The 72,089-nt window shown below is 43.4% G+C and overlaps 2 protein-coding genes across 3 annotated transcripts in view; both read left to right on the top strand.

The window, feature by feature from the left end:
• LOC134435418 (CMP-N-acetylneuraminate-beta-galactosamide-alpha-2,3-sialyltransferase 2-like) overlaps positions 1 to 14,748 on the top strand; it is a 51,964-nt gene extending 37,216 nt beyond the window's left edge. For both annotated transcript variants that reach the window (XM_063184360.1, XM_063184369.1), the window contains 4 exons: positions 10,469 to 10,648; positions 11,816 to 11,861; positions 13,671 to 13,790; positions 14,057 to 14,748. In XM_063184360.1, coding sequence (XP_063040430.1) covers positions 10,469 to 10,648; positions 11,816 to 11,861; positions 13,671 to 13,790; positions 14,057 to 14,215 — 505 coding nt within the window. In that variant the 3' untranslated portion in view covers positions 14,216 to 14,748. The remainder of the gene's footprint in view (positions 1 to 10,468; positions 10,649 to 11,815; positions 11,862 to 13,670; positions 13,791 to 14,056) is intronic.
• A 36,500-nt stretch (positions 14,749 to 51,248) lies between these two features.
• On the top strand, positions 51,249 to 68,018 carry LOC134435389 (alpha-N-acetylneuraminide alpha-2,8-sialyltransferase-like). The gene is made up of 8 exons (XM_063184316.1): positions 51,249 to 51,388; positions 54,930 to 54,989; positions 56,646 to 56,714; positions 57,153 to 57,230; positions 59,961 to 60,117; positions 61,943 to 62,055; positions 62,725 to 62,817; positions 64,583 to 68,018. Exons 1-8 carry the CDS (start codon positions 51,303 to 51,305, stop codon positions 65,055 to 65,057), a joined length of 1,131 nt encoding a protein of 376 aa, XP_063040386.1. The 5' UTR covers positions 51,249 to 51,302; the 3' UTR covers positions 65,058 to 68,018.
• Positions 68,019 to 72,089: the final 4,071 nt, after the last annotated feature.

Here is a 72,089-nt window from a genome sequence, read left to right as displayed (position 1 = left end):
TCAAGGTCTCTGAGGTCCTCTAGCGTGGACCCTTTTGTCATTCCCCATTCCAGGCTACGGGCTTTTGGTGACAGAGCCTTCTGTGTTGCTTCCCCCAACCTATGGATCAGTCTTCCTCTCCATAGCCACCAAGCCCCTAGCCTAGCGCAGCCAGACCCGTACAGCAAAAAGCTGTACCAGGGTCTAGGAGGGCTGGGTGGCAGTGTGGGCGGGATAAACGGTTGCTTCAGCACTCAACGTCACGCAATAGGATGGTGGAACAACCAATCCCCACACACTTCTGTGTAACGTCACAGCTGTCTTTCAGAACGTACACGCGACACGCCCCTTTGTAAGTAAAGCTGCAACTCCCAGCCGTCGTAGCAGTGAATGCGTGTGATCGCCACAGCCACAAACAAGTTTCCTAATAAATCGTGTTTTCACTTATACAGTTCAAAAATGCATCGTTTTCAACCACATGGCCCTCCTTGATCAGTCAGCGAAATGTCGAGCAATTTGGGGCTTGTTAAATGGTTATATTTATGATTTTTGTCAACATGGCATGTTCGGTGTTAGCTAGCTAGCTGTATACCCATAACTAATACATGGCTAGCCGCTAGCTCGGTAGACTAGGTGTCATTCCCATCTATTTAGTAAGCGACTTACAGACTTTCAAAGCTCCCAAATGTATCGTTTTTAATGACATGGATCTTATTAGAATTTGGGGCAGGCATATAATACAAGGCTGGATACCTAGCTCTGTTATTGATGACAGGTTAGCTAGCCACTAGCGAGGGCCTCTTTGTAGGTGAAGCGGCAACTTCCAGCCGTCGTAGCAGTGAATGCGTGTGATGACCACAGCCACAAACAAGTTTCCTAATAAATCGTGTTTTCACTTATACAGTTAAAAAAATGCCTCGTTTTCAACCACATGGCCCTCCTCGATCAATCAGCGAAATGTCAAGCAATTTGGGGCTTGTTAAATGTTTACATTTATGATTGTTGTCAACATGGCATGTTCGGTGTTAGCTAGCTAGCTGTATACCCATAACTTTCCCTGATTGTCGCTCCCAACGCAGGACGCTCCCCGGTCAGCTCGCTCCCACTAGCCAGACTATCGATCCCACCGCCATATAACGGAGCTAGTTATCTTTTTGATGTTAGTTTTTTGTTTCTAACCCTAGTTTTTGTTTCTAACCCTAACCCTAACCTGGATACCTAGCTCTGTGTTGTTGATGACAGGTTAGCTAGCCACTAGCTTGGTAGACTAGGTGTCATTCCCATCTATTTAGTAAGCTACTCAAAGACTTTCAAAGCTCCCAAATGTCTCGTTTTTAATGGCATGTGTCTTATTAGAAATTGGGGCAGCAATTTCATTCTACACCTACAGTAGTGGTCTGATAATAGCGTGTGACTATCTGGTTCTGTAAAATGCTCAACTTAGCTTACCGAGTTTAAAACATCGAATGATGAAATGGTAATGTGTTGAGATCTATTTGTGTCTGATAAGTTCATGGTGTATTATTACATCAATCCATGTCAGCCACACAATGTATTATCATCCAGGCTTTTTAAATTAAGTTAACACTTTCGTGCTGTGCGTAGCACGGACGGACACCATGCTTCTTCTTAGAAAGTTTCCTGTTTACTAGGTAGCCCGGCCCCCCTCGCGATTTGATTGGCCCTGTCATCGGATAACTTTCAGCCTCGCAAAACGACCAGGGTCCGCTAGACTTCCCCCGAGAGCAAGTTCAATTTGTGGTCGCTAGGGGCGTCTAGATTTCTAGGCTACCAAGCCCCCACACTGACTACTTTCAAAAAGCAATCACATTTATTCACTGAGGCCTATAGTCCTTAACCACCCCCCCCCCCCCCACCCCCCCCCCCCCCCCCCCCCCCCCCCCCCCCCCCCCCCCCCCCCCCCCCCCCTACTCCACTTCTACCCCTCCTCTCTTATCCCCTCTATTCCCTAGCAACATGATCTCTCAGAATTTCGTGCTCATGGACACGGATGTTTGGGACACAAAATCCGTGCTCCTGGACACGGATTTTGCCAAAATTCTGTGCTCCTGGACACGGAATTGTTTTCCGTGATGGACACACGGAAGTGCTCTCTCTATACTTCCCATGCTCTATGTTTCCAATGTCTTGTGTTTTCCCAGGATTTTTCTGATTTCAAATATTTTTTCTCAAAAAACATTTCTTACTGACAGGTTAGGGTTAGGGATTGTTTTGGTCTGGGCACAGCTATTATTATTTTATTCATTATATGAATTTGATAGCCTATCCACCAACTGGAAAAGGTATTTCTCAAAAATATGTCTTTGATGACAGGTTAAGGTTAGGGAATGTTTTGGTCAGGGCACAACTTAAATTGCTATAGAATTATTTTGTTTAGGATTAGCATTTGGTATGTATTTTCTAATGATAGTTAACACAGTAATGTGGGAATATAGAAAGCACCTCCATGTGTCCAACACAGAAAAAAAATTCTGTTTCCAGGACGGTTGGCCCCTGAAGGTTACATTTGGCCCCTGTTCCTAAAAAAAGCTAGAACCGCCACTGTCCAGGAGCACAGAATTTTGGCAAAATCCATGTCCAGGAGCACGGATTTCGTGTCCCAAACATCCGTGTCCAGGAGCACGGAATTTAGGAGATCAGGCTGTAACTAGCCCCCCATCTCCTTTAGTAAAGAAACCTTGGGTTACTTGAAAGGGGGACAGGTCGTTTCGTCTAATGATTTTTTCCGAGGGGACCATTCGTAGAAAACTTGGGACCCTTCGTATAAGGCATGGGACGATTCGTCGAAGACGTTCCGTCTACCACAAATACCTACGAAACGTCCTTAAATTTGAACTAAACATCCTTAGTATTATTTAAGTGGCATTAACGTTACTTGCAGTGACTTCAAACAAGTTCCATTCAGAAGCAAAGCAGATATATGACTTACAGAGATTCAGACAGAAAACAGTGACATGGAGGTGAGATGTGGACTTGCGCCTTGAACTTGAGTCAGATTTGAGTCGCAAATTGATGATTTAAGACTTGACTTGGCAATATTAAAAATGACTTGTGACTTGACTTGGACTTGGTACTTCTTTAGATAAAATGCTGTGAGTTTATGCGAGTCGCCAACTGTCTGGTCTCACTTCTTTTTTGGCTTCTCCACTACGTTTAAACTTTGACTGTGTTAAATATCTGAACACCCCACAACAATGTTTGGTCCTGGTAGTTGGAGAGCTGGACGAATCTGAAAATTCACCAAGATCCACGAATAGCTTGCAAAGCTGAGTAGAAACACATGGATTTGACAAGAGTCAGGTTATAGTCACTGGATGCGACTTACTTCGAATGCAACTTATACCAACTTCGATTGCATTGAATCAAAGGTATCTGTCGTTGCATGAACATGTTCTGAAACGAGACAGTCACCAAAGGCACTCCTCCCAGCCTATTTGTATGCTTTCCATTCACAAATTACATTTTAGAAGAAATATTTGGGTCAATGACGTTTTAGTACACACATCAGGGTGGTGCAATGATAGCTAATGCGACTATTGTATTCATTTTTGTTGCTTTTTTGTGGATTGTACGAGAAGCATATTCAGTACATTAATTACCAACTCCTAATTAATTTATGGGCATAGATAGCATGATAAACCAGCCTAAATGTGAGATTGGATGTGTAATTTAGTCTGGCCCCGATGAATAGTACATCCAAAGATTGTTGATGAGAACAACCCGTTGTCTTTCAAACCGTGCCTGTGCCTAATAGGCCGGCACTCTGACCAATCAGCGCTATCTTTCTCGTTGATGTGCTTTCCCAACGTTGCGAGCTTTGTCGTCACTCCCTCAAAACCCTGCCTGCTTTGATTCAAAACAAATATCTGCGTTGTGATTGATTTGCCAGATTCTTGGCAAGCTGGCAGACCACTCAAACGATGCATGGCTCGACCACTCACAGCCAGAAAATGTAGGCGTCCAGCGGTTGGCACTGGTTTACTAGGCTAGGGAATAGATACAGTTGTACCACCTGACTCCTGAGGCAAAAAAAACCCCTGTCATTGACCCATTTACCAAATAACAGATATTTAGTGATCTACAGTGAAATTTGCCGCCAAAGATGTAAATAGTGGACACTAAGAAGATCCACCAATTCTTGTATGAAAAGTGTTGCCTGGCTCTTGCCCAACCTGTAGTTCCGCTCAGCTCCAGCTAGACACATGCAGAGGTCTGGTAGGGACCGAGCTATGAAAAGTGTACATTTCCAAGTCATATTGAATGCGTAAAAATTGATGGTGGTTGTAAATGTTGATGAGAAAGGTACAAATCGTAAATGGGCACCATAAGCTAACCATTAGGCCTACCTGATCCACCTTTAAAACAGCATTGTATACTTAAAGGGACACTGTGTGAGATTTTTAGTTGTTTATTTACCTTTTTCATGAATACTTACCACCACCATCAAATTCTAAGTATTCATTATGACTGGAAAAATTGCACTTTTCATACATGAAAAGGGGGATCTTCTCCATGGTTCGTTAGCTGCAAAAATGACTGAGCTTGGGCCATACTAGAAAATATTAGTTTATTACTTACCAGTTTCAATGAGCAGCATAGTTGCAGTACCTTTTTTTTTTTCCAGATGAGGTTTTTTATTAGAGACTTAATTCACAAGTTACAATATACAAGTTGAATTATTGTTCTCCAAGTTTTTTTTTTTTTAACAATGCAATACAGGAACAAGTGAATGTTATGTACAGTTATGGTTCTTAAATGACAATATCATCGTACATAATCCACAAAAAATACAAAACAAACAAAAACAAAATCCCACCCCCCACCCTAAGATAACAACACAACATACCAACAACAAACAGAGGAGATTGTCTACTTGCATATCACTAGGAAATAGTGTTATAGAGAAGGGAGAGTAGATTAAGAGTTATTACATGTATTAGTTGGTTACATGTATTGGCCTATTAGCATCAAGATAATGGACAAAGGGATCCCAGATTTTTTCAAAATTACGTGTTCTATCTCTGAGGGAAAATCTAATTTCCTCAAGATGTAGGGTGTTAGTGAGCTCGTTAAGCCATGCTTGTAGGGAAGGAACTTGTTGTTTCTTCCAAAAGGTAAGTATAAGCTTCTTAGCTGTCAGTAGTCCATATGATACAAATTGCTGTTCATGTGTTGTGAGTTTATATGACTGATCTGACCACCCCATGAGTATAAGAAGAGCATCTGGTTCAAGAGGTTTTTGAGTGACTTCAGTGAACACTTTAAAAATGCCCTGCCAGTATCCTTGTAGGTTGGGACAGAGAACAAAGCAATGGGCTAGTGACCCTTCACCAGAACCACATTTGTCACAATTTGGAGAAATATTAGGGAATATTTTGTGTAATTTTGTCTTAGAGTAGTGAAGTCTGTGTAATATCTTGAATTGGATAAGACAATGTCTTGCATTTATGGAACAGTGTTGAATTTCTTCTAGGCTTGTTTTCCAGTCTCCATCAGATATCTCTAACCCCAGCTCCTCCTCCCAGGCTTCCTTGATTGCGCTTGTGGAAGGCAGGTCAAGATTCTGTAGGCTATAATAAAAGGATGAAATGGATTTGCTATGCCTAAGACATTTATCTAGACAGGAGGGGCTGGCTGTTGCAAAGTCCTCCGAGTGTGTCTGTACATAGTTTCTAATTTGCAGGAATCTAAAAAAGTTATTCTTGTTTAGACCATATGTCTCCTGGATTTCTGTAAAGGTTGCAAATTTCCCATTTAAATAGAGGTTCCCAATGCGCTTTATGCCCACATCCTTCCAATGTTTAAAGCCATTGTCCATCGTTGAAGGTAAAAAAGATGGGTTATTTGAGATGGGGAGTAAAAAGGATAATGAGTTTGCATTAAATGCAGTTTTTATTTGCTTCCATACCCTAAATGTACTGTGAATAATGAAATTATTTCTGTAGAAAGACTTTTTAAGAACAGTTGGAGAGAGTATTATTGATGTTAGGTCATAGGGAGTGCACTGGTCTTTTTCAAGTTCCATCCACGCCTGATGCTCATTATCATTATTAAATAATAATAAAGCTATAACCCTGAGGCTACAGGCCCAGTAGTAAAGTTGGAAAGAAGGAAGAGCCAGACCTCCTTCAGATCGTGGTTTGCAAATGTGTGCTTTTCTGATCCTGTGGTTTTTGTAATGCCAGATAAAGGGCATAATTAGTGAGTCAAGTTGCTTAAAGAATGCTTTAGGCAGAAAGACTGGAATGTTTTGAAGCAAATATAGTAACTGGGGGAGAAAAATCATCTTAATTGTACTGACCCTTCCAATTAAAGAGATGGGAAGTGTTCTCCAAAACTGAATATTTGATTTTAATTTCTCCAATAAAGGAGGGTAGTTAGCTGCAAACAAAGCTTTTGGCAATTTTGTAACAACAATTCCAAGATAGATGAATTTGTCCTTAGATATTTTAAATGGTAGATGTGAAAGTTGTGAAGGGTCTATCAACCCAACTGGCATGAGTTCACTTTTCCCCCAATTTATTCTATAGCCTGAGAAGCTGCTAAAGTTATCAATTATGTGTAAAATCACTGGAATACTTGACAGTGGCTTTGTTGCATAGATGAGAACATCATCTGCAAACAATGATATTTTGTGAGAGGTGGTTCTGCAATTAAATCCATGTATATTTGTTTCTGACCTTATTGTTTCTGCAAGGGGTTCTATCACAAGGACAAAAAGTAAGGGAGATAGTGGGCAGCCTTGCCTAGTGCCCCTCTGGAGCTGAAATGGGGATGACAGAGTTTTATTTGTTAGAATTTGTGCTTTGGGGTTTTTATAAAGAGTTTTTATCCAAGCAATGAACGCATCACCCATATCAAACTTTTTTAAGACAGCGAAGAGATAAGGCCACTGGACTTGGTCAAAAGCCTTCTCTGCGTCAAGTGACATGACAACCAGGTCAGTCTTTGATGTGTGAGAAGAGTAAAGAATATTAAAGAGGCGGCGGAGGTTAGAAAATGCACTTCGCTCAGGGACAAAACCTGTTTGATCTGTTGCAATTAATTTACCTAGGAGTGTGTTGAGTCGGTTAGCTAGAGTCTTTGCCAAGATTTTCTGATCCACATTTATGAGAGATATGGGCCTGTATCCACCAACTTCCTCAGGGTCCTTGCCCTTCTTAGGAATGACTGTGATGATTGCGTCGTAGAGAGATGGGGGAAGAAGTCCCTCCTCCTGAGACTGTGTGAACATATTGTGCATGAAAGGTGTTAATTCTTTGAAGTTTTTGTATATTTCAGCAGGTATCCCATCAGGACCTGGAGTTTTACCAGTTTTCAATGATTTAATAGTTTTATTTATTTCCTCTACTGTTATATCTGCCCCAAGAAAATCACGATCCTCCTGAGTAAGAATTGGCAGGTTACATTTATTGAGAAATGCCTCAATGCAGGCTGGGTCTTCATTATTTTTACTTGAGTAGAGCTTTTCGTAAAATTGCTTAAAGCGATCATTAATATCTTTAGGTAAGGTCAGGGGTACTCCAGAGTCAGACTTAATCTTGTGAATTGACCTATCATTTTCTATTTTACGTAGCTGTCTAGCCAGAAGCTTGTGAGGCTTATCACCAAACTCAAAATACCTCTGTTTGATGTACATGAACTTTGTTGACAGCCTTTGTGAGACAATCTGGTTATATTTGTACCTAAGTTTAAGTATTTTTTTGTGAGTGTTGGAAGAGGGTGAAGTAGCATTTTCATTATCAAGCTGGTGTAATTCTTTTTCTATTTCTTGCAACATTATTTTATTTTGCTTATTTCTTTGCCCTTTAAATGATATTACACACCCCCTCAGATACGCTTTAAACGTTTCCCACAGCAATGAAGGAGAAATATTTGGTGTATTATTAATGTCAAAAAATGTTTTTATTTCTCTGCTAAGGTAGGCTTTAAATGCGGGGTCACTCAAAAGCTGGGGGTCAAGTCTCCATGTTGGGTTGGGTGAGGAAGTATTATTTAGGTCGATGCAAAATGTGACAGGGCTGTGATCAGAAATTAAAATATTGTGATATTTAGTACTAAGAATATAGGGAATAAGTTTTTTGTCAACCAGGAAATAGTCAATTCTTGTGTAAACATTATGAACTGAAGAGTGAAAAGAATAATCTCTACCAGAGGGGTTAAACATTCTCCACAAATCACAGATATTAGAATTATTAATGTATGATTTTAAGAAATCCCTTGTTTTAGATGGGGGAGCTCGTTGTGTGGAGGACATGTCTAAGTATGGGTCAATGGCACAATTCAGGTCAGCTCCAATAATTAAGCTAGTGAGTGATAAATCTGGGATCAAAGAGAACACCTTCTGAAAAAATGAAGGATTATCAAAGTTTGGCCCATAAATGTTAACAAGAGTCACCGGTGTAGAATTAATCTCCCCAGTCACTATAACATATCTTCCATCTCTGTCAGCTATTGTTGATTTATGCTTAAAATGAATACCTTTTCGTATAAGTATAGCAGCTCCCCTAGCCTTGGATGAGAAAGTAGAATGGTAAATATGACCTATCCAGTTAGACCTTAGTCTGGAGTGTGCATCATTTTTAAGATGTGTCTCTTGTAAAAACATAATATCTGAGTTCAATGACTTCAGGTGAGATAGAACTTTGCCTCGCTTAATAGGATGGTTCATACCTTTTACATTCCAGGATGTGAAAACAAGTCCCCTTGCCTTATCTGTGCTTCTGATGCCGTGGGATGTAGGCCTACTCATTTCAACATGAAACCCGACTTTATTTCTCTCTCCCATGCCCCTCTGAGTGTATTATATGTACAGAAGCAGACACAGTTTCCTATTATTGTTATATCTCCTCTTAAACCCATCCCCATTAACTCCCAAAAAACCCCAAACAAACCCAAAAGACCCAGGTAACCTGTGAACAATGGTGCACATAACACAAAACACATTGCTAGATAAAAATGAAAATAAGAAATAGAAACATAACATATGAGAGTGCACCTGTACCCATGTCCTAGCACAGAAGTTATCGTAGGCGTCCTAGTGTGTCCTGAAACTAGGCTACTATGACCTAAAAGAGCTCCAACTAGCCTACATTGAAAACAAGCAAAACATTTTGAAATGTTTAAATTAAATCAAGTGGGGTAGTAAAATGTCCTCAGCATGAATTTTCTATCCGTTTGATATTTTAAATAATGGAAAGATGAAGACGGGTAGAAAGAAGAAGGGAGAAAAAACCTGCCAAGACGTTATGTCTCAGTCATGTGCGCTGTCAGCCGACGCCACATCACCAGCGTTACCACCAGTGTCAAATAGTCTTTCTGCATACACCGCTGCTTCCTCGGGGTCCGTGAATCGTTGCTCTTTATTCTGGTAAGTGATCCGCAAGGTAGCTGGGAATTGGAAACCATAACGGACATCTTGACGATCGCGCAGGAGATCCTTGGCTCTGCTGAAACGGGCGCGCTGCTTCACTATGGCAGGGGGCAGGTCGGGGAAGATAAGGATCTTTTCCTCCTTGTAGTAAACATCTCTCGCCTGGGCAGCTTTTCGCGTGATGGACTCGCAATCATGGAAGTAGTGCAGTTTAACTATGAATGCCCGTGGATATTGATTCGCCTGGGTATTTCTTGGATTCTGTACAGTAGACCTAAGGGACCTGTGAGCACGATCAATGAGTGGAGGGTTATCCAGTGACAAGGCGGTTTGGAGCAGTTCTGCAATAAACTCACGGGCATTTTTACCCTTCTCCTCGCCTTCTTTAATGTTCAGGATCCGTATGTTTTGCCTCCTGCTACGGCTTTCTAGATCTGTGCATTTTTCGCGCAGTTGCGAAACAGTGTTGGTTAAGAGGCGTACTTCTTCCTGCAGTTTTGCGACCTCATCCGAAGTGAATGATGCACCTCGCTCGAGCTCGGCCAATGTCGTAGCCTGCTCACTAACCACTTCCTTTACGGCCGCAATAGCATTGTTGGTATCTTCTTTCAACACAGTCAATTCGCTCCTTATTGAGGATGAAAACTGTTGTAATCGTTGATCAAGGATGTCCCCGATTTCGGTTTTAAACGAGCGAAGCTCGTTTTGTAGTAGAGCACCGAGTTCATCCAGCATCGCTTTGCTAGTCGGTTGACTAGCTTCTTGTTTGTTAGCGACTGATGATGGGCTGTTTGGTTGTTGTTCCAGCTTTTTCTGGCCTCTACCTGGCATCTCGGACCGATATTATTTCTCAGAAAGTATAATCAGCACACTGTATTGTCCCCATTTGCAGTTATAAGAGTTTTGCCGTTTTTAATTATACAATATTCAGGAGCTCAGTTCAGCTGCGTCTTACTCCTTCATGACGTAACCGGAACCACCCGCAGTACCTTTTTTGACCATTTCCTGCACAGTGTACCTTTAATTGTATCATACTGTCGTTTTGGTCAAGCAGATTGTCTTTTATACACTTTGCCCTCAACATTTCACACATAGAATAAACCGAGGTCCCACCAAAGGCTTTGAGCAGGATGTTGGATCAAGAACTACTCATCGCGTTATTTACCCTGAAAGTGCTGTTGACATGGGCAACTCCACTCACATGGTCTTTTTTGCCTTCAAGCTGGCGGATCTGAAATGGTTGGTTAGTTTGTTCACCACACACACTATCAAACAGTAAGTGCATTCATAAATTTACTTACTAAACATTTGCTGATGAAAATAATGTATTACTAAATATTTAACTAAAAGGACTTTAACTATTTAGTTATGCAACTAAAATTCTATTATAAACATATTATTGAATCAATTGTAAAACATTAATTAGGCAGCTGTTGATGACAACAATTAGATTTCTAAGTAATTAATAAGAAAAATGTTAGGAACACTGTGCAGGATTTTTTTTGTTGATTACTTCCAGAATCCATGCTACCCATTCACTAATGTTACCTTTTTCATTAATATTTACCACCACCATCAAAATTCAAAGTGTTCATTATGACTGGAAAAATTGCACTTTTCATACATGAAAAGGGGGATCTTCTCCATGGTCCACCATTTTGAATTTCCAGAAATAACCATTTTTAGCTGTAAAACTGACTTTACTTGGGCCATACTAGAAATGTTTTAGTTTATTACTTAGGAAACTTTCATGAAAAGATCACATTTGGCAATAGGCAAAAGTTTCAATGAGCAGCATAGTTGCAGTAGCCTACCTTTTTTGACAATTTCCTGCCCAGTGTCCCTTTAAGAATATTAATTCTATTAACAATGATATTGTAAAATATTTGTAATAATTACCTAATCATCCATAGATTATGTTTTACAATCATCCACATCGAAAGTTAAACTAATTATTAAATCAATTATACAACACTTACTAAAACTTTAGCAAATGTTTCACAATTGATTTAATAATGATATATCAATGCTTATAATAGTATTATAGATGCACAACAAACCATTAGTTAACCATTTATAGTGGAAGGTTATTGTAAAGTGTTACCCCGATGGACAGTAATTCACTGTTAATTGTTGTTTGGGGTGCAAATCACCCTTTACACCTCGCAAATCACATCAAGAGCAAATGCAGATATGATGTCACTGGTTTAAGCCCATATTGTATTGCCCAGGAGGATTTCAAATTCACATTTTTGTCTGTAGTGTCCAATTGCACATGCACATGAACTCTAGTTATCCATCTAAATGTACTAAAGGAATGAAATCCATACGAATACACTTGTTCATTAGAGGTGTGAGAAAGGCAACCCGAATATGAACACAACATGAGGTTGTTTCTTTCCTTCTCTTTTTCTTTTTTTCTTTCTTTCTTAATTTTCACAGACAAAACAAGGTTGTGAAAATAACAACCAAAGCAAACATGAGCTTGGTGAGTTATTTCTTGTATATCGGGACACCTTGTCGGCCTTTATTCCTTACTTAACACTGTTGTATTAGGGCTGCTTAGAGGTGACATGGCCCAGTGGGCTAGTGGAACATAGCCGATAGCCCACTTCGCCATTGCATCAAGGGACCGTAGAGTAGAGTATCATTTATTAATCCGGAGGGAAATTAAGTTACCCAGTAGCAAAAGTAAATGCAGACATTACACACATCATTGCACATATAATACAGCACCCGCTAACATGCATTTAGCCATGGTCAGATCTCTCTCTCTCTCTCTCTGACACACAAACACAGCTGTGGTTGGTGATGAGAAGAATACGAGTGGTTCATCACGTGCCATAGCTGTACATAACAAAGAGCAGACAAAAGAAGTTGATAACTGGAAAAAATTGTCCAAAGTCCAGGTGTCTCAAGAAGTCCAGAGAGAAATCGGGGGTCAAGTATCAATTGAAAAGCCGGGAATTCACAAGTTGCACACTGTGTGTGGCCACACCCCCTCTTCACACAGACACACACACACACACACTATGGAAAAATTAGTCAGTGCAATAAATGTCCTAGCTAAAGCAGAGATGTTCCTGGTCGTTGAGGGGGAGGGGGTGGCAGCAGCAGTCAAGAGGGTGGTGAGGGGTGGTGTTGGCGGATCAGCAGCCTCAACGTAGGAAAGAGGTGCAGACGAGTGTGCAGGTGTGGGAAGGTTGATTATGCAGTCACCTCATCTATACTCATGAACGGCGTGACGTTTTCCATGTGCGTTACGCCCATCTGTGGGGGAAAACAACCCAATTGGTGATGTTGGGGTTTAATAAACGAAAGATACGGACCTGTAGACTAGCGTTGTTCACGCGCAATATGCCGAAAACGTGTTGTGTTGCCGGCTGTTCAAATAATATAGCCAAACAGCCGTGGCTGAAGCATGGAATGTGTTCATTTAGGCTAGCCGGTGTAGCATGTAAGTCAATGAGACATTCGGTTTGTTTTCACCCATAAAGGGGCGTAACGCAAATTTAAGAGCAAAGTACCTGGATGGCCGTTCATGAGTATGATGATCTCTTTCTGGGTGTCCTTCTGTGTGGTGTTGAACAGCTGGATGGCCCTGGGGAGAAAGGACCTCTGTAGTCTGTCTGTCTTGCAGGGATGACACGAAATCTGTAGCTGAACAGGTTTCTCTGGTTGTAAAAGGCTGGGTGTTGGGCGATTATGATCAATAGGAATGGGAATTCACGATTCCGGTTCCCTTATCAATTCTTTGAAACGATTCGATCCCCTATCGATTCTCTTATCGATTCTCATTTGCGGAAATTAAACAAATTATTAACTATCGATATAGACACGTTTTCATAGACCAATTATAATCAAAATTTGCATATGTAGCCTTTGATTTTGCTTCTATCCTTCAAATTAGTAGTCATTTTCAAATCGATCACAAATCCTGGGGGAAGCGCCTGTGCCTCATCAAAACAGATTATATTATTGGAATCCACCAAGTGAGAAAGTTACAGGTGTATGCCGCGTTCATTCTTCGAATCGATAAGAGAACCGTTAAGTAAATTGCCAAACGATTCCATGGAATCGAGACGCACGGAACCAGTTCTCAACAGGAACCGGTTTTCAATTCCCATCCTTAAAGACCGAGGTAATTTCTTGACCATTCCACATCTCTCTCCCACTCATTTGCTGTCACCATTGTCAACGTTCCATTCTCAATAATGCCTAAAAAGCCCAAAACCAAATATTTAAAAAATGTAAGTAGTGATCATATATTAGTAGTTGTGATATCTTTTTGTCACAGGTGATGGTTGTAAGCCCTGGTTTCATGAAGTATGTTCATCACCAGTGGCTGAATAAACATGGCCGATATCCATCCACTGGATTCATGACTGTCATTATGGCTTTTCATATCTGTGACAAGGTATGCCAATCACCATTTCTATTTCACATTTGTAATGTTGTACATTTTACAGTAGTTATACAAACAACTGAAGCATAAAATAGTTTCACAGATAACTGAAGCATAAAATACCATCACACTCTCACACAATTGTTGGACAGTAAAATGCAGCCTACTTTTCTACGGTAGTACTTACTTGTTCATTAACTTATGAACTAGACAAAGTAAGGGGAGTTAATTGTAGCATGATGTTAGAACTTGTGATACTGATAATGTTCATGTGTCAGGTCCGAGTGTATGGATTTGGAGCCGACAAGGATGGCAACTGGAATCACTACTTCGAGCGGATACGGCCAGCTTACAAAACAGGCATACACGGGGGGACCTTTGAGTATGTCACCCTCAAGGAACTTCAGAAAAGGAACAAACTTGAACTGTATGAATGACCTCTGGAAACAGAGTTACAGTGCATTCAAGTCTTACCAATGTTATTTAGGACTATTATCTCTATTTCTCTGTGAGTGTGCATACGTATGTGTGTGCGTGCATGCATGCGTTTATCTGCCTGCCTGCCTGCGTGTATGCCTGTGTACGTGCGTGTGTGCGTGCGAACATGAGCACTTTCTCATGAACTCTGAATAACTGGTGCCTTCCTGGCAGCGTCCATAGCTGGTGTGTTAATGTGGGAATGAATGTGTATTTGAAAGCACTTTGAATCAACTGTATAACTGTGCTAGATATATTTTTATTGATTTTGATTTGATTGATTGAAATAAGTTATTTACTGGATTCAATGTCATTTGATGGCAACACTTACGCAACACAACATTACACAACACAATCAGTATAGCCTAAATTAATTATGGGAGACCAACAATGAAAAATAATCAAACATGATCATGATTAAACATTTTTGCAATCATAATAATTATATCTATTGTAAAGAACACCACTTTGAGTCAACTTAAATTAAAGCAAGCATGTGGAATTAACTAAATTGTTTTCATTCTGTCATTAATTTGTTGTATTCTTTCTATGTAGCATGCTCAAAAACATTTTGAATTGGTTCAGTTTTTTTACAGCATACAATATTTATCACATAACTCCATCATCCAAGGCAAGATGATATCTTGTCCAGACAGTTTCACGGTTATCTACCTTTGCATGCACATTGCTGTCACAGTAGCAATGTACCATGCAAAGATTGTTCTGATACAAACCCTCAAAGAAATTCGTCGGAAATTTCGTGTTTAGTTTCACATGATGTAGCTTAAACAGAACACATGAGCAGACAAGTGCATAAATGAAGTTCGTAAATCAATTGTTCCAGAGATTAATTGAGAAGGGACCTAGACAGGGGCGTAGGAGCAACTTCTGGGACCCAGGTACCCCCCCCCCCCCAAACAAACAAACAAACAACGAAACAAAACAAAAACACATGCACAATAAAACACACACTCATAAACTATCCTAGGTTTACTACCAGCCCTGCCACAAATGTACTGAATGGTTTTGCAATTATTTATAAATATTTATGTAAATAATTGCAGATTTTGCAATTAATTCATCTAATTAAACGCATCCTAATCTCACATCATATAACTCGAATTCTAGGATAAAGCGATAGGTAAGTTTTGGTGAAGTTCTGACACTAGACATGTTTCAAAATTACAAAATAAAGTTTCTCTCATTTCTCCCACTACTGTCATTACTCCAAATCTCAATTAGCATTCTGGTGACATTTCAAGGGTGTAATTAAATGGGCCAACTCCCCAGCTAGACAGTGGTGTGGCAGTGTGTATACTGTATTTCCATTGAGTAAAAGCTGAAATGCAACCCAAAGGGTAACTTATCTTAGTGGGTGCCTACCGCTGATGTGTTTAGATCCTATTTTAACCTAGAAAGATTCAAATGACTGCCATTAATTCATATAAAAATAACTTAATGAGTTAGTTTTTGTATAGGCTTTTGTCTCCATTTGTTTCATAACATGAACTACTGTACTTCGGGTTAGATTGAAATCAGTATATTTAAGCCCTGAGACGTCTCAGCCGTGAGAGAAGGTGACAGCCCTTATGGCTGATGAATTCAGCTATATTTCGACAGACTTAAGACGGGCTCTCGGCTGTGAGAAGGTGACAGCCCTTACGTCTGATTAATGCAGTGATACTGGAAGACAATTGCCTCTTTCACATGCATGCATGGGGACAGGGACGGGGATGAGGGCAGCGCAAGCCCGAGAGATTCACAGGCCGTTCAGTTGCCTTCTTCTGGCAACCCTTCTGTGGGCGGCCACCATAGTTTGGGAAACACTGGTCTGTTCTAAAGATAGAAAATGAGAAATGATCATGAGACTGTCCTTTTGATAACCTAACAGAAGGGCATCAGCTGTTAGGTTAACTTGTTAATTTGGCCTCATCTTTCTTGGGAAAGTGTTAACAATGGCTTTGTTTCCAATTCTCTCTCTCTCTCTCACTCATGCTTTTCTTTTCGATTTATAACTATAACATATAACTAAAATGGTGTATGAAAGTGAACTTAACATTTCAGGCAGAGGAGTTGTCTAACATATTGGTTATGATACACGTGTTCAATGAAGGCTAGGACAAAAAAAAGAAACAACCTATTTATGTTCCCAGAATATTAAATGAGTGACATAAACAAAAAAGGAAGAAAATAATATTCTTCATCATAATCATCATCGTCTTCATCATTATCATCATCATTATGCTATATCAACTGCCCGGCAGAAAAAAAATGTCGTAGCCCAAAAATAATTCATACTCCAATATGTTGCTGGGACACCTTTAGCTTTGATAATGGCACACATTTGCTGTGGATTTTTTTCGATGAGTGTCAGCAATGATATTACCATCCAGTGTTGCGTTCATTTTTACCAAGATCTTGTATTAATGATGCTGGGGTCTGAAGGCTTTGCAAGGCCTTCTCCATAGCAACCCAATTATCAAGGGGTGAATGACCAGTCGATGTGTGACAATGCAGCCTTGTGCTCCCTGACACACACTTTCAAGTTTGAAATGAAAATATTATGTCCCAAGATTTAATGCAGATTATCTTCATTTGAAAGCAGATTCATTGTCCAGTTACTGACATAATTGGCCAACACAGTGAATACCGCATCACTCAGTAGGGAGTTGCGTCCCCTAAAGGATGGATCTTTAAAAATATATGTTTGTTTCGCCTTTTTAGCCTTTATTGAGATTAGACAGTTACAGTTTTTTTCAATCACCAACAAGTTTTTGTCCATTTTTCAGTAACAGTTGCAAACCTCTAAATACTGTAAACACAACATGGGCTTTCCCTAGCCATTCAGTTGACACATTTCACACTGTTTTCATACAGTTAGCAGTCAATGAATGCATAATGCTTACATTTTCTATACACACAGGATAACCTCAGCAACAAAATGATGTATCTTTTATGCACAGTGCACAGTGGGCAAAAATGTAACTACAACAAAAGCTTGATATAGCAGGGCAATAGTGAATAGATTATCAATAAATACAATCAACAAAATGTCAGTTGTTCAGTTCTGTTTAAAGTTTTTGACAAATGTTGATATTTTGTTGATATTGATATTTTGATGGAAATTATCACAGATAGAAATTTTTCATGATTGGCAGCTGAATTCAACTGGTTTATCTAGGTCTAACAAAATCTTCATGTAATTTATGTAAATTATTGTCAAACAAACAAGCCAAAAATAAAGTGCTGGAACTGTAGAGAAGCAGTGTTGCGCTCTTCCTTTGAAAACGAAGTCAATGTTGTCCATGAAGTCATGGATTTGGAAATACATGAAAATGAATGCAGTTATTACTGTATAGTGTATACAAAGATTACATATTTTTATTCTTTTTATTTGTTTCATGATACATATTTCTTCACTATAAGTGATATTGCAAAACACATTATGTTCTAGTATTTCTACTGTACCTCCTGTAGTCAACAGTAAAAAAAATATCTGCTTCCTACTTGAATTCTTTAATGTAAACAACATATAAGTACAGTATTGTTCCCTACAAGATATTTAGTGCAAACAGTGAATCGCACGATTTCCATGCACATGGGCTACCTGGAAAACTGAAACATAAAAGTCAATGCAGTTTTTGTAATGTCAACAATATCAAATATTTTGAAACCTGGGGTACTTTGATTGACCCCATTTACAGGGAAGTGAAAACAAATGTTCTTTAAAAATCAGATAACATTTTTCAGACAGTATGAACTACAACTATGAGGAAACTAAACTGCGTAATTCACCCAGGGAGTGGTGGAAGATTTGCCGTTGTCAGTTCATACACACACACACACACAAACAGGCGCGCACACGCACACACACACACACACACACACACACACACACACACACACACACACACACACAGAGAGAGAGGGAGGGAGGTATGCAGCTATCCATGTGACTAATGGGAGAATGACAACTGCTGTGCCCATGCATTTTGGGTAGTGGAATAATAAAAAAATAACAAGAATAATAATAGTCTAATAATAATAATACTAGTAATGGTAATAATTATAATAATAATAATTATTATTATTATTGTTATTATTATTATTGATAAAAATAGAAACCCAGTTCAGCAATAGCATGCCAAGGTAGGCAATAGGCATATGTCCGAGCTAAGCTTGATTCAACATGATGGGCCTAATGAATGGCTGTTTTCTACTGTTAATTGGAAAAAAAAACGTCCACAAGAACATCCATGTTGACTCTGTGCTTTCCCTTGAAACTAAGAGAACTGACCGAATCGTTGGACTATCATGACGTGATAGGCGAATTAAAAATATTTAAAAAACGCCTCCTGTTGTAGCATTTATTAAAAGGAGTCATCAAAAGTAAGACTACTAATTGCTTTTTTTCTAATAAATGGACATATGCCTAATTGTTAATATTATATTTCAACAGCCCGTATCACGTTGGTGCTATGTAATTTTGCAGCCGAGCCATGTTCTCATTTTTTATTTTATTTTAATTTATTTATTATTCATCATTAAACTTTGGATGCCTTATTTCAATACCTACAGATGTTTTGGTACAAGGTCGAGCCAATTTGTGTGAGTGTGTGTGTGTGTGTGTGCGGGCGTCCTTGTGTCTGACGGGTTGCGTCTTTGTGCTGTTAAGTGATTTGCTTACAAACGAGGCATACCTTTTCAAATTCGACCTTACTCCATGCTTATAATTTCTAGCATGGTTACAAACTTTTAACAAAAAAAATGCCATCAAAAGTTTTTTATGGGGTCTTGGCCCACTGACTATACAATGTAAACAGGGTTACTATGAGCCAAAAACTATTTTGCTAATTGAAGCCGGGCTTTCTGAGATGAGTTTAGATACCAGTCAACAGTATAATCTGAGTCATCCATCAATCTCAGATCTTAGCTGAGTGGCGCCACACTACTCTGTGTTCCTGGTGTCTCAGTTGGGCAGTTCTGCAGTCGTCTTTGGTCTTTAATACGTCTTTGAACTACCTCCATGACATGTCCTTGAGGTCTAATCTTGGATTCTGGACCAGAACCCCCTTCTTGGCAACATCAGAATGGCATAGAATACACAGCTTCCAGTTAAAGGGCTCCTGGGCTTGACATGCCTCTTGTTCACCTTGATGCTACTCACTCATGATTAGAACATGAGCAAACAGCAAACAAAACTACCACCCTTACACTCCACCATCATCACCAACACCAGTTAATGACAGCTAGTATGGACATGAACATTACATTACATTACATTACATTGCATTTGGCAGACGCTTTATAACCAAAGCGACTTTCAAAAGAGGACATAATCAAGCCAACATCACAAGCAAATACAAAGTGCACAGGAGATATACAGAACAACAAGCGCAGTTACCAAGAGGGGTTAGTTTTTTTTTTTTAATATAAAGAGTAAATAACGAGTACACACACACACAAACACACACTAACAAACTAAACTAAACATCATGTCAGGAGTCTGCCCTGGGGCAAGGCCAGTTCAAGCATTAGTCTAGTAGATTCTCTCGAAAGAGGAATGTCTTTAGTTGTTTCTTGAAAGCTGCAAGAGATGTGCTCAGTCTTGCTGCCTCTGGGAGACTGTTCCACCACTTGGGTACCACAACGGAGAACAATCTTGACTGGGAGTACCTAGAGCGACTGGATGGCAGAGCCAGACAATGCAGCCTTGTGCTCCCTGACACACACTTTCAAGTTTGAAATGAAAATATTATGTCCCAAGATTTAATGCAGATTATCTTCATTTGAAAGCAGATTCATTGTCCAGTTACTGACATAATTGGCCAACACAGTGAATACCGCATCACTCAGTAGGGAGTTGCGTCCCCTAAAGGATGGATCTTTAAAAATATATGTTTGTTTCGCCTTTTTAGCCTTTATTGAGATTAGACAGTTACAGTTTTTTTCAATCACCAACAAGTTTTTGTCCATTTTTCAGTAACAGTTGCAAACCTCTAAATACTGTAAACACAACATGGGCGTTCCCTACCCATTCAGTTGACACATTTCACACTGTTTTCATACAGTTAGCAGTCAATGAATGCATAATGCTTACATTTTCTATACACACAGGATAACCTCAGCAACAAAATGATGTATCTTTTATGCACAGTGCACAGTGGGGAAAAAATTAACTACAACAAAAGCTTGATATAGCAGGGCAATAGTGAATAGATTATCAATAAATACAATCAACAAAATGTCAGTTGTTCAGTTCTGTTTAAAGTTTTTGACAAATGTTGATATTTTGTTGATATTGATATTTTGATGGAAATTATCACAGATAGAAATTTTACATGATTGGCAGCTGAATTCAACTGGTTTGTCTAGGTCTAACAAAATCTTCATGTAATTTATGTAAATTATTGTCAAACAAACAAGCCAAAAATAAAGTGGTGGAACTGTAGAGAAGCAGTGTTGCGCTCTTCCTTTGAAAACGAAGTCAATGTTGTCCATGAAGTCATGGATTTGGAAATACATGAAAATGAATGCAGTTATTACTGTATAGTGTGTACAAAGATTACATATTTTTATTCTTTTTATTTGTTTCATGATACATATTTCTTCACTATAAGTGATATTGCAAAACACATTATGTTCTAGTATTTCTACTGTACCTCCTGTAGTCAACAGTAAAAAAATATCTGCTTCCTACTTGAATTCTTGAATGTAAACAACATATAAGTACAGTATTGTTCCCTACAAGATATTTAGTGCAAACAGTGAATCGCACGATTTCCATGCACATGGGCTACCTGGAAAACTGAAACATAAAAGTCAATGCAGTTTTTGTAATGTCAACAATATCAAATATTTTGAAACCTGGGGTACTTTGATTGACCCCATTTACAGGGAAGTGAAAACAAATGTTCTTTAAAAATCAGATAACATTTTTCAGACAGTATGAACTACAACTATGAGGAAACTAAACTGCGTAATTCACCCAGGGAGTGGTGGAAGATTTGCCGTTGTCTATAAGTGATATTGCAAAACACATTATGTTCTAGTATTTCTACTGTACCTCCTGTAGTCAACAGTAAAAAAATATCTGCTTCCTACTTGAATTCTTGAATGTAAACAACATATAAGTACAGTATTGTTCCCTACAAGATATTTAGTGCAAACAGTGAATCGCACGATTTCCATGCACATGGGCTACCTGGAAAACTGAAACATAAAAGTCAATGCAGTTTTTGTAATGTCAACAATATCAAATATTTTGAAACCTGGGGTACTTTGATTGACCCCATTTACAGGGAAGTGAAAACAAATGTTCTTTAAAAATCAGATAACATTTTTCAGACAGTATGAACTACAACTATGAGGAAACTAAACTGCGTAATTCACCCAGGGAGTGGTGGAAGATTTGCCGTTGTCAATTCATACACACACACACACACACACACACACACACACACACACACACACAAACAGGCGCGCACACGCGCACACGCACACACACACACACACACACACAGAGAGAGAGGGAGGGAGGTATGCAGCTATCCATGTGACTAATGGAGAATGACAACTGCTGTGCCCATGCATTTTGGGTAGTGGAATAATAAAAAAATAACAAGAATAATAATAGTCTAATAATAATAATACTAATAATGGTAATAATGATAATAATAATAATAATTATTATTATTGTTATTATTATTATTGATAAAAATAGAAACCCAGTTCAGCAATAGCATGCCAAGGTAGGCAATAGGCATATGTCCGAGCTAAGCTTGATTCAACATGATGGGCCTAATGAATGGCTGTTTTCTACTGTTAATTGGAAAAAAAAACGTCCACAAGAACATCCATGTTGACTCTGTGCTTTCCCTTGAAACTAAGAGAACTGACCGAATCGTTGGACTATCATGACGTGATAGGCGAATTAAAAATATTTAAAAAACGCCTCCTGTTGTAGCATTCATTAAAAGGAGTCATCAAAAGTAAGACCACTAATTGCTTTTTTTTCTAATAAATGGACATATGCCTAATTGTTAATATTATATTTCAACAGCCCGTATCACGTTGGTGCTATGTAATTTTGCAGCCGAGCCATGTTCTCATTTTTTATTTTATTTTATTTTATTTATTATTCATCATTAAACTTTGGATGCCTTATTTCAATACCTACAGATGTTTTGGTACAAGGTCGAGCCAATTTGTGTGAGTGTGTGTATGTGTGTGTGTGTGCGGGCGTCCTTGTGTCTGACGGGTTGCGTCTTTGTGCTGTTAAGTGATTTGCTTACAAACGAGGCATACATTTTCAAATTCGACCTTACCTCATGCTTATAATTTCTAGCATGGTTACAAACTTTTCACAAAAAAAATGCCATCAAAAGTTTTTTATGGGGTCTTGGCCCACTGACTATACAATGTAAACAGGGTTACTATGAGCCAAAAACTATTTTGCTAATTGAAGCCGGGCTATCTGAGATGACTTTAGATACCAGTCAACAGTATAATCTGAGTCATCCATCAATCTCAGATCTTAGCTGAGTGGCGCCACACTACTCTCTGTGTTCCTGGTGTCTCAGTTGGGCAGTTCTGCAGTCGTCTTTGGTCTTTAATACGTCTTTGAACTACCTCCAGTACATGTCCTTGAGGTCTAATCTTGGATTCTGGACCAGAACCCCCTTCTTGGCAACATCAGAATGGTATAGAATACACAGCTTCCAGTTAAAGGGCTCCTGGGCTTGACATGCCTCTTGTTCACCTTGATGCTACTCACTCATGATTAGAACATGAGCAAACAGCAAACAAAACTACCACCCTTACACTCCACCATCATCACCAACACCAGTTAATGACAGCTAGTATGGACATGAACATTACATTACATTACATTATGTGGCCTGCGTTATCTCTTTACCGTAATATTTTTTTGATACTTTTAATATTTTTAAGATGTTTAGTGACTACGCCACTCTCATTTGTTAGGGTGAGAGAACCCAACCATCAAACACTTGATTTGACTTTCCCCGCAACAGGTTAGTGAATAACAAGAGATACAACTGTCATACAAGGCAGAGTTCTTTTTATTTTCTTTCTTTTCGTAATGAGTCTGTGTCTGAAAATATGCCTCATGGGCTCAGTCAAATATGAAAATATAGAATATGAACATTTACATTACTTATAGGCACGTCATCTCAATATACAAACTTGTGCAAAAGTGCTAGTTGCACGAGAGGTAGACCAAATAACAAAAATTGCACGGCAAACAAGTTAGTAAATCAAATTGTAAAAAAAAGAAAACAAACTGCCAAAAGGGCAAGATTGGTAATGGCCACCACACACACACACAAGCCTGTTAGACACACGTCTTTGGTCTCCCCCTACAGCAAGTATAGGTTCCAAAAGGAGTCTGAGATTTAAGATACGTCTCCCAGTAATACTTCAGTGTTCATACCCTAATCATATACACAAGCTCCGTCTTGGCGGTTACTAAGTAGAAACTTACACGAGCCCCTTCGTCTCGTATGTTAGAGTGAAACTTACACAAGCCCCTTCGTCTCGGACGTCAAAGTGAAAAGGTTGCACAGGATGAGTCACTCACACAATAGGACAAAACAAACAAAAGGTTGGGAAAAGAACAGTGATGCCCCCCTTCTCTAGTGACACTGCATCAGTGTAGTCGAAGGCACCATCTCCTCCTCTGGTTCTCTCGAAGCGGCATGCAAGCAGTCAACCACACAGGACACAAAGTGGAAGAACATCACCAGCGACACTTGAGTTTGCCCAGCTCAGCACACCATCCCAGAACAGCAGCCGACCCCACGCCAGCCGCCGATGGACAGGGCTTTCCTGTACGGTGGCTCAACCACAAACAGAGGGACAGAGAGAGCGGTGTGCCCACGCTACACTCGACAGCATCAAAAACACGGCGTCTTTGCTAACTAGCTACCACCGCAATGATTTATGCTACACACCTGAAGGAAAGGGGAGTGTCGTTACCCCGTCAGAATAAAAGTTCGGGATAACCACCGGTTACAATTACATTACATTACATTGCATTTGGCAGACGCTTTATAACCAAAGCGACTTTCAAAAGAGGACATAATCAAGCCAACATCACAAGCAAATACAAAGTGCACAGGAGATATACAGAACAACAAGCGCAGTTGCCAAGAGGGGTTTGTTGTTTTTTTTTTTTTTTTAATATATAAAGAGTAAATAACGAGTACACACACACACAAACACACACTCACAAACTAAACTAAACATCATGTCAGGAGTCTGCCCTGGGGCAAGGCCAGTTCAAGCATTAGTCTAGTAGATTCTCTCGAAAGAGGAATGTCTTTAGTTGTTTCTTGAAAGCTGCAAGAGATGTGCTCAGTCTTGCTGCCTCTGGGAGACTGTTCCACCACTTGGGTACCACAACGGAGAACAATCTTGACTGGGAGTACCTAGAGCGACTGGATGGCAGAGCCAGACGGCTTGTGCTGGATGAGTGCAGTTCTCTTCCAGTAACATAAGGCGTTAGTAGGTCCTTCAGATAAGCTGGGGCCGTTCCTGTGATGGTTTTGTAGGCAAGGGTCAATGCCTTGTGCTTGATCCGGGCGGCGATCGGTAACCAGTGCAACTCAATAAATAGAGGAGTAACATGGGTCCTTTTGGGTTGATTGAAAATCAACCGTGCCGCCGCATTCTGGATCATCTGCAGAGGCTTTAGCGCACAAGCAGGTAGACCTGTTGTGACGGGATGCGCAATTGCATGGATACCGAAGCTGGGAAATAGGTGCGCACTGATTATTATGGGCGGTATTTAAGGGGCTTGGCCTGGAGGTTGGCACATGCCTGGTTTCATTCGGGGAGAACAGTCCTTGTTTCGTCGTGGGATTTGGCGTGGAAGGCCGAAGGCTATCGCGTGGTGAGTGCGTTGTGCCTATCTGGTAGTTTTGGCTGCTTTGATGACCTTTTTCTGACTGCGTAATTCGCTTGCTCTGCAGTGTATCCAAACGGTGCGTTGGTGCCTCGGTTGCCAGAGGGGTTGCGTTGCCCTGTGGGAAGCTGCCAGCTGACTCGTGGGGTGGCTAGCTTTGTGGCATTGTCTTTGGATGCTAGGTAAGTTACCGTAGGACTCGGTGGGTTGCTTAGATTGCATGGTGTAGCCCTTGTCTAATTCCTCTCCTTTGGTTTTGGAACAGCAGCGGAATGTGGCGCGTATGTGTTCGGAGCTCACAATGGATAGTGGCCTTGTAGAACCATCTCCAGCCTAACGGTATGTATCCCTTCCTCGCCTTGCTGCTAGCATGGGGCATTAGTGAACCTGATAACTTAGTGTGGTTTTGTTATTAACTTAACAGATCTGCGGCTACTTGGAGATTCTGTCCCTCGACCTCCCACGGCTTCGGTGGCTGCTGTTTTGTTAGACCCGGCTCACACTCGGGATTCGTCGACCCGGCGGACTCTCGCAACCTTTGACGAGGGAACGCACACCTGTGGCTGCGTGCCTGAGTGCCTCGTGTCCATGTTTATTTCTGTGGTCCCTGTGTTTATCAATTACTCAAAAACACTGATTAGTCCGTCTCCCAGGACGTGCCTTCTGCCAATCTTATTGTAACATACGGGAGCGTGATTTGGAGTGTACTATTTGTCCCCCTTTGTGGGTTGGCCTATCATATGGTACTTGGTGGGGTCCAGTCTGCATTGGCCCCCCACATTTAGTATTTACATTTAAGCATTGCCACAATACTAGTGGCAGGAGTTTGTGCGCCTTACTTACTGTGAATAATTGTATCACTGTCTCTTCTCCTCTCTCTCACCTCTCTCCTCTCTCTCTTTTTCTATCGGACAGTATTAACAGTTAAGCCTTGCCACAATACTAGTGGCAGGAGTTTGTGTGCATTACTGACAGGGAATAAGTGTATCACTGTCCTTTCTCTCTCTCACCTCTCTCTCCTTTTCTCTATCGGACAGTATGAACATTTAAGCATTGCCACAATACTAGTGGCAGGAGTTTGTGTGCATTACTCCCTGTGAATAATTGTACCATTGTCCCTCTCTCTCTCTCCTCTTCTCTCTCGCTCCTCTTTCTCTCTCTTTTGGGACAGGAGACCGACCCCTCATCCCAGCGTGTGCTGTTGGCGTCCCAGGTGGTGGAATTCTGCACTTTTCCTTTGCTGTGAGCACATGGGTGATTTGAGTTTGATTATCTATATTAGTGTAGTAATTGTGTGATTCAATTTATTTAATTTCTTTTGATTTCTTGCTTTGGTGTGATTTACTTTCTTTTTATTGTGTGTATTTTGGGTTTCTTTCTATTTCTTTTGCCAACGTGTACCGTTTGGGCGGGGCCCGCTCCGCTACTCCCCCTTACTGCTTAGCTCTCTTTATTACTCCACAGTCGTGGAGCAGGCCCTAGGGCCCGTGGGCATTAGGGCAGTGCTGCCCGTGTATTGGGAGTGTGTATGTGTGTGGGTGTGTATGTGTGTGTGTGAGTGGGGGAAAGGGGTCATCTGTGTTGTGGGGATATTATTGTGATGTACTGGGGACCTCTGTAAAATAAATATCCATTTTGTCGGGGAAGCATACTTCTCTTGCCTCTGAGTATCTGTGAACCAGTGTGCCTTACTTAAAGTGTATCTTCACTATTCTCCAAGTTAACTTAACTCTTGCTCTCGGGGGAATAGCCCTCAGGGCTGGCGTAGTCGGGTGTGGGCTTCAGCCCAAATTGTCAAAGTAGGCCTGCTACATCTTGGCGTAGTCGGCAGGACGATTACTCAGTGAGGCTTGAGGAGTGTGCTCTCTGTATTTTTTTATTTTGTTTGATTGTCATTTTCATTAACTCTGTGTGTGCTTATGTGTTGGTTGAGGCACGTGTAGCGCGGAAACAAAACAGCAGCCACTGTTACCAAGGACTGTTCGGTACCTCCCCTTCAGATAGGACTTGTCTTTTTGTTTCTAAAAAAAAAAAAGCTTTTGTCAAAATGGAGGAGGAAATGAGGCAACTACAAGAAATGGTCGCTCAGCTTAGAGCTGATAACGAACGGTTGCGCCAGGAGCAGGCGAATCCTCAGGTTCAATCAACCACAGCAGCTCTCCCTGCCGCAGTGGCAGGTAGTTCAGCAACAGGGAACGAGCCCAGTGCAAGAGAACGGTTGGTAGTTGTCCCACGTGAATGGAATGGATGGTTAGAGATACGTGAATGGAAAGAGGAGGTTAAAGCCTGTATGCGGGCGCGCCGCTTATCTGCTGCTGACCAAGCCTTCTTTATGTATGATCATTTGGAGGGAAAAGCAAAAGAGGAAATTACGTATCGCCCCAGTGCAGAACGGGGAGATGCAGAGGCGATCTTTTTTGGATGAACTTTATGGCCCCACCACTATGTAACTTTGCAGCAACAGTTCTTTTCCAGACAACAACAGGAGGGAGAGACATTGCATGAATATTCCTTGGCCCTGCTTGCACTGATGGAGGAAGTGAAGCAGAGTGCTCCAGGGGAAGGATTACTTAATTCGGAAGTTCTGCTTCGTGACCAATTCGTGGAGCATGTGTCGGATGGCGCCCTCCGCAGGGAACTGAAACAATTTGTTCGTCAGCAGCCTACGGCTACTTTGCTGAAGGTGCGGGAGGAGGCCTTATGGTGGGAACGGGAGGGTTTATCTGGGGGGGCCAGGGCCCGTAGTTTCTCTATTCCCTCGGCCTACGGCCTCCAATATGCGGTCATGAGGCAGTCCCCAGCCGCCACCTCCAGTGGCGGCACAAAGCACAGAGTTGGCAGAACTGAAGACCATGATGAAACGCCAGCAGGAACAGCTGAATCAACTCACTCAAACGGTGGCTGTGCTGCAACCTTCCCGTGGACCACGCCGAACCCCTCTTAGTGGGCCTATCGTTTACCGCCGTTGCCAGCAGACAGGTCATTTTGCACAGGATTGTGATAATGAGTGGGTTCCGGCTCGCTCGCCACCACACTCATCCTCGGGACCCACTGCTTCTGGATCGGGATCATCTCATCGTGCGGCGCCGGGAAACGGGAGCCCACTGGGTTGCTGAGTCACAGCTCAGGTGGGTTTCCTACTGGCTCTACCCCTGCACCCATATCCCAATTGATGTCCTCTTGCCCCAACATTGATGTTTTGATAGGGGGAGTCACCGTCCCCTGTCTCTTGGACACAGGGTCTATGGTATCTACAGTGACCGAGAACTTCTTTCGCCAGCAATTCGAACCTTGGGGCCAGGATCGACTGCAGTCATGCCACTGGTTACAGCTGCGTGCGGCTAATGGTCTTGCCATACCATATGTTGGCTACTTGGAGCTGGATGTCATTCTGTGTGGCAAGACCATCCCTCGTTGTGGCATCCTGGTAGTACGAGACCCCCCAGGTCCGCCCCCTACCGTGCCCGGAGTGTTGGGCATGAATGTTATCAGCCGCTGTTACCAGGAGCTCTTTGGGGTCCATGGGCCAGATTTGTTCGCTTCTCCTCCTGTCGTGCGGGCCCCTGGTCCCATATTCGAGGCCCTGCAACGTTGTCATCAAGCGGCGGTTCAACCTTTGGAATCAGTGATGGGGACGGCCCGGGTTCACGGGTGTCATGAAACTTATTACTTGCACTTGCCCTGTCTCGGCTGCTAACTCTGCCACCCTTTTTGAGCCCATTTCGTCTGGGCTCCCGGCTGGACTGTTAGCCTCCCCCTGTCTTGTTCCAGTTACTCGGGGCACCACTGTGGTACCAGTGGTTAACGTAGGGACTACTACCATCCTTCTCCATCCTCGTACCAGCTTGGGATCGGTCACGACCACCCAAGTTGTCAGTTTTCCGGCTGGCATAACGGAAGTCCGGCCCCATGTAGCTACGGTCTCTGCCCAGTCGGCATCTGGCTCTCCACAGGATAAACTCCAGACTCTGGACTTGGGCGCTTTGCCGGAGGAGGAGCAGCCCCAGGCTCGGGCATTGCTCCAGCGGTATAGCTCTGTCTTTGCTGCTAATGATAGCGACTTGGGTTGTACCAACCTGCTAGCCCACGATATCCCGTTGCTCGATGATGTGCCTGTTCGACAACGTTATCGTCGCATCCCGCCGTCAGAGTATGAGACTGTCAAGGCTCATATCAACCAATTGTTGCAGGACCAGGTAATTAGGGAGAGTTGCAGTCCTTATGCCTCTCCTATCGTCTTGGCAAAGAAGAAGGACGGGACCTTGCGCATGTGCGTGGATTACCGACTCCTGAATAGTAAAACCAGGAAGGACGCCTTTCCCCTTCCAAGGATTGAGGAGAGCCTTGACACCCTGTCTGGAGCATGCTGGTTTTCCACACTAGACCTGGCCAGTGGGTATAACCAGGTCCCGGTGTCGGAGCAAGACAAACCAAAGACAGCCTTTTGCACTCCATTTGGCTTGTTCGAATGGAATCGTATGCCCTTCGGACTATGCAATGCTCCAAGTACTTTTCAACGGCTGATGCAGCGAATGTTTGGCGATCAGCAGGGTCAGTCGTTGCTCTTGTACTTGGATGACATTGTGGTCTTTTCGGCCTCCACCTCGCAATATCTGCAACGCCTTGAAGTCGTCTTAAGCCGCCTTCAGCGCAAAGGGCTGAAGGCGAAGTTGGAAAAGTGCGCCTTTTTCCGCCGGGAAGTGGGCTACTTGGTGCATATCATCTCCGACAAGGGAGTGTCCACTGACCCGGCCAAGGTGGAGGCGGTGGCTAAGTGGCCGCGACCAAAGGGTGTGTCCGAACTGCGCTCTTTCTTGGGCTTCGCCAGCTACTACCGGCGCTTTGTAGAGGGTTTTGCCACATTGGCTAGCCCTCTGCATAAGCTGGTAGCTAGTCTGGCCGGCACCAAATCCAAACGAGGGTCTGGGAGCGACATGGAGACTGCGTGGACTGCCGAGTGCGAGGACAGCTTTGAACAGTTAAAAGCCAGATTGATCTCCTCTCCGGTGCTGGCCTACGCCGACTTTTCTCGTCCGTTCATCTTGGAGACCGATGCTAGCTATGGGGGATTGGGAGCCGTCCTCTCTCAGGAACAGGACGGCTGTGTGAGACCCATAGCCTATGCTAGCAGAGGTCTCCGTCCCACGGAGCGCAACATGGAGAACTATAGCTCCATGAAATTGGAATTTCTGGCGTTAAAGTGGGCGATGACGGAAAAGTTCCGGGAATACCTGTTGGGTCAGCGGTGCATGGTCTATACTGACAATAATCCGCTGAGTTATCTGCAGTCGGCCAAGCTGGGGGCAACAGAACATCGGTGGGCCGCCCAACTGGCAGTGTTCAATTTTGAGATAAAATATCGCTCTGGTCGCAGCAACCGGAATGCGGATGCATTGTCGAGGCAGTTCATGAGCAGTCAGGAGTTGGCCGACCGAATCCTCCCAGGTAGTGCCCTACCAGCTGCCCTGCAAGAGGCTCCGCAACCGCAACCTATGGTATCGGGGACTCAATCCACAATCTCTGCCTTGCCGGCTCTGCCTTCTGTTGATATGCAAGCGATGCAGGAGGCCGACCCGGTATTGAAGGAAGTGCTGGAGTGCTGGAGGAAGCGGGCTCCACCGCTACCGGACGAAAGGCGTCAGCTGTCTCAGAAGGCGCGGCAACTACTGCGGGACTGGGACCGCCTACAGGAGAACGGGGGAGTTTTACATCGTCGGGCCTGGCGTCCTGCAGGGGGTGAAGAAATTCTCCAAGTCCTCTTACCCATAGTCCTCAAAGACGACGTTCTTACCAACTTGCACCAGGACCATGGCCACCAGGGCATGGAAAGGACGGCTGAACTGGTTAGGCTGCGTTGCTACTGGCTTGGGATGACTGCCGACATCAAGGAGTGGTGTAAGAACTGCAAACGGTGTCAGGAAGCCAAGGGCTCCGGCTCGGGCCCCCATGGTTACATGGGCCACTTGTTGGCGTCTAGGCCAAATGAGATCCTGGCCATAGATTTTACTGTGCTCGAGCCTTCTCGCAATGGAGTGGAGAATGTGCTCGTGATGACGGACGTCTTCAGTAAGTTCACGCAGGCAGTTCCCACTCGGGACCAGCGAGCAACTACGGTGGCCCAGGTGCTCCTAAACGAGTGGTTCTACCGATTTGGTGTACCGAGTCGCATCCACTCGGATCAGGGGAAGAGCTTTGAGGGCTTACTGATCCAACAGCTATGTGGCCTGTACGGCGTCTCGAAATCTCGCACCACTCCTTATCACCCTGCCGGGAATGGGCAGTGTGAGAGGTTTAATCGAACCCTTCATGACCTTCTCCGCACACTACCCCCATCCAGGAAGCGAGACTGGGCCTCCTGCCTGCCGCAGGTGCTCTTTTGTTATAATTCCACACCGCAGCAGAGTACGGGGGAATCCCCCTTTCTTCTCATGTTTGGGCAGGAGCCCAGACTCCCCGTCGATTTCCTCTTGGGTCGGGTCCGGAATCCCGAACCAGGGAGGGTGCAAGATTGGATGGTCGAGCACCAGGCCAGACTCGAAGTGGCCTTTGACGGCGCCAGGGCGCGGCTACAGGCAGCAGCAGCCAGACGCAAAGAGAGGCATGATGGACGAGTGCGGGAGATGCCCCTGCAGGTTGGCCAAGTGGTGTATCTTCGGGATCAGGGGTTCCGGGGGCGTCACAAAATTCAGGATGTATGGTGCTCTGTCCTCTACCAGGTCATTAAGGCGCCCGAGGCTGGCGGAGTGGTGTATACCATCGCACCCACCAATGACCTACAGAAGGTCCGGAATGTCCATCGAGACATGCTCAAACCCCAAGTTGGGCCACAGGTAGTCCCTCAAACCCCCTTGGTAGCCTGCGCACCGACCCCTGTAACTCAGGATGATTCCCAGGAGGAACAGGAACTCTGCCTGGTAGTTCCAGTTGCCCCAGCCGCAGCACCAGGGACTCCCGTGGTTGGGTCAGCTGAAGGACCACCCATGGCCTGTACACCACCATTACCTCCGGAACCGGATGAGGTGGTCCCACTCGTAGGACTGGAAGTGGAGGAAGTGGGTTCTCCCCCGCCAAGTAGAGAGGCCAGCGTGAGCCCTCCTGCACTGCGTCGCTCGGAGCGTTCTACCGCGGGACTCCATTCCAACCCCCATCGTCTCCCTCGTTCTGTGGTACTAGAGGAGGAATCCTCGGACCCCAGGCCGGGGGCGGCCGGGGTGTCCCCTGAGTCCCCCAGTTAAGTGATAATCGTCGGGACGACGATTGAAAAGGGGGGGGTAGATTGTGATGGGATGCGCAATTGCATGGATACCGAAGCTGGGAAATAGGTGCGCACTGATTATTATGGGCGGTATTTAAGGGGCTTGGCCTGGAGGTTGGCACATGCCTGGTTTCATTCGGGGAGAACAGTCCTTGTTTCGTCGTGGGATTTGGCGTGGAAGGCCGAAGGCTATCGCGTGGTGAGTGCGTTGTGCCTATCTGGTAGTTTTGGCTGCTTTGATGACCTTTTTCTGACTGCGTAATTCGCTTGCTCTGCAGTGTATCCAAACGGTGCGTTGGTGCCTCGGTTGCCAGAGGGGTTGCGTTGCCCTGTGGGAAGCTGCCAGCTGACTCGTGGGGTGGCTAGCTTTGTGGCATTGTCTTTGGATGCTAGGTAAGTTACCGTAGGACTCGGTGGGTTGCTTAGATTGCATGGTGTAGCCCTTGTCTAATTCCTCTCCTTTGGTTTTGGAACAGCAGCGGAATGTGGCGCGTATGTGTTCGGAGCTCACAATGGATAGTGGCCTTGTAGAACCATCTCCAGCCTAACGGTATGTATCCCTTCCTCGCCTTGCTGCTAGCATGGGGCATTAGTGAACCTGATAACTTAGTGTGGTTTTGTTATTAACTTAACAGATCTGCGGCTACTTGGAGATTCTGTCCCTCGACCTCCCACGGCTTCGGTGGCTGCTGTTTTGTTAGACCCGGCTCACACTCGGGATTCGTCGACCCGGCGGACTCTCGCAACCTTTGACGAGGGAACGCACACCTGTGGCTGCGTGCCTGAGTGCCTCGTGTCCATGTTTATTTCTGTGGTCCCTGTGTTTATCAATTACTCAAAAACACTGATTAGTCCGTCTCCCAGGACGTGCCTTCTGCCAATCTTATTGTAACATACGGGAGCGTGATTTGGAGTGTACTATTTGTCCCCCTTTGTGGGTTGGCCTATCATATGGTACTTGGTGGGGTCCAGTCTGCATTGGCCCCCCACATTTAGTATTTACATTTAAGCATTGCCACAATACTAGTGGCAGGAGTTTGTGTGCGCCTTACTTACTGTGAATAATTGTATCACTGTCTCTTCTCCTCTCTCTCACCTCTCTCCTCTCTCTCTTTTTCTATCGGACAGTATTAACAGTTAAGCCTTGCCACAATACTAGTGGCAGGAGTTTGTGTGCATTACTGACAGCGAATAAGTGTATCACTGTCCTTTCTCTCTCTCACCTCTCTCTCCTTTTCTCTATCGGACAGTATGAACATTTAAGCATTGCCACAATACTAGTGGCAGGAGTTTGTGTGCATTACTCCCTGTGAATAATTGTACCATTGTCCCTCTCTCTCTCTCCTCTTCTCTCTCGCTCCTCTTTCTCTCTCTTTTGGGACAGGAGACCGACCCCTCATCCCAGCGTGTGCTGTTGGCGTCCCAGGTGGTGGAATTCTGCACTTTTCCTTTGCTGTGAGCACATGGGTGATTTGAGTTTGATTATCTATATTAGTGTAGTAATTGTGTGATTCAATTTATTTAATTTCTTTTGATTTCTTGCTTTGGTGTGATTTACTTTCTTTTTATTGTGTGTATTTTGGGTTTCTTTCTATTTCTTTTGCCAACGTGTACCGTTTGGGCGGGGCCCGCTCCGCTACTCCCCCTTACTGCTTAGCTCTCTTTATTACTCCACAGTCGTGGAGCAGGCCCTAGGGCCCGTGGGCATTAGGGCAGTGCTGCCCGTGTATTGGGAGTGTGTATGTGTGTGGGTGTGTATGTGTGTGTGTGAGTGGGGGAAAGGGGTCATCTGTGTTGTGGGGATATTATTGTGATGTACTGGGGACCTCTGTAAAATAAATATCCATTTTGTCGGGGAAGCATACTTCTCTTGCCTCTGAGTATCTGTGAACCAGTGTGCCTTACTTAAAGTGTATCTTCACTATTCTCCAAGTTAACTTAACTCTTGCTCTCGGGGGAATAGCCCTCAGGGCTGGCGTAGTCGGGTGTGGGCTTCAGCCCAAATTGTCAAAGTAGGCCTGCTACACTGTCATGAGTGAGTTGCAGTAGTCAACGCGGGACAGGACCGTGGCCTGGACAATATTAATAACAGCAATTTATTACTTGGTTTGTCACTTTGTCTTGTAGTCAGTTGCCAGGATCATTCAGAAAATGCATGCACGCTGAAGGATTCCCCCAAAGGCAAAAATTGACACTCATTATATTCACCATGTAGCGCTGCTCCTGTATACTGGGTGGACTAGCTGTGAGCTTTGCACAGGCAAGCCAGAACATGTACAGCAAAATGCTGGACATGTAAACTGCACCAGTTGGGATTTTTTTGTAAGGTGGGCTTGACAGACATGCATCTACTTGTAAATACTATACATCAATACATCAGTAATTTTGTAGTAACAAAATGTCTGAGAATATTAAAACTACCACCATTAGATTTGATGACCCTGGAAATGTAGGTTTCGCAGTTAATGTTGTAGCTTATTCAGAAGCTGAGAAATTACAAAATGTAGATGTTTCAGATGCCATTTTGAAAAATCCAAGATGGCCACCATGCAGACACCTGTGCAAATGGAAACATTGTTTTTCTGATGGTTTATACACTATACAGTTTCCCAACTCTCCAAAAAATACAGCAAAATTGCATAACGGACTTGACTACTGATGATGCTTTGATAAAGTTTGTGTAGCATTCGGACAAAAAATGGGCGGGGCACCATTTTTATTGATTTTTATAAAATTCAAAATGGCGGGAATACTAACCTGGCGGAAAATGACATCATAGATTGTTGTTGAATTTGTCTTGGCCCAAGGCATTTTTTATTTTAAAATTTTTGTTTTTGAAAATTGGACCTATGGTTCAAAAGCTACTTTTTTACTATTGGTGACGCTAGATAGTTCAAGCTATCCATAAACTGAGTACAAGCTAAAAACTACAGGCAGAGCTGAAGATTTTGGCATTGGAATGGACTCTCTATTTCGAAGAATTCTGTCTTGTAGGATAAACAAATATAATAAGAATAAACGGTCAGATAAAAATTGTATGCTTGCCGCATACTAATGAAAAGAAGCAGCATAGCATTGTCATCACCACCATCATCACCGTCATCACTTCCACCATGGCGACTGCAGGGACTTGATTGATGAGTGACTGATCAGATCAAAGTGAAACAGAGAGGACTTGGTTATTTTTGGAAGGTCACGGCAGGTGCACACGACTGTGTGTGTGTGTGTGTGCATGCATGTGTGCGTGTCTTAAAATGCCGAAGGAATGGATTTCTTCACCAAAAAATCCAGTCTGCTCTTGTTCACACTGAGTGCTCTGGGAATTGTATGTCTTTGGATTGTTCACATAGGGTATGGTTACATGATGTTTTTAAGTCCGATTTAATAAATGAGATTTAAATAGATCGGATTAAGAGTTATTTTGCGACGTGTATACATGGTACTTTCACTTAAGTCTGATTAAACGTCTGGAGAAAAGAAAGCATTGCGATTGGACTGAGGAAACACGTGCTAACCGAGCCAAATAAGGTATGGGGGCGTGGTCGCTGAACCTCCGGGGCTACGAGGACAGGTGCTAATCTTCTGCCCGAAAATGAATGCCTTCAGTCGAACTCGAAGCTTGGGACATGCCCTATGGTCTGGTTCTTTCAAAATGCTAGTTAGCTTACCCACCTAGCTTAGAAAAACGAGTGGTCGAAGGGTGATGTGGAGTAACTTTGTTGTGCTTCATTACTTCGTGGGGCACTTTTACATCAATATATGGAAGCCACAACATTTATAGTCGCTTAGAGACTTTAAATTAAGCAAAACTTTCATGTAGGAAATCAACAACAAGTGCCGCCATTTTTTCTCACTAGCAAAGAGCACGGTGTCTTGGCGCCATCTTACCGTTCTCCTATACTTTCAACCGTTCTCTGGGCATGGTAGTGCAAATTTTACCTCCAAGCTAACAGTTAACATTGAGTCCTATGAGACCAGTTAGCCGCCAGCTGGTCTCATAGGACTCAATGTTAAATGCTAGCTTGGAGGTAAAATTTGCACTGCCATACCCCAGAGAATGGTCGGAAGTACAGAAAACCGGTGAAACCCTATAACCCAAGGGGAGGTGTAAAATAAGCTTATTTCCAAAAATGGGACAGTGTCACTAAGTTTAAATCAGAATAAACTTAAATCCTGTTCGGTAAGTGTTTACATGATATTTTTAGAGCGGAATTAAGTTTTAATCAGATTTAAAGTGAGTTAGATCAGACTTAAGTGTCTCATGTAAACACAAGGAGTGACAGGTGAATCTCTCTCTCTCTCTCTCTCTCTCTCTCTCTCTCTCTCTCTCTCTCTCTCTCTGTCCCTCTCAGTCTCTGTGTTGTTGTTTTTCCTTGTGAAATATAATTTCCATTATGTTCCCAGATGTAATGTGGTAGTAGGATAGACAAAAGTCTTTTCAATAAGTGTTCCACTGGCAGTGGGCATTACGTGATTTTTGATGTACTAATTGAAATATTTTGGTGTACTAAATTGGATATCTCACACACACACACACACACACACACACACACACACACACACACACACACACACACACACAAGTATACATAAATAAATACTATATGTATGCACATGTGCACGTACGCACACACTCACACACACACACACACACACACACGGGGTTGATAAAAACACTGTCTTTTGTATAATGTTCAAATTTACACACGAGACAAGTTACTTTGCAGCACCAAAGACGAGAGCTGGCAATACAATGGCAACTGATAATTTATTTTTAATAAATTAACTAATCACCTGTCATGGCCAGCCCAAACTCTAGGCCCGAACTCCCCTTGAAAATCCCTAGAATGTGATCAAGAGATAGATGAATGGTCAAAAAGCCATCAACCCAAGTACTTTTTTTTACCAGGGCTGGAATAACGTCATCCAAGAACAATGTGAAAGCGATAACCCTCATCGGTCTGTCACTTGATTCAAACGCGATGAGAGGGAGATTCCTGTATCTCAGGACAGAACGGAAACTATGCAAGAATGTCTCACCCAGTATTGCGGGGGAAAGGTTAAAAGTTTGGCACAGACTTCTCTGTTTGATGGTATCTGCCTGACAACTTGACATGTCACATGATCTCAAAACTATTGCGGGATCAATGCGACTGCAGACGGACCTTGTAACACCTGCAGAGGCTTGTCCCCGTTGAAGCTCGTCTGCATACCGCCTCTGCGGGGACGCACCCCTGAGTCGGTTGGCCAAAAGTTGCCAAGTCGAGCGAGGTGAAAAGTGTAGCGCCAACTTACTGTATCATTGTGTAGCGCTCTACTGCAGAAAACTTCATATAGTTTCAGGAGAGATTCCACAACTGACAATGACGTTTGACCAATCACCGCATTTGTTGCTGTCGGCATAGCCAATAACGTGAACGACCTCAATATAAGTCCCGCCCTTCATACTTTTCTTTGAAAGCGCAAATTAAAACAGGTGCCGCTTTGGTGGCTGGCGTGGTTGTACGTTGTAGCAAATATCTTTCTTTATAGTTCTAGAACATATCTGATTATAAGAAATGTCCAAACGATCTGTCACAGATAGTCTACACGTTTCCCAGAGAGGTAGCTATTTGAGATCATGATTCTTGTTATGAGAACATCAGGACGCAAGCATTTCGAGAAGTGAGTGGATGTTGTTAACCACAGTGGTTAAGCAGATTTTCCTAATAATTTGAAACCGCATTTGCCCTGCCCATGTGAAAAAGTATTTATTCTCAAAAGGGCTCCGTTAATGAAAGCTTGGGTAGGCCTACGGCACGTTTTCCTGACGGCTATTTTAATGGGTCTGTGCGCTACGAAATGGCGAAAGTATCTAGTAGGCGCATAGAATATAGGCTACGCGAGGCATCCAACATCATGCTTCGAATCATATGCTGCGGCTTCGTATTAGCACGCACGAGGGAGATGGAGAGGGAGAAAGAGCAAAGCCTAATTTAGTCAATCGTTTGACACGGGACAAATTGTTATAGGAATCATGCCAAGTTTTTTGTAATCCCTTGGTAGGCCTAGCCTACATCTAAATGGCATATTAAAAATCTACCGATTTATATTTAGTGGAACACGGCCAAACATTTTTTTTTCACGGTCAAAGTTGGAGCTTTCCTATTAGTTTTTTCATAGGGAAACAGATAGGTGAATGGACTAAAATTTCAGTAGTTTATCCAAACTGTGACAAAGATTTTTTTGTATTACAAGTGAAATATGATGATTAACTGTTCAAACGAGATCACAACCAGACAAGTGTTGAGGGGACATTGGATAGTGTTGAGAGGAGGGGGTGCTTAGTTGCCATTGGGGGCATTAGTCTATTTTATTTTTAAGGGGGGCATTGGCAGGGTTTTGATGAGGTCAAGGGGGAATTTATTTTTTTTGAAGGCTGAGAACCAAAACCCATTTTATCTATCTATCTATCTATCTATCTATCTATCTATCTATCTATCTATCTATCTATCTGCCCCCCTCATCAGACATGACAGCATGACAATCATGGTTGGCAGTTCTTCTTATGTTCACTGTCCCTGGGGCGCTACAGTATGCTCAAAATTCATAATTTAAAGACGGTTTTAGCTACATTTTCTCCCATGGGAGACCATGCCCCCAGACCCCCCCTAGTATGACTCTTATACAACACTATCCCCCAAAAACCACACCACACATGCGCGCACACGCGCCGCTCCGTGCAGCACACACGCCGCTCCGTGCCACGCCGCAGCTTTCTCACCTTTTTCACCCCTGACCCGTTTTCATGCCTGATTATAGTGAGAAGTTGACTAACTATGACCAAAGGCTTTGTACTTGATACTGTTCTCATTTGGACAGGAATCCGATTCCAGTATTTAGCAATAATGACTAAATGCCATTTCACCCTGTCTGGATTTTAGCCTTGACACAACCAGTAGATTTGGGAAGACCTATAGGTTAGTATTGCAGTAGGATGACTACAGGTAATAAACACATGGATTAATTTCTCCATATCCTGTTTAGATACAGAATCCTTAATCTTAGCTATGTTCCTAAAATGCCAAAAAGCTGATGTATGCTTTTGATGTGAGATTTGAAACTGAGATTACTGTCCAACATCACACCAAGGTTTTTGACACAAAACTAATAAGTTTTAAGTGATTTGTTTTCTGTCCATCACTTTATTCTCCTCCAACCCCACTCCCAGTCCAGGTCTCTGCGGTCTTCTGAAAAGGACAATCTCATCATCCCCCGAGCCAGACTCCGTATTGTTGGTGACAGAGCTTTTTGTGTTGCTGCCCCCACGCTCTGGAACAGTCTACCTCCCAACATACGCCAGGCCCCCACACTGGCTACGTTCAAGAAGCACCTTAAATCACATCTATTCACAGAGGCATATGGACTTTAATTTCACTGGCCCTTCCCCTGCTCCTTCTCCCCCCCCCCCCTGACAAGGAAGTAAAACACCACCACTTCCAGAGGATTTCACCACCTTTATTGCAGAGGAAGGGGTCAGCAAAAGCATCAGGCCAAGGAAATCATCAAGGCCATTCACCCCTGAACAGGAATGGAGCATGAGAGTCGACCTTGACAGGAAGCTTCAGTTCCCTATGGAAATCACCACCACATCCTTCCGACCAGACATTGTTGTGTGGTCAGCTAAGGCAAGAACAGCGTTCCTCATCGAACTAACAGTGCCTATGGAGGAATTGAGGCTGCCTTTGAACGTAAGAGGGCCAAGTACTCAGAGCTGGCTGCTGAGTGCCGAGAGGCTGGCTGGATGACCACCATCTATCCAGTAGAGGTCGGCTGTCGAGGCTTCATAGGTTTGTCAACCTCACGCCTCCTGAGGGACGTGGGACTCACCGGAGGAAGGCTCAGGAAGGTAACAAAGGCCCTGACAGAGGAGGCTGAAAAGGCGAGCTTTTGGCTCTGGCTCAGGAGGAAGGACATAATGTGGGGGAAGAACACCTAACCCCAGACAACAGCCGCAGGGGAAAACACCCATCAGCTGCAGGGGGTGACGGGGAGACGTCCCTGTCACTGCCTCGACACCACGAAACGTTTCGGGATTAAAGGGGCGAAACGTTAGTGAATGGTGGTTCCCGACTGATGACCCTGCAGCTGACCCATGTGCACTGGAGGAGGTGCGACAGGCAGCAATGCCCAGCAGGACATAACACCATGCTGTACAAATCCTCCCAGTCCAGCCCTGAACAGAAGTGCGATTGACTTGGAGTGGCATTGTGTTTTGGTGTTCCCTTTTTTTTAGCAGTATAACCATGATGGCCAAAATGCCATATAGCACAATACTCCAGCCACTCAGCTTGCCAATCAAGCTGTGGATGGAGGACCAGCAGATCAATACCTTGACATGGTCAGCCCAAACTCCAGGCCCAAACCCCATTGAAAACCTCTGGAATGTGATCAAGAGGAAGTCAGTTGGTCACAAGCCATCAACCCAAGCTCAGCAACTTGAATTCTTGCACCAGGCCTGGAATAAAGTAATCCAAAAACAATGTGAAGGAGTAATGGAACGCATACCAAAACGCATAACAGCTGTGACTAGCAATCAGGCTTATTCCATCAAATATTGATTTCTGAATTCTTCTGAAGTTAATACATTAGTATTATGTTGTTTTAAAGTTAATATCATCTTGTTTTCTTTGCCTTTTTTGAGATTTGGAAACATTGCATCTTGTGTGTTATTTTGACCCTTTAGAGATGTTCTGCAAATAAAGTATCTAAATGACAATATTTTCTTTCTAAATTCCGAGGCAATGTTGTCAGTAACTTATAGAATGAAATGACAAAGTTTGTTTTACTCAAATCCATACCTATCTATAACAAAATCAGAAAAACTGAACATTTCGAAGTGGTCTCTCAATTATTGTCGCAGTGGTCTCTCAATTTTTGCCATCATTTTTGTTTATGACAGTGTTATGACTATGTTATGACAGTTATGTCCGTCATGGTTCTGACAATACTGTCAAGTAAAGTCTTATTCGTCTCTTTCACAGATATGCCATGCCTCTAGACTAGAAATCTAGACGCCCCTTGTGGCCGCAAATTGAATTTGCTACTAGGGGCAGTCTAGCCTAGCCTGGTTGTCACAGACAGTGTACACAAACTACGTCTGGTAGCACTGAAGTTAGCATGCAGCTCGAGTCACAAAACAAATGGTGCATATTGCTACTCACCACCCACAAAATCTGTTCAACTCCAAAGAGTCAATATAGTCTATAATCTGTCCTGTGATTCATTAATGCGAGCTGCCGTTGATATTTAAGCAATAAATGCCCCAGATATTTTCTGTCCGTAGACTGGTATGCCAACAGCAGTGTTCCAGACGGAAGTTTGTGTAGCTCTCCACCAGGGGGCTGCAGAGCTATACACACGCACCGTCAGCGAGAGCCAGGCTAAGTCTAGCCACCCCCGGTCGTTTTGCGAGGCTGAAAGTTATCCGACGACAGAGCTAATAAAATCGTGAGGAGCGAGATGGGGGGCCGGGCTACCAACTGAGCTTTAAGAACATACACGCCCCTTGAAACTGCTAGCTCCAGCATAGGAATGAATGCGTCTGACCACCACCACAGCCACTAAAACGAGTTACCTAATAAATTGTGTTTTTACTTACGAAGTTCAAAAATACACAGGACCCTCCTTGATCAACTAGCAAAATGTTGAGCAATTTTGGGTTGGTTAAATAGTTGTCAATATGATAATATGATTGTAATATGATTGTCAACATGATGGATACCTAGTTTTAGCTAGCTGTGTTATTTGACGAGAGGTGGGCTAGCCGCTAGCTCGGTCGGCGAGGTCTCATACCCAGCTATTTAGTAAGCTACTTGTAGACTTCCAAAGCTCCCAAATGTCTCGTTTTTAATGCCACGGGTGTTATTATATCTGCCACTAAATTGGTGAGTCATTTCAAGCCTTTTAATGGTTGAAATGAGACCAGTTCTAGTTGTAAACAAACCACCAGTTGATCTGCTTAATATGGTATGGTGGTTAGGTTGGCCGCCGGTACTATGTCATTTGAAATTGTTTGATTAACGATTTCTTAAATGACGACATCCGTTAATACTTAGAGGATAGTTCATATAACTTGTCTGCTTGCTGACCATATGTTTAGGCCTTTGTAAATAGCAATATTTAATATTCGATTCCAGTCAGAAAGTCGAGATGCACCGAATCTCTCATAGACTGCCATGAACTGACGGGGCTAGCCGGGTAAGCTACTGTTAGCAGTTTACAGAAGCAGACGTTCACAGGCTTGACCATTTCTTATAGGTGTTGAACAAAATCGCGGCCGTTAAATGTTACTTAGGATCAAAACACGCTAGTCGTTAACACATGTAGACGGTGTGTTGTGGTACTGAGTAGGTTATGTGGGCAAACAACCGTCTGCTTAATACGCGATCTCGCTGAGTCTGAGCTGGAAGGAAGCTGCCCTGCCGCTAGGTAGCTGCTCTGACCGGAACTATTGTTGGTCACGCCCCTACAGTTTGATGTGTGTGGATTCAGTGTGATTGGTTGTTGGGCCATCCTATTGCGTGGCGTTGAGTGCCAAGACGTTTTGATAGACAGCAGTTTATCCCGCCCACACGGCTTCCCAGCTACTCTAGACCCCTGTCAGCTTTCAAGCTGTAGAGGTTTAGCTCACTAGGCTACCATGCCTGCTGACTTTTTGCAATTCAAGACCACCAGAAGAACACCAAGAACACCACAGTGGGTGCAGCAGGTAAGTCCTCAGCTCTGAGCCATTACAAAACAAGCATCATGCTTCATTCATCATGCATATATGATGGGCCCTACCGTATACAGTGGTGGCCATACCCGGGTAGAATATTTATTTTGTAGCCATTTTCAGAGAATATGAATGATACCTCAAATCTTTGTTTATCACTTATGGCTACTGTTTGAATGAAGCCATTTCTTTAAAAATAACTGATTATAGTCTATATTAATATAATAACAAAACTAACCAAATAAGCTTGATCATAAGTTTCGGGGCTGATAACATTCATACAGTTTCACTCAAATGTGTCATAACCATCTTCAATTGTGGTCTGTTGTCTTGTGATTTGTTTGTGCATAAAGGGTCAATGAGTTGCAAGATTCCTAGGAGAATGTTGTATCCCTCAAGTTAGTGCATCACTGACAGTTTTCATGTTCTATGTCATGAAGAAAGCAAAAGATTTGTCAAAAGAGCGTTTTGAGCCAGATAATTGAACTAAAGGAAAGGGACATAAAAAGCATCCAAATTAATATATTGAATACTGGTGGTGCTTAGTGAATTATGTTGTAGAATACCGGGGTTCTTAGCCCATTTTTGATGTTTTTTTTTGTAGAGTCACAGCATATGTGATTGGGCCACTGAAACACACGTTATGGCTTGTTTGAAAATGGAGATTTTACCCTTTCAGTGGATGAAAACTGTGTGTCTGTACAAGCTTTTATTGCCAAGCAAACCTAAGTTAAACCGAGGTGGGTATCTACCGATTTCTGCCAGAAACAGAGATAATGAGGTTTTTGTGAATCAAGCACTGTTTCAGAATGTCACACGTTTCACGGGGACCAGTTGGTATTGATATGAAATTGACTTGCACAAAAACTCAGTTTTGTGTTGTCCTTCTTATCCTGATTTGACACACCTCCTGTCTGACTACCTCGGCCAATCAAAGTATGCATTTACGTCCAGGGCTAATTTAGCCCAACCTCGGTAACAAAATCCAATAACCCAATGCCTGATCCATATGGGATGCAGTGTTTACGTAGCCTCCTATGTTATTAGGCTAGCATCTGGCTGACAGCAAGCTCCCATACAGAAAATTCGGCATTGTCATAGGGGAGAAAACATAAACAGAATAAACAATTCGACTTATCTGGCCGGCGATCAAACTTCAAAATCCCAGAGTATTGTGTCCAATAACAGTTCGGGGGTTATTTGTAAGGATCTAGTCAAGGATCCGAGTAAGGATGTTAGCCCCTGAAAGTTTAAGGTAGCCTACTCAGCCTGCCAGACACGATATAAAATTATCCTCCTCTGTGTTTATTGCGTGAAGGACACTATAAAAAGCGACATAGAGTGGACGCCGATCATATAAGTAAGTTAACAACAGGCACAATTCTTCACAGCAGCCATAGAGAACTATCACAAGGCTAACAGGGCTGCAAGCTGACCATCATTAGCCTGCGCAACGTCAATGCGGGTTTACTTTACCTACGGTTACTGCTCTGGCGTTGTGAAATGTCCAAATCATGACACAAGCTTTTGACTACCCTTTTTGTCATTTGTGTTCATCACAGACCTCCCAAAATCACATATAGTATGCATTGAAGGGTGTAGATTCGAAATGTGACGTTAAAGCGTAAAAACATATTTTTTTGGGGTCAGCTCTATGTTCCCACAGCCCATTGGTCCCACAGCCCAAATGGTCCCAGCTTATTCCTGCTGCTCCATGTTCCCATGTTTAAGAAATTATTCAAATATAGGCCCTATGCTCTACAACTCCATGTTCCCACATTTCCAAGTAAACTAAGAGAACCAATTGAACTAAAAAATAATGTTAAAAATCTTAGTGATGTGGGACCAATGGGCTGTGGGAACATAGACACGCTCCCATTTTTTTAGTGCTGTCAAAATTATCCCATTATTATAGTGTTAACTCAACCCCCTTTTGATGGCGATCATTTTTTTAATGTGACCCTGTGAACTTTTTTTCATAAACTGACCGACCGCGGGTTGCAGCGATAGCTTAACTACAATTCCCAGCATGCACGGTTACAGAAGACGCTAGCAGAACCTCATGCTCCCCTGCTCTTCCCCCTCCTCTTACTCTTGTCTCTCTCCCTACTCGGGTTGCTCCTTCGGGAGCTTTCAGTCTGTGCATTGCAGTGACAAATCAGACAGTATCAGCATGTAAATAAATGATTTACAAAGCTCTCTATGCCTCGTTTTTGAAAGTTAAGGACTAACATTTGTTGCAAACAGTGTGCTGAAGGACTTTATTGGTGGAACAATAGCTGCTAACACTGTTGTTGATGGCTTTAATCTCTGCTGGCAGCTAACTAGCTATTCCTAAAACGAACTATTTTGTAAACATTGCATACTTTGAAACAGCCCCCAAATAGTTTGTGTTGAATTCTAAATCCATTTTAAGACTACAAATAAAGTTTTAAGCAACTTCAAGAGTTATTATTGGCTGTTGCATATGATCAACATAGCATCAAATGTGCCGTTTTCTTGTTGACAAAAAGAGGTGTCGTCACAGCCCTATCCTTGAAAATCTGTGGCGTTGTCTCCTCCCTGCGTCCACTACACTTGTAACTTCTCATTATGAGAGCTGTCATAAGTAGGGGGTCAGCTCTATGTTCCCACGGCCCATTGGTCCCACAGCCCATTGGTCCCACATTGCTAAGACTTTTGCGTTTTTTTTTTTTCAAAATTAGGCCCAATGGTCCCACAGCCCATTGGTCCCACAGCCCATTGGTCCCACATCACTAAGATTTTTTGTATGTATTTTTAGGGCCGTTGGTCCCACAGTCCATTGGTCCCACATCACAAACACTTCAATGGGCTGTGGGACCAATGGGCCTAAAAATTCAAATAAAAAAGCAATGTGGGACCAATGGGCTGTGGGACCAATGGGCCTAAAAAATAAATAAAAAAATCTTGGGGCTGTGGGACCAATGGGTTGTGGGACCAGTGGGCCGTGGGACCAATGGGCTGTGGGACCAATGGGGCGTGGGAACATAGGTACGCTCCCATAAGTAGGCTAACGTTCTAGCTTTGTTTGAAAAGTGATATCCCCAGGCTTATTGGTTTTCTCACTAAGAAATAAATATTTATGAATGTAGTAGTCGGCATAGGCCTATAGGTTAGATAATGTCATTTAGCCCAAACAAAAACGCCAAGGAGACCAAGGCATTATCCCACACTTCTCCTGGAAAAATGTAGCCCTGCCATATGAGGCACATTTTCTCCCCTCCTGTCACTGGAAACTAAATATCTGCTGTATGTGAATGTGTGTGTGTGTGTGTGTGTTTTGTGCATAGCCCAATTTATTATTATTTTTTGTTATTATTATTTTCTCCCCCTTATTTGTTTAATATCATATGTCATTAGGGCAGATGTCAGTGTCTAACACTCATTGTTTTCAATTTTAAAAAGATTATTTGCACAAACCTAGCCAATCTCATTTTTGTTGGCCTGCAAAGTACATCGATAGAAGTATTACAATTATTTTCTATGAGACATAATTATACAATTAAAATGTGATTAATCGCAAGTTAACTATGGCATTTATGCAATTAATCGTGAATAAATATTTTAATCGATTGACAGCACTAGTATTTTTACGTTTTGATATACAATGCATGGGCGTGAAAAAAGTATTATTACATTGTTGGTACTCAATGTGTTAGGGAAATTGTTCAGGAATGGAAAAAAAAATTATTAATAATAATAATTGGAAAAAAAATGGCAAAATACCAAAGTCATGGGGAGCGCAGACTGGTGGCCTTCATCAGCCGGAAGCTGTTTGACCGGGAGAGGCGGTATGCGGCCGTCGAGTTGGAGGCCCTGGCCATCAAGTGGGCTCTTGGCTCTCTTCGGTACTACCTCCTGGGCACTGTTGCCAGATTGGGCGGGTGCCCGCCCAATTGGGCTACTTGGGATGAGCGTCTATGGGTAAAAACGGGGATAATTGGGCATTTGGCATTTTTTCCCAGCCGTTTTGGGCGGAATTTAGTGCATTTTGGCGGTTTTTGGGAAGCTTTTGGGCGGGATTTGGTCAGACACATGTGGCAACACTGCTACTGGGCAGGCCATTCAAACTAGAGACGGACCATTGGGCACTCCAGTGGCTGGAGAATATGCGAGACACCAACTCCCGGGTCACCAAGTGGTACGTCTCTCTCCAGCCCTACAACTTCACTGTGGAATATCGCCCTGGTGCTATTGAACAGGGTGGCTGACTTCCTGTCCCGTATCCTGGAGGATGCTGGTGCTTCTAACAGGGTGGCTGACTTCCTGTCCAGTATCCCGGAGGATGGGGATTAGGGAGGTCCCATTGGTCAACCCTACCTATAGGGGTCATCTTTTTCCCTCGGACGACAGGCGTCGTCTGCAGGGGAGGGGGAAAATGTAACGTTGCAGCAGCCCGTTACCCTGATTCGCCATTGATTTTGCACTACACTACAGCAAACACACTGACATTGAGTGTGCACTACGCTACAGTTAACAATCAGCATACTAACACTGTTTAAAACAAGCCCTGTTTATTTATTTCTTCAACCCCCGTGAACCATGAACAGTCATCTGGAAATCGCGGAAGGACAGCATCTGCAACACACAAACACACACAAACTGTTATTAATGGACTTACGTATGTTGCGCATTTCTAACGGAAGGCTTAAGACTATGGACATCTTTGAACACTTAAACATTGGGTTAAAACAGTTAATTGAATGAGAATCACAAGAACAAGATGTTTGCTTACCCTGCAGTTGCATGTTGACTTCCTAGTAGCGAAAGACCCGAATGGTAGTGCCCGAGGGACAATTGTAGTTGTCGTCACAGATGTGAATGTTTCACTAGTGTAAGGGGAAACGGGTGTTTTGTCTGCTTGTCTGAAGTTTGTGGGGTTGTATTTTGTAATCAGAATGTTCTCTTTATCTGTACTATTGGGATATGTTTTTGGATTGGTTTTAAGCTTGTACAACTTGATTGATTTCTGCTTCTGTTTTGGTTCAGACCATGGGCCAGAAAACCCTTAGTAGAGTCAGTAGCAGATCAGCTTTGCTTGAGGTGAGCTAGAGAGAACACCCGACTGTGACCAGAGAGTTGAGCACATCTTAGTTGCTTTGTAGAATTGATTTTGTTTCTCAGTTACAACACTGAGTTACTTTTGATTGTTTTGTTCCTGGAGGTTTTTTTCCCCTCTGGACAAATATTTACACTTGCAGTCTGGCATAATAACGGTTTTGTTTTGAATGTTGTTTAAACTGGATTCTGAAGACTATTTTTGGGGGCAGGCTACCCATAGCCGTTCACTTTTTCTAGCATAGCAACATGGACATGTGAATTCACAAGGACTGCATGGAATGTGAAAAAAACGCTCTGGACACATTGTTTACACTCTGGCTGACTTGGAAATGAGGTCCGGTGTCCAAAATCCCGGAGGTCCACTTTATTTATTTGTTTATTTTATTATTATTTTTTTTCAATATTTTTATGGGCTTTTATGCCTTTATTTGACAGGACAGTTGAAGATGGTGACAGGAAGCGAATGGGGCAGAGAGACAGGGGAGGATTGGGAAATGACCCCGGCTGGACTCGAACCGGTGTCCCCGAGGGTGGGCATGCAAGCCCAAATGTGGGGGGCTTAGCGCCCCCCCGGAGGTCCACTTTAAATAAGAAGCTGTAGGCATTTTTGAGGAAAAGCAATTCAAGAGTTGTTTCTATATGATTTTTGGATGCTGAATCCATTTCTGCCGTATGCCGGTTGCGAAAAGTTACGGTTTAGCCGTAAACAACAAAATAAAAATGTCCGCTGCTATATTTTGAGTTAATGCGATAACTTTAGAACGGATTGTTGGATTTGCCCCAAATCTTGTGCTCTTTGGGGTCTAACACACCAGGGCGGTAAAGCATCGCGGAACGGCCACGTTTTTTACCGGCGTCGGTAAAAATACATAGAAGCATATCTGTCCTTACACACCAACCGGCGGTAGTCGGGCGTCAGCGGCGCGGGAGCCGGCTCCGCGCCGCGCTGCATTTGAAAAATAGAACGTGAGCGTATTTTTCACGCCGGCGACCGGCGGTGTCTCATTCAAATGAATGGCAAAGTAGCATGCTAGCTTTGGCTGTGAGGGGGTTTTGAACAGGACTCGCCGCGCACGCCAACTCTGTCAATGTGCAAGGCAGAGAAAAACACACCGGCCGAAACTAAGCAGAAAGACCGTGTTCGTCCCGCGACCGTTCCGTTCGGCTTTGGTATGTTTTGCCCCTAACACTCTTGAACACATATATGAACTGCTTCAAGATGGCCGATTTTAAAGATGGCCGACTTTTTGTCTTTTTGTTTGGGCTATGACGTTGGAATGGGTACGGCCTTACACAAAGCCCTTGCTAACACTCTATAATAGGTAAATGAACTGATGACCTCCCTTGTCATCCCTTTTCATTTTGTTTCATTTCGAGACGATTCAAGCCAACATAGCCCCTTCTCTACCGGATTTTAATCTGGGGTGTACTCACTTTTGTGAGTACATGTTCAAACATTAATGGCTGTGTTTTGTTTTTTTCTGAGTGAACAAGAAATTTAAGCGGTTAAATATGTTGTTAAAAGGTCACTAATCATTGTGTCAAAGTTAAATTTCTGCAATGCTTTCCTATGAAAAGATATACTCAAAAATCTGCAAAACTGTGAGGTGTGTATTCACTTTCGTGATATACTGTAATTATATGTATGACAAGCTTGTGTGTGGGCTCTAAGTGCAATATAGACCCACTGTGCAATACTATTTATTGTGATTGAACAGAACCAGAGTGAACATATATTTTATTATGAAAAAGAGTGAAACATATTTTTATACGTGACAAAGAAGAAAAATAAAGATTTCCACAATATAATTAAAGCCAATGTCTCTGACTTTCCTTGCACTAACCTGTGTTTTGCCTTGTGAGGGTAAAGTGTGAGTAGTTTGGTTAATTTAGGGGCGGAGCACTGGTATTGGGACAGGGGGAGCGGGAGATGTGTCAGAGGTGTTGGGCCCACAAAATATCGTAGAATGGGGCCCCTACAAGATGTTTGGCAATCGAAAGCCACTGGCAGGGGGCCCCCCTAAGTGGTGAGGCCGGGGGTTCCTGGCAACCCCCCCCCCCCCCCCCCCCCCCCTGCTCTGCCCCTGGTTAATTGTGACTTCCAAACTCATTTTTCCTTCGGGGGCTCATACCCCCCGGGGGTGGCGTAGTCGAGATTACTTCCTGTTTAACCACTTCGCTACACTATGAAGGAATTCATTTGTTCATGTGAACTTTACTGTAGTGAGTTTGATGGATTTAGCACACACCTCTGAATGCCTGGAGTGTAAATCTGTCAACACAGTGTGCTGGGTAGACTGGGTGGCTGTTTGAGTTGACAAGCTACCCAACCTGATTCCAAGCACCAACCTGACCAAGTGACCATCACTGGGGTTGTGGGTGTGTTCTGACCAACATGCCAACGAGCCAGGCTCTTTGGTGTAGCAGTCAGAGCCCCAGTTTACTACCCCAGAAAGTCCGGGCTGGAGTCCCGGCTGGGAAACTCTACTCCCCTTCGCTACAAATGGTGTCAGAACCTGACCCCACCCCAGAAGTTGCTCAGGAGTTGTTCAGGAATAGGAATAGCAGAGATTCTAGGAGTATTATTCAGTCTCTGGCAATAGAAGGCAGGGTTTACTGTAAACCGGTCGTCTAGATCTCAGCTCCACCTCCTCACCTGGGCAGTACTGCACCCTTTCACAGTGACACAACACTATGTCATGAGATTGGCAACTGTGTGTGACTACAGAAGGGCTATTCTTCAATACAAAAGGCAGTTGTAACACTGACACGGGCACTATACTAAGGTAGATTACTGTAAAGCCACTAGTTGAGGAGTGACTGACAGTAGTGAAGAAGAGCTGAAAAAAATAGATCCGGTCAAAGTGATAGCAGGGAGGAGCTGATTCTTTCTGTAAGGTGACAGCAGGTGCACACGACTGTGTGTGTGTGTGTGTGTGTGTGTGTGTGTGTGTGTGTGTGTGTGTGTGTGTGTGTGTGTGTGTGTGTGTGTGTGTGTGTGTGTGTGTGTGTCCACGTGCAGAAGGAATGGATTGTATCAAAAAATCAACTCTGCTCTTGTTCACATTGGGTCTCCTGGGAATTTTATATCTTTGGATTGTTCATATAGACAGGTGAGTCTCTCTCTCTCTCTCTCTCTCTCTCTCTCTCTCTCTCTCTCTGTTATTTTATACCTCTTCAACTTCATGTAAAGGAAGGGTAGGGTATTAACATAGACGTTAGGGATATAAGTAATAATCTAAATGTATCGATATATCACGATATAATCTGACGATTGAATCAAATTGCATCGTATCGTGGGGCATTCTTAAGCAGTGCTGGGAAAGTTACTTTCAAAAAGTAACTAATTACAAGTACCAGTTACTTCTCCAAAAAGTAATTGCTTTAGTAACTGCGTTACTTCACTATAAAAGTAACTAGTTACCAGGAAAAGTATTTTTTGTGTTACTTTTGTTCTTGCTTAAAATGTCAAAGAAACAGTTAAATGGGTTTTCCATCCTTGTTCTGTGATGTTATTTTGTCTGTGATGTTAGTTTTGCTTAAGATGCTATAAAGTATCTTCATGACCTATCAATGGTGAATGTTAATCCAGTTCACATCGTTTTTAGGGATGTGCTTTTTTTTGCAACAAGAGCCCTTAACAACTCCTACCCCACAGGGGATAGGGGAAACGTGTTTTCAACCACATACCTGGCAATTATTTTGTTGAGCTCACTCATGTCCTGAGAAATCAGGTTTGGCTTGCCTGTCTCCCTCTTCGATAAAGCTGAAACTACTAGCTTCACGGGGCATGCCACCATGCGATGTTGAGAGGTGCTTAGTGAAATTAGAGTCGCGTTACGGACATAACTTTGTTTCCAAGGCACAGTATACTTTGGATATAAACAGTATTGCAGTTGATTGCAACTGGTGTGAAATGATTCCGGTATTTACCTTTGGAACATGCAACCTCGTGGCTTTACTACCGTTGTCTCTTCTATTCTCTATATGCGCTCCCTGTAAACTCTGTGTAGAATGACTGACACTCCGCCCACAACACATGCAAAGGGTGAATGTGAGCATACTAAAAGCCGACTTAGTACAGATTTACGCGGTGTTGTCATTTGCTCCTTGATTTTGTCAGCAGCCAGTGCACACAGGCGCTGCAATTCATAAAATCATAACGTGTCACGTTACCTCCCGAGTAACTGTAACGGCGTTACAGTTATGGATAAAGTAATGAAAGTGGTAGTTCGCTATTTTAGACATTACGCCCTGTTTGTGTGACTTCTGGGGTGAAGTAGCCTAGAGATGTTCTCATCACAATGTTGACATTTGGTGCTGAACGGAGCATTTGGGTATCCAAGACTGCAGCCCCCCCACCTTTACATTGACTCCAATAGAGCACTCAAGCAATCGATTATAAAATGGCATGTTTGAGAAGACATGGAACTCACCGTGTGGTCAGTGGTAGACAGCGATAAATTGACCCGAAAATTGCAGCGAAATGTGCCTTCTAACTGTTGTTTAGCATTTGGCGGACCTATTTTCCCCCAGACGCCGTTGAATAGCAGTAGACATCCAGCCAGTAGGTAGCGATAGTGTGTTGTTTATGCAGACATCAAGGAGCGAGGTAGAACGGCTATCTTTGAGCGGGACTGGCTACAAAAACTACAGCTTGCATACAAACAATAGATAGTAACGTAAACAAACGCACCCCCATTTCCGGTCGCGCGGAGTAATACTAGTCAAACCAATACAATCAATGAAGATGGACAATAATGAATATATCTTCTCTGGAAGCGTATTTCGCGGTGATTTTCGAGCCAACGTATCGCTGCCCACCTCTGACCACTCGGTGAGTTTCATGTCTCTGCAAACGAAAGTTTAATGCCATTTTATGATCGATTGCTTGAGTGCTTCATTGGAGTCAATGTAGTGAAAGTGAAAGCCCATTGGGAAACTCCAACTCCCATTGTCATTGTGACACAGCACTCTAGAGCACACAAGTGAACACTGCACACTGCACACAACGAAATTGCATTTATGCCTCACCCGTGCAAGGGGGCAGCCCTCAGTGGCGCCCCATGGGGAGCAGTGCGGTGGGACGGTACCATGCTCAGGGTACCTCAGTCATGGAGGAGGATGGGGGAGAGCACTGGTTAATTACCCCCCCCCACCAACCTGGCGGGTCAATGTAAAGGTGGGGGGGCTGCAGTCTTGAATACCCAAATGCTATGTTCAGCACCAAATGTCAAAATTGTGATGAGAACAGCTCTACTTCACCCCAGAAGTCACACAAACAGGGCTTAATGTCTAAAATAGCGAACTACCACTTTAAGTATTCCATTACTCAAAATGAGGCTCCATTAGTAACGGCGTTATATCTAACGCTGTTACTCCCAGCACTGTTCTTAAGTATCGAAAATAATCAAACCGCTGGCCCCTGACCAATGCCCTAGCTCCATAACATAACCGATAGTCCTGGACCAGCCCTGTAGACCCGTTCGCTATTTTGAGTAGGGGGCGTTTCTCACTGGAATTGAGTTAGTGGGTTCCTACACATTAAAAATCACAGCGTTGCTTGTCCGCCATAGTGCCAGATTTTTCACAATATGGCTGCCAAATATGGCCGCCATTGCCTATAACAAAAATCTGTCTTTTTTGCTTTTAAACTGTTTATATACATGTCATACATCAATTCTGGCCAATTATTTGAGAGGAATTCATTTCTGACAATTACATAGGGAGAATGTGTGATTGTGACCTTAAAATGACATTGCCAAGGTCAAATTTGCTATTCTGAAGAATGTCAATAGACTTTCATTGTAAAAATGAGAAACAAATTCTCAATTATGGAGTTATTGCTGATATTGCTATGATTATTTTGTGTCAGTATAGTCCTTAAAAGGTCAAGGTCAATGTCACCTTGATGTTCAAGGTCTTTTCCCTATTCTGAATTGCGCCAAACCACCACATGTAGGTATTGTCATAAGCTTTATTGGTTTTTGCTTCATGGTAGCCTGGCCTGGCCTTGGAAAATGCCCTGCCTAAAAATTCTCCCAGTCCAGCCCTGAACAGAAGTGCGATTGACTTGGAGTTGCATTGTGTTGTTTTGGTGTTCCCTTTTTTTAGCAGTGTATCTATGATGTTCAAAATGCCATATAGAAAGAAAATAGGGCATATTTTTGTTATAGTGTCAAATTGCTATTAACAAAAACATGATCAGGTAATGTGAATACTACCAAGTTGTCATAATGAGGACATTTCAGAATTAATGTCAGGTTGTCATGACAAAGACACCCTCTGGAAATGTCACTTAATTTGAAGTTGTGTATAAAGACAGCCTAAATGCCAACTTGTCAATTCTGTGTATTGGTCCCAGTCGTATGTCCTTGTGCTGTGTTGACCTCTGGTCTCTGTCTTTATGTTGTTTTCTAGCCTATTTGTTGTCTGTCCTGAATGTTTTTAAATACCTGCTACAAACCTAATTTCTTTCCCTTGGGGACAAAATAAACTGAACTGAACTGTCATGACAATAGCCAAACGACACAATGACAACAGTCATTAAATATTTGTGACTTCAGCAAAATGTTTATGACAGTGTTATGACAGTTATGTCCGTCATGCTTCTGACAGTACTGTCAAGTAAAGTCTTATTTGTTTCATTCGCAGATATGTCATGTCTCCTGACTTTTTGCAATTGAAGAAGACCAAACACCACAGTGGGTGCAGGTAAGTCCTCAGCTCTGAGCCATTACAAAAAAAGCATCATGCTTCATTCATCATGCATACAGTGATGGGCCCTACCGTATACAGTTTTCATGTTCTATGTCATGAAGAAAGTAAAAGATTTGTCAAAAGAGTGTTATGAGCCAGATAATTGAACTCTGTGATAGAGGAAAGGGACATGAAAAGCATCGAAATTAACACATTGAATACCGGCGGTGCTTACGGAATTATATCGTAGAATACCGGGGTTCTAAGCCCTTTTTTAACATTTTTTTTGTAGAGTCACAGCATATTATGTGATGGGGTCACTGAAACATGTTATGGTTTGTTTGAAAGTGAGACTTTGCACTTTCAGTGGGTGAAAACCGTGTGTCTCTATGAGCTTTTATTGCCAAGCAAACCTAAGTTAAACCAAGAACTGCAAAGAAATGGAGATAATGAGGTTTTTGTGAACCAGGCGCTGTTTCAGAATGTCACACGTTTCATGGGGACCAGTTGGTATTGATATGAAATTGGCTCAGTTTTGTGTTGTCCTTCTTATCCTGACTTGACACAACTCCTGTTTGACTACCTCGGCCAATCAAAGCAGTCATACGCAGAAGGTGGGAAGTAATTTAGCCCATCCTCTGTAACAAAATCCAATAAACCAATGCCTGATCCATATCTGATCCATATGGGATGCAGTGTTTACGTAGCCTCCTATGCTATTAGACTAGCCTCTGGCTAACAGCAAGCTCCCATACAGAAAATTCGGCATTGTCATGGGGGACAAAACAGAAAGAGAATAAACTTCAACTTATCTGGCCGGCGATCAAACTTCAAAATCCCTGATTTGAACTTAGGTGCCCCTGGGGGGAGCGTACCAATGTTCCCACGCCCCATTGGTCCCACAGCCCATTGGTCCCACGGCCCACTGGTCCCACAGCCCATTGGTCCCACAACCCATTGGTCCCACAGCCCATTGGTCCCACGTCACTAAGACTTTTTTTTCATTATTTAGGCCCATTGGTCCCACAGCCCATTGGTCCCACAGTCCATTGTTCCCACAGCCCATTGGTCCCACATTGCTTTTTTATTTGAATTTTTAGGCCCATTGGTCCCACGGGACTCACTAGTTCGACGCCCTTTCGGTACTTACCGCTTAGGTCATACAACCCTAAACCTAACCCTAACCCTAACCTTAACCCTAAACCTAACCCTAACCCTAAACCTAACACTAACCTTAAATCGCTTGTTTGAAATGTTTGATTGCCATGTGAAGTACAGAGAGGGCGTCAAACTAGTGGGTCCTTTGGTCCCACAGCCCATTGAACTGTTTGTGATGTGGGACCAATGGACTGTGGGACCAACGGACCTAAAATTAAATTAAAAAATCTTAGTGATGTGGGACCAATGGGCTGTGGGACCATTGGGCCTAATTTTGAAAAAACGCAAAAGTCTTAGCAATGTGGGACCAATGGGCTGTGGGACCAATGGGCCGTGGGAACATTGGGCTGACCCCCCCCTGGGCAATGTTCTCCATAGTGTGCAGTGTGCCCCAGCACCCCCAAAAGTTTGATGGTTTTGATGTTCTCACTGATATGATTCTCTCACTGATATATTTCACTATCAAAACTTTTGTGACATCACTCTTCATAACTCTTTCTACCTGTTTTACAGAGGGACCACTCTTCATTTCCCATTGCCAAACCAGAAGGGTGTGGGTTCCAAAAGCAATGTCAGCTGTGGGTGAGAAAAAAAACGCACTCCCTCTCAGGAAGAGTTTTATTTTATTGTTGACACCCTTGTTGGATCTCTTGATTACTGCATTTTGTAACCACACATATGTCTAGAAACTTTTAAGTCCTCAAACCTCAACTCAAAAGCAAAATTCACCTGTCTACATAATGATTAGAAAACCAGCGCACATTCCTTACCTGATCCTGGCTCTGGAACTTTACAGCAGCTTACAGTCCTTGTTTTTGTGTATCATAAAAGTCGTATCATTTATTTGCTATGTGTTGAAGAGTAAACCTGTCTTGTCTATAATGTAAAAGACAGCAATATCTGTTATTATTTATTAGTATATGGCCATTTGGTGAAATATTATTTGTGCTATATTAAACAGTATGTATTCATCACAGCCTCTCTTCACAATCTCACACTTCTGCGTTTCCTTATTTTCAGGGACAGTGTTATCGACAAAATGATGGAAGGTTACTCACTTAACTGGAATAGGAATGAAACCAATAGTCAACAGTTCAGGTATGACTGAATAAACATAATGTATTCACTTTCATGCGTTTTGGTATGCTTTCCACTAGTCTTTGACATTGTTCTTGGATGACTTTAAGGCCTGTCATGAACAGGACAGACGAGGGCCCATGTGCGACATGTTTCTCAAAGTTTATTGAATTGTTTTAGGATTGGAGAGTGTGCGTGTCCCAGTGGCGGTGAGGTTTTGTGTGGTGGAGGGTCTGGGACCACTCGCTAAAGAGCTGTAGGGCATTAGATGTGTCCGGGTAGAGTGATGTCAGTCTGGCACAGACTAATTTATCATTAGAGTGCTGTGAGCGTGGACCGGGATCCGGGGCACCTGTTAAGCTCAAGTGTTCATCCGATGAAACCCGCGGCAGATGGTGTGCGGCGAGAGCCCCGGTGTTGAGGCCCCGCAAAGGGCTAGAACCTCTTCCCTGTAGCTCGTCGAAGAGTATCTCTTCGCGTTGGCCAGCACTGAACTCGGGACGAGCTGGTGGCTGGATGAGGCGCCGGTGGTCGAAGCCGTTGAGACTTTGTCGGTGTCGGTGTTGGAGCCCGGGCTAGGATGGGGCTCCGGGGAATCATCTGAGCGTCCAGCTCGGTGTGAGGAGGTCGGAGACGGATGTCTGTGGTATTGTAGCTTGAGCCATGGTGACCTGGGGGCCGCAGCAGCCTTGGGGCCGCTGCAAACCTGTGACGGAGAGTGGCATGTCCATCATCGATGTCTTCTCGCGCTCCGTGAGGGTGGTTGGATTCAGCCACACGCCTCTTGTCCCTGTAACTGCTAGCCATGACCCGTCCAGCTGGGGGGCACCTTGGGCACATCGGAGGACCCAGTCGGTGGCCTCGCGGACGTTTTACCACTCTTTCTCTGTTGGTTCACCTCTGGCCATACATTCAGCCATGTTGTCCTGGAGGGCTGACAGGTAGGCCGAGAGCATAGCCGAAGCATTCACCACGGCTGACCGGTACGTCTTCTCCCAGAGAGAGAGCGTGAGCCGGTCCATCTTGTCCGGGAGCCTCTGTGCTACAGAGGGCAGGTCCAGACTGCCAGGCTGGGGATTCAGGTGACAGGTGAAGCCTCCATGGCCGGTATCCTGTCCCAACCTTTATCCAAATCGACGGTGTCCTGTAGGGAGAAACACGGTGTAGGGTGCCGAGAACGGTCAATCCCACATTTTGGCCATGTCTCCCACCACCTTTGGAAAAAGCGGGAGTAGCTTTCAAGTGGCACGGGAGGTGCCTGCCGTCGAGCCAGGTCCTGGAACGATGCTGCGGCGGTTCTGGCCACGACACTTCCAATCTTGCCGCAGCCTTCTCGCAGACCTCATATAATTTGTCAGTTTGGGGGTATGAGCCCTCGCGGACAGTGAAGGGCTCGGGACCCAGACGAGTCTCGAAAGTGTGAGGTCCCTTTCATCGATTCCTATGATGTCCTCTTCCTCCTCTTCATGCTCGACCTACCAGGGAGGTATGGTGGGGGCCTCGACCTCCGGCTGCGGGGGTTCATCGAAGAGGGTGGGTGCTGAGGGTTCCGTCCGACCCACTGTCCTCCCTTCCTCCGGATCCTCAAGTGCCTGTACATCCTCTAAGCCGTAGCAGCTCCCTCTGTGAGTGACTACCATGCGGCTAAGGAAAGATAGGCGTTCTAGGGTGTTAGCATCTAGTTGTTGACACTTACTGCATTCTGCAATGGTGAGGGCCTTTGGGCGTGGGACAGGGCATAACATGCAAACAGTGTGCGGGTCATCGGGGGAGATAGAGAATCCACAGCCGGTGAGGCATTTGCAGGGTTCCTTTTCTCCTTTCTTCGAAATCGAAGCAGAAGTAGCCATTGTAAAGCTAGGCGGCGTGGCCGGCTAGCTACAGTGGTAAGGTTAACACGCTAGCAAGGCTTAGCAGGACTAGCGGCTAGTCAATGACTCAGCATTTCCTCAGTAATTACAGAAAATTCTTTGATATACTTTGAAATACTCATGCAGAGTAGAATCCACTTTTGCTTGGTCAAGAGAGTCCTTTCTTTGCCGTGACTAGGCGCCCAGCGAAGCTGCACAAAAAAGCACTTCTTGGACAGTTAGGCAGTTGGACAGTTAAACCCAGTCGGTCGAACGAACAGTCAGCCAGCCGAAGAGAGCGCAAAAGTGAGCTTTGCACCTTCGTCTTCAGGTCTTCGTCAAGGTCGACAGCCAATGAGCGCCTCCCATAGAGATGGTGACGGAGTCTTACGAAAAAGAACCTGTGTCCTTCCACTACTTTGAGCTGCCTCGCAGATAACCAGCCTCTCATGTTATCACACTTTCGAACAGACTTTTACACTGAAGTGCAGTTATTCAGAAACAAAGTGCATGTGAATTCTTATTTAACAGGCGTACTAGTAGATAGAAATGACCTGTGTGCTCTCTACTCGTCTGGAATGAAGGCAGCATGACGAAAAGAGACAGCAGATAATTTATTAGTAAGTGTAAATTAGTAAGTGAGTGTAATTTAATCTACAGTTAAACTAAACCATAGCCTGTGTTGAGCAGCAACGAAAAGAGACAGCAGATAATTTATTAGTAAGTGTAAATTAGTAAGTGAGTGTAATTTAATCTACAGTTAAACTAAACCATGGCCTGTGTTGAGCAGCAATACATTACATTACATACATACATTACAAGAGAATGTAGGCTACTCATCGAAATGTAGGTAAGGGATAATGACCACATGCGCTGTTGTGTGGTTCTGATGGTTTTACAGGGTGTTGCTGACCAACAAGTGGCATGGTGCCTCTAAAGCAGTCGTCACGCAAGCCAACACTCCTGTGGGGTCAACTGTCACTTACGATGGTGAGAGTAAAAGGAAACTGAAACTGACACTGAAAGTAGATGCTGAACTGTTCAGCCTCTTTCCAAAGGTAAAGTCCCACATGACTATACAGTATTGTAGTATTGATGCAGTATTGTATCTATAGTAGTTCTATACACATCTAACATACATGTCTAGTCAAAAGTTCACACACACACACATACACACACACACACATTAAGGGGTCCTTAGTTTTACCAGAGATTCTAACGGTGCATAAACACTGCAAGCCCGGACGTCCACTTAACATACACGGAACGTGTCCGGTATCAGTCCGAAGCGGTTAGAATACATGTAAACAGATCATGCCTTGCCAGAGCCGGTTCTGACCTCTGTGGGGCCCTAAGCAAAAAAATGCCAAGGGGCCCCCCTAACTATATAAAAAAAATCAAGTCATCCAGAACACACAACAAAATACATTTCCTTTCATTATTAGCACAGGTGTTGCCTTAAGAGTATCCTAAATTAGAAATTGGAGGCCAGGCTTGCACATCTAAAGACATAAGGCTTGCACATGCAAGACGTGGTGGTAATGTGAAAGTAGCCTACAGTAGGTGAGGAAGGTAATACACTGCGCGCACAAGTTTTCTCTCGCCAGCAGGAGTAAAATGAACAGGTTGCATAAAGTTAACGTTCCAAGCGGAGTTTATCATATTGCGTCGTATTTCGCTGTTAAAAGTTTGTTGATCCCTCTCCATCCATCTCCCTCTGCAAGCGGGGCTGGTGCACGATACCCACACAAGACTTTCATTGTTTTGGCGAGCTGATTAGAGTAACCGACTTGATGGAGGACTAGGCTACTGAGTAAATTATTCAATAAAATATTCGGGAGATAGACAGATCATAATCGCAGCGTCAATCCCGCACACATCTTAACACAGAGACGCGCGACCCGTCCCTTTCCTCTCCTCTCCTCTCCTCCGGGCGGGCGGGCGCAAGTACACGCACACGCACACACACACACACACGGTACCCCTTCCTATCTCATACTCTTCTCCGTTGATTCGATTGCACTCACGTTTCTCGGGCTATAAGTCAGCTGATGTTTCTCAACTAGGCAGCTACTACAGCTTTCGAAACAGCAGTAAGACATTGACAGCAATACATAATTTTTCTTGATTCTTCCTGTTGATTCGATTACACAGGCGGACTTAAGTTCCCGCGGTAACGCAAGGAACGCTTGTAATGCGCACTGACTGACATGGGCAGGAACTCTGCATTGTTGTGAGATTCTCACTCAAGATTCTCACTCCTGTTCCATCCGAAATTAACCACAGAAGAAGGGGTGAACCGCGTAGGCCCTATGTCTATATACGTGACGGAATCAATAATAAGTTCGTCGTTTTTTAAGTTAGCCTATTATTTATTTTTTTTATTTTTTTTACCTCAACGTAAGTGACGTCATGGGCAACGCGAGGCCCTACGCAGAGAGCGTAGTGAGCGTTATGGGCCCGCCGGCTCTGTGCCTTGCACACAGGAGCGCGGTGTAAGCGCGGCGCATGTCTGGCCTGACCGCGATGCTCCTTGAAAATAGAACTCTAGAACTGTAGTCTATTTTCCTGCGCGGACGTCCGCGTTCAATGAGCGGGCTCCAGTGAAGATGAATGGCTGCTGCCCGCGGATAGAACGTGGACGCTGACTGCAGTGTGCAAGGCAGTCCGCGAACCTCTCGGACTCACAATGCTCCCAGACACGTTCAGCGAACGCAGTGTGTATGTACTGTAAGAATATCTTATCCAGTCTCTCTGGTCTTACTACAGTACACTGAAAAAAACGCTTGCATGATTGCTCTAATCATTCAATTAATTAAAAAAGTATCTCTCTCTCTCTCTCTCTCTCTCTCTCTCTCTCTCTCTCTCCATGCATGTTTTCAGGAGTCACCCTTTGTAAACAAAACTTGGGATACATGTTCTGTTGTTGGAAATGGAGGTATTCTGACCAACAGTAGTTGTGGACCGCTTATTGATTCTGCCCAATTTGTTATTAGGTATGTGCAGTATACCATATTAAAAGGACACTGTGCAGGAAATGGTCAAAAAGGGGACTGCAACTACGCTGCTCATTGAAACTGGGCTGCCAATAGCCAAATTTGATCTTTACATGAAAGTTTTCTAAGTAATAAACAAATATTTTCTAGTATGGTCCATGTCTTGTGTATAAAATTGTGTGCAGACAGCTGGAGTCTGTGTGTTGTGTAAAGAAACAAGTGCTTAAAGGGACACTGTGCAGAAATGGTCAAAAAAGGTACTGCAACTATGCTGCTCATTGAAACTGGGCTGCTTATTGCCAAATTTCACCTTTACATGAAAGTGTACTAAGTAATAAACAATGTCTATATTCTATAATATATATTTTCTAGTATGGTCCAAGTACAGTCATTTTTGCAGCTAAAAATGGGTATTTTTGGAAATTCAAAATGGCGGACTATGGAGAAGATCCCCCTTTTCATGTATGAAAAGTGCAATTTTCCCAGTCATAATGAATACTTAGAATTTGATGCTGGTGGTAAGTATTCACGAAAATGGTAACATTAGTGAATGGGCAGCATGAATTGTGGAAATAAACAACTTAAAATCTCACACAGTGTCCCTTTAAGCAAAATACCCTCTTTTGTTGTAATGTGTTAGTGACCTCTGTTAGTGATTCTCTTTAACAGGTGCAACCTTCCACCAATTGAAAATGACTATGAAAAGGATGTGGGCAGTAAGTCTGATCTGGTAACAGCCAACCCCAGCATCATACACGATAAGTGAGTCATGGAAGAAAACATGAAAGCAGCCTGTCTATCCCTTAACCCCTTAGCGCAGCACTATGGCTCTCTGTAATGTCATAGCAATGTTCTTTAGCCTGAGTATCATCCTCCGTAGTGACCGCGCTAGCTCAATACTTTCGCTTGCTGACCACGGAGTCTGACCCTGCAGCCACCCCCGGCAGTTGGAAATTATCTCACTTAATGAGGGAATTAGCCTTTCGCAAAACCCCTCCCACAAACGGCCGCCAACCAATCCGAGCTCAGCAACGGTAACTAAGGAGTGTAGAACTTGTCGAGGTCCGTCAAAAACCTACGATTTCAGGGAGACATACAACGTGTGCCTATGGCACCGTCAGGGTCCGACACCATCTGAAGATTAATTAGGACCTCATTTTTTCACTTTCCCGAAGCAAAAACCTCAAGCGGACTGATAACAGGGATGGATTAAGCCATGTGAAGGCTATTAGCTCCAGGTGATCATATTTAAAATTAGCAGGCTAACTGTGCAATCGTCTTGTTTGCTAATATAGCCCCCTTCCCCCTTGCATTTAGCTGGCAGAAAACGTACCCTAAACAAATCAATGCATCGCTCAGACTTAAGGACAATATTATATGATATTATAGTATTGGATCCACGGCATTATGATTCAAATTTTATTGGGAAACTACTAGTTGCGTTGTTTAATATGCGCCAAATGCACAGCCCACGGAGCAGCCCCCACCCTCTCTCCTTCCCAGTTTGTGTCTGTGTATATGCGTCGAGTGTGACAGCAAAAAAAGTAACACTGAAATGGGGCTGCGCTTGTTCCAACCTTGTTATGAAGATATTAACTGTCAACTAAAACCATTAAAGTGAACAGAAGAGAAACGCCCAGTGTGACTGCCCAAGAGCTGCGCAGTGTCAGTGCCGAAAGCCCGTCAAAGGTCTTGGCGGACGGCAATGTCCCAGTTTACACCAAGCACTATCAAATGTCCTGGTTACAGACATCACATCGCCATCATCAAGTTGTTGTATTTCAGTTGAATATGTAAGAGGGCTTGGGGAGGGGCTTAGACTATCAGCGAGCCTATTGGCTGTTCAGATACTGAACGAATATCTGAATTCCAACTGCCAGGGGTGGCTGCAGGGTCAGACTCCGTGGTCAGCAAGCGAAAGTATTGAGCTAGCGCGGTCACTACGGAGGATGATACTCAGGCTAAATGTTCTTATGATGTAGTTAAGCATTTTCAGCAAGTGACTACGGTCGCCGGCGACCCCAGCTGCAGTAAGAGGCTTCGGGGTTTGGGAGGATAAAAGATCTAAAAACCATAAAACTATACAGAATTAAACTGTGCAATTTTTGAACCATGATGTTGACCACATTGCCTTCAATTTTTTTTCACACAGTTAAAATGATTGTTAATATAAATATAACAAGAGAATATGTTGATAACTGTGTTTCCCAAAAACATTTAAGGAGTAGCCTAATTAAGGCTAAAGTACTTCAGAATGAGGTGCCCCATAGACATTATGACATCACTACAGTACGATATTCTTTCTCGCACGTGTACAAGTAAATACAATGTGCAAAGTGCTTGTGCGAGGTGAAACAGTTTATGTAGAAACAGTGATGATGTGAGAATTCAAACCTTTTTATTGTACTCCATTTTATTGTACTCTAAAGCACAGATAGCTTGTGTAGCACCTGAAGCATGAACTGATGCCAGTCATTGGGCTGCCTGTCTTTTTTGTGAACATCTTCCATCTTTTCTTCTCTGTCAGGTTCAATGATCTGGTATGGCGCCGGAAACCTTTTATAGATAAGCTACGTTCCTACGGCAATGCCCTGATCTTCTTGCCTGCCTTCTCATATAGCCAAAACACAGCACGGAGTCAGCGTGCCTCCTACACCGCTGAGGAATTCCAGAGCCCAGCTCGGCTTGTGTACATGAGCCCAGAGTACTTGAGAAATGTGGCGCTCTTTTGGAACTCCCAGGGCATACGGGCTAAGCGGCTAAGCACGGGTCTCATCGTGACCAGCCTGGCGCTCGAGCTGTGCTCCAACGTGCACCTCTACGGCTTCTGGCCCTTCAGCAAGCACCCGCATACCTGTCAAGCCCTCACCAACCACTACTACGACGATGCACAGTTCAAGAAGAACAGCCACGCCATGCCGTCTGAGTTTGGCCTGTTGCTACGCCTGCACAATCAGGGCATTCTCAGGCTTCACCTCGGGCAGTGCCCAAGCTGTTCATAACACCAGCAATATTAGTCCAGCGGATTGGAGAACTTTTGAGTAAAAGCATAGAAATCTGTACACATATTCTTCTGATTAATATGGACAACTATTAATATGGCTAACCCATAGTAGTGAAACCTCCATGCACTGCATCATGAAAGCATGACATTTCAGAAATATATATGGAATTGTTTTGTAAAACTAAAATTGAGATTTTCAAAACGGCCGCCAAATCAAATATGACCGACCCATAAAACAGGAATCGTACCGCAGATTTCTCTCTTTTTGTGCTGACTAATATTAAATGTGGAATTGTGAAACATGCTGAATTTTCAAGATGCCCTCAAAATCCAACCCATATTACAGTTTTTCTCGATTGCTTACACACAATTTTCGGAATCAGTTCTCGAATTCTCAAAACTCTACACACAAATCTCCAAACCTCACAAACAACGGGCAAAACTCTTCACTACCTCTGAAAAGTGCACGTCTTGTCTCAAAACAATGTACTCTCTTCTAAAAGGGTCATTTTGTTCTCAAATGACACACACAAGCAGTCATTTTAATACACTCTTATGTGAACCATCGAACAGTAATATGCACAAGGTAAAACTCTATACTCAACTTGACACACAGTAGAAACTTATTTTCTTCACTGTTCTACAGTACTAAAGAGGGTATTTGTCTGTAGTAAAATACTGAAATATTGTTTTTTGACTCAGAGTATACACAGATGTGTGGCAAAAAATATATTTTACATATTTTTCTGACATTAAAAAAAATACACTAATTTATTGTAAAATATTGGGTAACCACATGAAAGTGATCTCTTGTATAACATATTTTGGAGTTCAAAAACTAAACAAATGTGTTTTCTCACTGCATCTACTCATGTTTTCATCAATATCACATGCAATGTGTGTCCTTATGGGGTGATGAGTTCAGATTGTAAACCGGTATGAAGAGAGTTTGCCCATGTGATGAGAAAGTGAACATAGTATGGCAGTTGATTTTAGTATTTTGAATGGCAGTGTGTTCAATGCGACAACCAGGGATTTTCTTCATGAAAATTGTGTGTAATCCAGAGAATTGTGTGTAGTGGTTTGAAAAGAGTGTGTTTTAAAACTGAAATGTGAGTGTAAAGAAGGAATTGTGCTTACTGTTCAGTGACATTTGTTAGGGGAGTTGGGAAATGGGCGAGCTTTTCCGAGAATTGTGTGTGAAGTATCAGAACTTGTGTGGAGGCAATCGAGAAAAACTGTAACCACCAGGCACTTTGAGGTAAAAGCATTAAAATTGGCACACAGTTACTTCTTTATTTGAATGATTTGGATTGTCCTCTTGCAGCCACCGTAGTACTTGCGTAGCGCCCTCTCTAGTAGGACCTGAGAGCAGTGCCATAGAGTTTTAATCATACATGGCATTCACTCAGATGCCTTGAGACGCCAGATGCCGTTGTTTGTGCCAGCATGAGTCAACATTAAGGACAATGCCACTGCTGCTTTGCCTATTTATTTTATGCTTGAGTCCAGTTATTGTGTCTTTTTGTCAGTTTGGGTTTCCTTTCTTTTTGTTTCTCCTAGTCATAACTAGTTACATTGATTAGTTGTTGATTGATTCCAACTGTTGGTCTCACTGCGCCTGCTTGATCTTTCTATAGCCTGGGCAGTTCTTCAGGGTGTGTTGCCAAGTCTTCCCTTTACGCACTTCTCCCTAGTGGTAAATGAGCACCTTGGTGTGCTGTGATCACCTGTTTGCAGTGTGTGCTTTGTGTGTGAATAGCATATGCGCGAAGAGATGGGTTCTCAATTTTTGTTTTCCCCTGGCTGCGTGACCCTGGCTGCGTGACCCTGGCTGCGCACAACTCAACCTCTGATTGTTGGAAACCACTGTCAGTCAAAAAATTTGCTCACATGATTGGCTGCCAGTGTCTTGCCCCTCCTCACAGCACTGTGTTTATAAACAAACCAAAATCATGTATTGTCACAAGGAACCTACCTTTTTGGAGCTGTCCTGCTGTTAGTGTGTTCTATTGGTAATCTGAGTGGCAGCCTTTAATTACAGTTTTTGCCTACTGCTTAAACACTATAGGCTGATGCTTAAACCATAGTAGCATATCGTTAAGTGTTGGTACTATAACTTAAACACATGTTGCTTTACTTTTAAACAAAAGTCAAGCATTACACTTTCATACCAGTTTTGTTAAAAGGACACTGTGTGAGATTTTTAGTTGTTTATTTCCAGAATTCATGCTGCCCATCCACTAATCTTACCTTTTTCATGAATACTTACCACCAGCATCAAATTCTAAGTATTCATTATGACTGGAAAAATGGCAATTTTCATACAGTATAGTAATGGTGGGGTGGCGTCCGCGCCAAATGTCTTATCCTGTGCGTATCGCTCGGTGCGTAATTCCAAGAGCAGTATGATAAAGGGAAGAAAGGAGTCGCACACTGGAGCTGGATGCAAAATCAAAAAATGTATTAAACAAAGCCGAAAAAATGTAAATAAAACCGACAGACAGGGGACAAACGTTTCGGGTCTAGCCCTTCATCAGTGTTCCCAGTTTGAAATACGTCATCAGTTCCACTGAGCTCTTAAAGGCTCCGTTGAAAGTTTTTCACCCACCAACACCTAGTGAAAAGACAAGTGCATAGTCATGGAGATGCTAGAGTGCATTGCAAGCATTCAGCGACATGCATTGCAGTGATAAACTATATACATATACATAATACATAAGGAGTCAATAGGCATATCGGAGAAAGATAGCCTACTAGGGAGGGTCAAAGTATGTATAAAGCAACAGTACCATAGTCAGTCCAAATGGAAGAACATGGAGAGTATCAAGGGGAAGTACATGAATAGCGTTAATAGTTAATCGAATGTCATGATAAAACATAATAGGGATAATGCAGGGTAAATTCACAAGAAACAGGATAAAGATAGTTCATCGTTCATTCCACTTGGTTGGAGAGATTTAAGGGTCCATATCCAAAAACATTCCCTTTGTAATAGTCTTTTTTCAGTGTTGCCCCCTCTGCGTGATTCTTTGACATGTTCAATGACAGTGAATGAGAGAGAGGATAAAGGATGGCCAGCTTCCATGAAGTGTTGGGCAACTGGGGATCTTTCGTCTTTGCGCCTGATGGCGCTATTGTGCTCAATGATGCGCGTCTTGATAGGTCTATTTGTTTTACCCACGTATTGTTTGTTGCATGGACATGAAATGAGATATACAACGTTGGATGTGTTGCATGTAGTAAGCTGTTTGATAGTGAACTGTTTCCCTGTGGCAGTGCAGGTGAATGAGGTGACTTTCTCATGCTGCGCATGTTCTGCAAGGGAAAAAACCACTGACATTTCTAAGGCGGCCCTCTTTGCCCGTGGTGGGGCAGTCGGACAGTCGGTTCGGACTAGAAAGTCCCTCACGTTTCTCGCTCTGTAGTGGGAGAAGAGGGGGGGCTCAGAAAAGAGGGTACGGCAGATGGGGTCACTGCCAAGGATGTGCCAATGTTTGAGGATGGCGTTTTTTATCCGTAGAAATACACGGAGGACACACAGAAAAGAAAGCTGAGCAAACTACACAGAGACACGGTGGATTACAGAGACAACAAGGTGTATCCCTGGCGTCTTCAGAGGGATGCACCTTCCACCAGGAACAGAAAACAGGTGCGATTTAGAAGCACACCCTCATACACATCTGCTTCCAGCTCTGAGTACATGTCCGACTCAGACCCGGATTTTTTACGCGACGAGCGACAACCGAGGCCTGCAATAAGACTACCCACTCGCATCATGACAAGAAGAAGACCAGGCGGGGGCGACGCGGAAAGGGCCAGGGGAAGAGACACATCTCAAGGGAGGATGAGACCACGCTGACAAGCCATTCATCAGCTGAAACGGATGACCAACAACAACTGGTATTCAACCTATCCAACGTGGAACTTTCACCTACAGAACAACGGATTTTGAATAAAGGACTCTCTTATGTTCCCCCTGCACCCACGACCCATTCAAATTGAAGGTGGAGATGTTCAAATTCTACAGATCTATTAAACTGAAATATTTCTACAAAAAAGACAACACGCAGGTATACACACCCCCTGGTGATTACGCACGCACCCTCAGAACTAAAAGCCTTTTTTGCCCCCCGGTAACTAATGCAGCCATTACAACGTTTTGCAACCTTGTGGACGGGGAGATTGAGGGCATATTGACTGAACAGAACAGCGCACATTACGGCAATGAAGAGCGTAAGACACTGGCACAGCTTGGTAAGAACAAAGACATTATTTGGAAACCAGCGGATAAAGGCGGTGGCATAGTTTTATTAAACAGGGCGCAATACATATCAGAGGTGCAATCACAACTCTCTGATGAAGTTTGCTACATGCGCTTAGACCGCAACCCAACGGCCAACTTTAAACATGAAATTGATACTTTCCTCCAAGATGCATGCCAACAGGGCAACATTTCCCAAACTGAACTAAAGTTTCTCAAGAATGACCATCCGACGACTCCTGTCATGTACGCACTGCCCAAGGTCCACAAAACCTTAACCAACCCCCCTGGACGCCCCATTGTAGCGTGCAGCGACAGTTTAATGGAACCCATGTCGCTGTATATCGATCGGATTCTGCGGCCGCTGGTGGAAACTTTGCCATCATATCTAAGAGACACTGGGGACTTCATCGAACAACTTTCACAGACCCACATTGACAATGCTGAACATGACATACTACTCACAACTATGGACGTGGTATCCCTCTACACTAACATCCCTCACGACAAAGGCATCGTTGCAATTAAACATTTCCTTGACCTTAGGACGGACCCACACCCCCCAACGCCCTTCCTCATTGAGATGATCTCCAAACTTTTACACAACAACTTTTTCCTTTTTGGGAATGATTTTTACCTGCAAAAACAAGGGGCGGCAATGGGATCCAGATTCTCTCCTGACTACGCATGTTTGTTTATGGGATTTCTAGAGGAGCGCTATGTTTTTAATAACAACCCCTTCTCCCACAACGTGCTACTATGGAAAAGGTATGTGGATGACGTCATATGTATATTCAAGGGCTCTAAAGAAACGTTTAATGACTTTCTCCTATACCTGAATAACATAGTGGATTCCATAAAATTCAGCGCAGCCATAGACACCAAGACGGTCTCCTTCCTGGATACCACGGTCATTCTTGAAGGTAACTGTCTATTAACTACCCTATACACCAAGCCCACTGACAAGAACAGTATTCTACATGCACCCAGCGCGCATCCATCCAATCTAAAAAGAGGTCTTCCATACACACAATTCTTAAGGCTCAAGAGGATTTGCACACGTCAACATGACTTTGACAATGAAGTAACTAAAATGTACAAAAACTTTTGTCTGAGGGGATACCCACACGAATGGCTTAATGAAGCTCTTGATAAAGTCCGAAGCACCGTGAGCAGACCACGACATGAAAAACAATTTTCTGTTGCATGCACCACCACGTACACGAAACATAGCCAACGGATAAAAAACGCCATCCTCAAACATTGGCACATCCTTGGCAGTGACCCCATCTGCCGTACCCTCTTTTCTGAGCCCCCCCTCTTCTCCCACTACAGAGCGAGAAACGTGAGGGACTTTCTAGTCCGAGCCGACTGTCCCCCCACCACGGGCAAAGAGGGCCGCCTTAGAAATGTCAGTGGTTTTTTCCCTTGCAGAACATGCGCAGCATGCAGGAACAACACAAAGAAAGTCACCTCATTCACCTGCACTGCCACAGGGAAACAGTTCACTATCAAACAGCTTACTACATGCAACACATCCAACGTTGTATATCTCATTTCATGTCCATGCAACAAACAATACGTGGGTAAAACAAATAGACCTATCAAGACGCGCATCATTGAGCACAATAGCGCCATCAGGCGCAAAGACGAAAGATCCCCAGTTGCCCAACACTTCATGGAAGCTGGCCATCCTTTATCCTCCCTCTCATTCACTGTCATTGAACATGTCAAAGAATCACGCAGAGGGGGCAACACTGAAAAAAGACTATTACAAAGGGAATGTTTTTGGATATGGACCCTTAAATCTCTCCAACCAAGTGGAATGAACGATGAACTATCTTTATCCTGTTTCTTGTGAATTTACCCTGCATTATCCCTATTATGTTTTATCATGACATTCGATTAACTATTAACGCTATTCATGTACTTCCCCTTAATATCTTCCATGTTCTTCCATTTGGACTGACTATGGTACTGTTGCTTTATACATACTTTGACCCTCCCTAGTAGGCTATCTTTCTCCGATATGCCTATTGACTCCTTATGTATTATGTATATGTATATAGTTTATCACTGCAATGCATGTCGCTGAATGCTTGCAATGCACTCTAGCATCTCCATGACTATGCACTTGTCTTTTCACTAGGTGTTGGTGGGTGAAAAACTTTCAACGGAGCCTTTAAGAGCTCAGTGGAACTGATGACGTATTTCAAACTGGGAACACTGATGAAGGGCTAGACCCGAAACGTTTGTCCCCTGTCTGTCGGTTTTATTTACATTTTTTCGGCTTTGTTTAATACATTTTTTGATTTTGCATCCAGCTCCAGTGTGCGACTCCTTTCTTCCCTTTATGACTTTTCATACATGAAAAGGGGGATCTTCTCCATGGTCCGCCATTTTGAATTTCCAAAAATAGCCATTTTTAGCTGCAAAAATGACTGTACTTGTACCATACTAGAAAATATTAGTTTATTACTTAGTAAACGTTCATGTAAAGATGAAATTTGGCAATAGGCAGCCCAGTTTCAATAATCAGCATAGTTGCAGTACCTATTTGACCATTTCCTGCACAGTGTCCCTGTAAGCACTTGATACTTTACATAAGACTCAGACTCCAGCTGTCTGCGCACAATTTTATACACAAGACACTTTGTTCAAAAGTAAAATCTCAGAGTGTCATTGTGAAAACACATCTGTTAAAAAAACAAGACCCACTGGATGTACAGTATATCACGAAAGTGAATACACCCCTCACAGTTTTGC

Source organism: Engraulis encrasicolus, chromosome 2 (assembly GCF_034702125.1).
Source record: "Engraulis encrasicolus isolate BLACKSEA-1 chromosome 2, IST_EnEncr_1.0, whole genome shotgun sequence".
In the NCBI taxonomy this organism is placed as follows: domain Eukaryota; kingdom Metazoa; phylum Chordata; class Actinopteri; order Clupeiformes; family Engraulidae; genus Engraulis; species Engraulis encrasicolus.
Note: the sequence above shows the minus strand (reverse complement) of the source record. Positions and strands in the feature narration are given on the sequence as shown.

Coding starts and splice junctions, on each gene's coding strand:
- LOC134435389 (XM_063184316.1), top strand. CDS start 51,303: ATGGATTGTATCAAAAAATCAACTCTGCTCTTGTTCACATTGGGTCTC. Junction 56,715..57,152: donor AAAAGCAATGTCAGCTGTGG/GTGAGAAAAAAA, acceptor CCTTATTTTCAG/GGACAGTGTTATCGACAAAA. Junction 60,118..61,942: donor TGTTCAGCCTCTTTCCAAAG/GTAAAGTCCCAC, acceptor GCATGTTTTCAG/GAGTCACCCTTTGTAAACAA.